Raw genomic sequence first — 72,089 nt, 5'->3', positions numbered from 1 at the left:
CCCAGGTACACTAACATATCTTGGACGTTAAATTAGTGTTGAACCATTTAAGGAATTAAGCTAGCACCTGAGAGAACCCTTAGCCTCAAGCTCTTGAGCCTAAAAATTGTCACCCTCTTGGCACTAACCTCAGTGCAGCGGGTGCAGTCGCTTCATCAGTTAAACATTGAGCATATGACTCTTAAAGATACTAGTAGTGGAGCTACGTTTTGCTTTGGTCAACTACTGAACAAGACAGACCAGGGCATATGAAGATATGACATTGGAAGCTTACCCTCTAGATAAGCGACTGTGTGTTCTTGATTATCTAAAACATTATATTCGAAGAACAGAACGTCTGAGTGGATCATAAAAAGTTCCTTTTTATCAGCTATCAGAAGCCTCATGTGAGGATAAGTTAATTTATAACAAACCATTTCCCTTTGGATACGAGTAAATCTAGCTGCAGCTGGGGTAGACACTGATTTCTATAAGGCGCAATCCACGAGGGCTGCGTCGGTGTCAGAAGCTGAGAGGTCAGAAGTTCCCATCGCTGCTATTATCTCAGACAGGCTGGATGGACTAATGAGAAAACTTTTAACAACTCTATCATACGCTTTGGATCAGAAAAGTGACTTCTCAGCCTCCTTGTTAGGCAGTGCCTCATACTCGGTTGTAGAGGTTATGTTGTGTTCACACCAGGGTTGTGACTTGGTGTAATTTTGGTATCAAATATGCCTCCTGAGCTTTGAAATCTCCTGTAATTTCTCCAGGAGAATTACGAAATAAAATAGAAAGATTAAATGAGAACAAAGTTTGAAATTTAATATTTTTTATGAGTAATTCGGAGGGAGAGATTACACGCCCCCCGCTCCCTCCCATTACTCTAAGGCGAAATTAGTTCTAACTTGTTCTCATCTTAGTTTAATCTTTCTTGCTGTTTTATCAGGAGTCATATTTGATGCTTTGAATGATGACTGCGCATGCGCGGGCGGGATCTCCTGTAATCTCTCCCTCCGAATTACTCATAAAATAAATATTAAATTTCAAACTTTGTTCTCATTTAATCTTTCTATTTTATGCAAGATGAAATAGCAATGCCTTGCTCAAAGGCCGTGGCGAGAATAGAACCACCGTCTTTCATGGTATAAGTCGAGTGCCTTTTAGACCACTCGGTCACGCCACATTGCTTGTTATTCAACGATCCGTAGATTAGAAAGAATTTAAGCATGTTTTCACATCAAATATTTTCACCGACCTAGCCCAATTCATATTTCATGCATAAGGTCTCATGTAAAATAGAAAAAGAATTGATACTGTTTTGAACTGTGTTCTTCGAATAAATAGCGGTAAAAGAAAAAAAAATCATAATTTTAACTTGCTCGTGGAAACTGAAATTCAGTAGTACAAATTCATTTTTTCTAACTCAGCCTTGCGCCATTATCAACCTTAAAACCAGCCCAAATAAAAAAAAGATGAATATCCTTGTATTCTATTATGTTCATCCACCTGAAGCCTACTAATACCATGAGAGCCCTTGCAGTTGCACTGAATTACGGCTTCGTTTTTTGTCTCACCTGTATAACAGAGTGAGTCAATAGGCGTCGCTTTTCAGGCGACGGCGGCAACATCAAATGTTGACAGAAGGTTAAGTTTTTGAAATGACAGCATAACTTCAAAATTTTATGGACCTAGTTCATGAAATGTATACATAAAGTTAATGAAGTATTACTTAACATCCTCCCCAGCATTCAGGTCACATGGCAAGGTCAAACGCAGTGGCGTAGCTAGGATTCCGGGGGCGCTGGGGGGGTCCTTGCTTTTTCAGGGGGGCACCGGCCATTTTTCCGGTGTGTGTGTGTATGTGTCACAAGAGCGGATCCGACTTTCGCCAATAGGGGGACGGGGCCCGAAATTATCCTCACCTATATTTTCCTGGATCAGTCACTTCTTAGTTTTATTCTTATAAAACCACATAAACATTTTTTTTTAAATGTCATTTATTTTTTTCCTGAAAATTTAATTTTCTGAGCAATGTTATGTGTGATCCTTAACAAGATTCGTATGTAACTAGATGGTTACTGCGAACGCCAATATATTTAGATAATGCGAGCGCGAAGCGCGAGCAAATTTATTTGACATTGCGACCTAAAAATTGGTCATTCTAATTTTTGTATTAATAAATGGGATAGGCATGTAACTTAACAATTGATGCGAGCGCGAAGCGCGAGAGGAAGAAAATTGAGATTTTGACCTAAAAGCTGGACACTCTATTCATATTTTGTAAATAATAAATAGGATTTAGTCAATTGGGTTTCATTAATAATGCGATCGTGAATCGTGAGCAGACAATTATTGATATGCTGATGTGAAACTGGATAATTTAAGTGCATTTTAGATAAAGAACATGCAGGCTATCGCACATGTTTTAGATTTAGACCTTAGAATCTGGGCATTCTGAATACATTTGTTAAATTGAAAAAAATTATGGAATACTTGGAGACAATATGAACTTGGCAAATCAAACAATGTGACCACGCAGCGCGAGTTTAAAATGCTGATATGTAGACCATTAAAACGGACATTTTACAGACCATTTGTAAATGAAAAAAAAATTATGAAAACTCGATTTTTGAGCAAAAATATGTTTTGTATATTGACTTCAAAACTCGCTCCATATCAGCCTATTGAGCAAGATTGAATCTCATCGAACAGGCAATTCTGGCGCGAAGCACAAGCAAAATTTTATATAGTAACGTGAAAGATTTGTTTTTAATTGCAAGTCTTCCCCTCACGTTGTTTCATCACTCGTCTTCCTCTATATTCCATATTTTCCTCTTCTTTTTTTCTTCAGTCCCTCTTCTTCTTTTCCTTTTTTCTTTTCTTTCTCCCTTTTTTTTCTTTTTCTTCTTGCTGACATTTTTTTTTGGGGGGAGGGGGTGTTGCACCCAAAATGTAATAACACTTTACCCACAAATGTAATAACGCCCACAATGTAATAACACTTTACCCACAAATGTAATAAACGCCCTGTAAAAAGACTTTGGTTTAATATTTATTATAATTTTTTAAACAACCGGGTCTGGAAAAATAGACTTTGGACTTATATAATAATTTTTGAAACAACCGGGTCTGGGAAAATGTAATAACACTTTACACACAAATGTAATAATTTTCACCCACAAATGTAATAATGCACTTTACCTACAAATGTAATAAATTTTTGATCGCCAACAAATGTAAAAATGACTTTACCAACAAATGTAATAAATTTGAAGGGATTTTTGGCGAATCCGTTCTAAACTAAAATCCTATAGTAATGCGTTCATATAGCACAAAGTGCAAAGTCTTTGTTGGAGGTAAGTCCAAAGTCTTTTTCCAGACCAGGTTGTTTCAAAAACTATTATATAAGTCAAAGTCTTTTTCCCAGACCCGGTTGTTTCAAAAATTATTATATAAGTCCAAAGTCTATTTTCCAGACCCGGTTGTTTAAAAAATTATAATATATATTAAACCAAAGTCTTTTTACAGACCGGTTATATCAAAAATTATAATATAAGTCCAAACTAAGATACGATAACGATATTCTAGTGGAATAAAAATGAGAATCGAGCGTAGTCTTTTCTCCATACCCAGTTAATTAAGACCGGTAGAATTTATGTCTTTGTTGTTGTTTCAACTCATGGCTTATATTGTGAATATATGTGATAAGAGTAAATCGAGAATCAAGCGTAGCCTTTTCTCCAGACCTGGTTACTTAAAACTAATAACTAAAACCCCAGTGTCTTCATATAGCACAAAAGTGCAAAGTCTTTTTTTTCCAGAACCGGTTAATTCAAAAATTGAAATATAAGTCCAAAATCTTTTTTCCAGACCCAGTTGTTGTTAAATTATACGAAATGTCCAAAGTCTTTTTTCAGACCCGGGTATTAAGTCCAAATTAAGATACAATAATGATATTCCAGTGGAAAAAAAATGAGAATCGAGCTTAGTCTTTTTTCAGACCCAATTAATAAAGACTGGTGAAATTAATGTCTATAGTTGTTTCAACTTATTATATGCTCTAAGCGTAAATAGAGAATCAAGCGTAATCCTGACCTGGTTACTTAAAACTAAAAACTAAACCCTGTAGTAAGCGTTCATGTAGCACAAAAATGCATTTCTCCGGGTCATTTAAAACATTCATCAAATCTCTTTAAAAAGACCACACAATCTATTAATGTTGAATAACATGAAAATAAAGTGTAGACATTCATCCAGACCAGATTATTTTCAAAATAAGAAATAATTGAAAAAAAAAAGATCCTCCACTCTTGGTAATGTTGAATTCAATGAAAATATAGCATAATCTTTCCTCCAAACCCAGTTATTCAAAATTATGAATTACATGTACATTTTCAAAACAGTATGAAGACCCCATAATCGTTTTAATGTTGGATAACATGGACTTATACATGTAGCGTAGTCTTTCAGCTCGACCAAGTTTTATTTTTCAAAATTACGCTAATAGTAATAACAAAAAAATAAAAATCTAAGACCAAACAATCCTTCAACCTAAGAAATGTTTTAAAAAGAAGTTTAGAGCGTTGTCTTTAGTCCAGACCTAATCATTAAAACAAATACGCAAAAAAAATCTAACATAAGACCCTATCATATTCTTATTCTTGTGGAATAACGCGAGTTTTAAAACGTACTCTTTTCTCCAGACCCGGCTATTTAAAAAATGAATTTACAAAACTTCAAATCTAAGACCAATCTTCCAAAGTTACACCCAGTAAAGAAATATGTCTTTACCCCACACCATTTTTTTAAATAATACTAAGACCCCAACAAAACATTGCAATAATGTATGGATTTCTTCCTCCAGACTTGGTTATTATTTGAAAAAAATGAAATAGTTTTTACAAATATTCTAAAACGAAGACCAAATAATCTGATTACTGTGGAATAACACGAAGACCAATTGTCGAAGATCGACTTTCCTCCAGACACAATTATTTCAAGAATAAAAAATCAATAAAACCCAACCCCAACAATGAATCTAAGAACCAACAATCCTCCAAATTAAGACCATGCATGTAGAAAAGCACATGTTTAGAGCGTTGTCTTTATTCCAGACCCAGTCATTTAAAAATGATTTTAACAATCTTAAAAACATAAGACTTTGTCATATTCTTATTCTTGTGGAATAAGACGAGTATTATGCTTAGTCTTTCTTCAAGACCCGGTTATTTAAAAGATAAACAAATATTGAAAAAAATCACAGCTAAGACCAATCTTCAAAATTAAACCCAGTATAAATGCTTGGGCTTAGAGTAATGTCTTTACCCCTCACCCAGTTCTCTTAAAAATACAAATTAAGCGAAACATTAATCTTAAAACTTAGACCCCAACATCTTCCAAAATACTTCATTTGACCAGACCAGCTTATTAAAAAAACAGAACAACAAAACAAACATTTAAAATTAAAACCCTCTTCCAGCCTAAGATCCTGTAATATATAATGTATTTAAACATTCACTTTTTCTTCCAGGCAAAGAAATTTATAATTAATAAAAACCATCAAAACTTAGAGCCCGGGGAGCATTTCATGAAAGGAGTTGTCTGACGTTTAATCCGACAAGTCCCATTTTATCCGACACTAACCATGGAAGCACTGCATCTTAGCCAATCAACATCAAGGTTGGACATAAATGTTGATGAAATACTCCCACAATCATCTTATTCATGTTGAACAGGCACGAGAATAAGATTGAGTCTTAGTTATGAAGATTTCATTTATCTTATATTTGAAAATGACAAGGTCTGGAATAAAGAAAACTCTCTAAACTTTTATTTATTGAAGGTTATTAGTTTGAAGGATAGTTGGGTTTTAGATTCTGTTGTTCTTTTTAAAAATAATTTTTGTTATTTTGAAATAATTGGGTCTGGAATAAGACTACACCATATTTCCATGCTATTCAATGTTGATGAGATTACAGGGTCTTTGTTTTGTTGTTGGTTGTTATTGTGTTTTTATGATTTTCATAACTGGGTCTGGAGGAAAGACCACGCCATATTTCTATGTTTGTCAACATAAATAGGATCATGGCCTTTGTTTGCTTTTCCTTTTTATTATTACTAATTTATTATTATTAATCGCCATGTGTTATTTGAAAGATCTGGGTCTGGATGAAAGACTATGCTATAATTCCACGTCATTAAACATTAATAAGAGGGTTGGTTTACTTTTTGCCTGATTCCACCAGTTTTAAATAATTGGGTCTGGAGAAAAGACTACGCTCGATTTCTCATTTTTATTCCACTGGAATATCATTATCGTATATTAGTTTGGACCTACATTATAATTTTTGAAATAAACAGGTCTGGAAAAAAGACTTTGGACTTATATTAAAATTTTTGAAACAACTGGGTCTGGAAAAAAAAATTGGACTGATATTGTAATTTTTTAATTAACTGGGTCTGGAAAAAAGACTTTGGACCTGAATAATATTTTTTGAAACAACCAGGTATGGAAAAAAGACTTTGCACTGATATTATATTTTTTGAATTAAACGGGTCTGGAAAAAAAAAAATTTGGACTTATATAACAATTTTTTAATTAACGGGGTCTGGAAAATAAGACTTTGGACTTATATAATATTTTTTTAATTAACTGGGTCTGGAAATAAGACTTTGGAATGATATAATTTTTCAATCAACGGGTCTCGAAAAAAGACTTTGGACTTATACAATAATTTTTGAATTAACTGGGTCTGGAAAAAAGACTTTGGACTCATATAACAATAAAAAAACTGGGTCTGGAAAAAACACTTTGGACTTATATACTAGTTTTTGAAACAACCGAGCTGGAAAATAAGACTTTGGAATGATATTATAATTTTGAATTAACTGGGTCTGGAAAAAAGACTTTGGATTTATACTTTAATTTTTGAAACAACCAGGTATGAAAAAAAGACTCTGGACTGATATTATAATTTTTTAATTAACCGGGTCTGGAAAAAAGACTTTGGAATGATATTATAATTTTGATTTAACTGGGTCTGGAAAATAAGACTTTGGAATGATATTATAATTTTTCAATCAACTGGGTCTGGAAAAAAGACTTTGGACTTATACAATAATTTTTGAATTAACTGGGTCTGGAAAAAAAACTTTGGACTCATATAACAATAAAAAAAAAACTGGGTCTGGAAAAAACACTTTGGACTTATTACTAGTTTTTGAAACAACCGAGTCTGGAAAAAAGACTTTGGACTTATGTAATATTTTTTTAAATAACTGGGTCTGGAAGAAAAACTTTGGACTTATCCCCAAGAAAGACTTTGCACTTTTGTGCTATATGAATGCATTCCTATAGGATTTTAGTTTAGAACGGATTCGTCAAAAATCCCTTCAAATTTATTACATTTGTGGGTAAAGTCATTATTACATTTGTGGGCGATCAAAAATTATTACATTTGTGGGTGAAGTGTTATTACATTGGTGGGCGATTATTACATTTGTGGGTGTAACAGGGGACACACCAAATCTCAGGGTGGGGGGCACGTGTGTTAAGGCCCTAAACTGCAAATTGCCGCCTAAGCATGTAGAATATTAACAAGGACCGTGCGCGCGTAAGAGGCGTGAACACAGAGGGCGGCAAACATAAATCGCAGAAGGATAGAGGTTAAAGAGTGAGGAATTAGAACTAGGGCGCTGATCTCATTTTTATGAGAAATGTTGTTGATACACGTATTTATTTATTTGTTTATTTATTTATTTAAATATTTTACCAGGGTGCTCATTCAACATAAAGTTGGTCTTCCATGGGGCCCTAAAAGGCTATCATTATTGTTCTTCTTGTTTGTTGGTTTTGGACTTTTGGTTATCATGGTTTTGGCGGGAGTTGGGCAACTTGGGCTGTACATAGTGCCGTTTTTTGTGTTTTTTTTCGGTGATTTTTGTGTATCCCTAATTCATATCAATTTGTTGTGTACATAAAATGCTCCTCTTATAGGCATAGAAATGGGACGTTTAACACACAGTCATTAATACGCGCCGCTGTCTTCGCATCGTGCAGGCAGTCTACGTGTATAGTGGCGGGCTGCTACATTGCGGTGCAGGGGTGTTCAACTTACATATCGTGAGCGCACTCAGCTGCGTGTTTTCACTTCTTCTCCTTTCTCTCCTTTTCTTGTCATTTTTCCTCGCATTACTTGTTTTCATAAATTTCCCTCTCACTTTCCTTGTTTTCTCACTCCCTTCAGTTTTGTAACTCTTCTTGATCACTTGCATTCATTGGCACACCCCCGGTCAAAAATGGTACGGTCCTATCCAACATACACTCAAGTCATGCATGAAAACGTGCAAAATTCTTCACGCGCTGCGTTGCCTAGCTATGCGTGTGTACTGTGTACTATACTGTGTACACACAATGCCATCGGCTGAACCCGCCAAACTATAGTGACCAATTGCAAAAGCTTTTGCAAATGTGAAAAGTGACAGAGGTTTTTTTATCCAATCAAAATCATTCTTAGGTATTCGCAATCTACAGCATTTTCTGCAAAATGTCTTTTTTGATAGGGTCTATTGTGACGTATACATGTTTTACAACAATGTGAAGTCGCACCCGCACTTGCCATTGGCTCATGTACAAATGGATTTCCAAAATCATCGAAAAAGGTTCCAAAGACCTCAAAAGTGACAGAACTTGATTTGACTAAAATTAAATGAAAATCATATCATGTTCAAGGTGAGAATCTGCTCTATTCTATTCTGTTTTGATAGATCACCTTGTTGACGCGTTTGGGAGATATCTTAGCAAATCCCTCAAAAACGGCGTATTTTCTATTATTCTCCATAGGGAAATAATTTAACACGCTACGCACTGCAAAAAAGGAGCGCAAACAAATTGATATGCTCCCCTAGTATAATCTAACGCCTGTAGGTTTAAGCAAAGGAAAAGGGAAGAAATAAAAGGGGGAAAAAAAAGAAAGAATCGCTATAAATTTTTTTTTGAATATTTATTATAATCTTTTTAAAACTTTAATACAAAATGTTACGAGGGTAATGAAGCCATGTACTCATATTATTATAGTCATAATCAGTACGAAATAGTAGTAGTAGTAGTAGTAGTAGTAGTAGTAGTAGTAGTAGAGTAGCAGTAGTAGAAGTAGTAGTAGCAGTAAGAGTAGTAGTAGTAGGTATTGAACAAGATACAAAAACATGGTTTACTATTATATTCATGTGCATTTTTTTAACTTCTGTGCAGCCCTGATTCCAACAACCAAAAATTATTGCAAATAAATAATTTGAAATCCAAAGTTCCTTTATCACCATTCAAGAAAAACATGTTAAATTTAGCATCTGTTGAAATGAAGCAATCGGTGGCCTACCTTGAGAGAACAATATTTTCATAATTGAGTGACTGTCCTTTGAAAGCAATAAGGGCATGCCATCCGAAGTGATTGACTGTGTAAGTGATTCGTACTTCAAAGCTATATTCCATGATGAAAGTCACGACTATAGTCCCAGTTGTCATATTTCACTTCTTTTTAGCGGGAGAATACAAAAAAAATGTGTGGTGATATTGTCATTATAATTACGTTTATGTGAACAGTTTGCTGATGGTATTCAAGTTCAGAAAAATAAAACCAAGTAGCAAAAGAATAGGTATTGATGAAATTGAAATGCCCCATCCAAACTCGAAACCCCCACAGGGCCCCAAGGGGGTCATCCTAGGAGCTGTCATGAAGAACTCTTAATTTTTCACCCAATAAGATTCTATGCATGACACAACTTCCATTTCTGGAACTGGAGGAGAAGTAGAAATTTACAGTTTTGCCTCTGGATGTCCCCCACAGGGTCCAGGGGGTACCATTTAAACACCTGTGCATCCCCTACCCCTAAGCATGATTTCAGCCAGGTTTGGATAAAATTTTGCCATCTATTTTGAAAAAGAAGAAAAAAAATAGGATTTTCCTTAAAGTGCCCCACGCCAAATTTAAGCCCCCACAGGGCCCCAAGGGGGCCACCCCTGGAACTGGCATGAACAACTTTTGTTCTTCACCTATTAAGGTGTCTACACACCAAACAACTTGACTGTTCTACTTCTGGATCTGAAGAAGAAGATTTCTGAAATTTACAGGGTTTCCCCCTTGGGGGCCCTCCCCCTGGGCCCCCATGGGGGCTACAGGTATCCCTTGAACAACTTTGTGTCCCCTACACCTAAGCATAATTCCTACCAGGTTTGAATGATATCTGACCATCCAATTTGAAACAAGAAAAACACATGTTTTTTCCCCTGAAGTGCCCCACCCCCGAATTTTAAGCCCCAACAGGGCCCAAGGGGGGCACCCCAGGAACTGGCATGAACAACTTTATTCTTCGCCCCTTAAGGTATCTACACACAAAACAACTTGACTGTTCTACTTCTGGATCTGGAGAAGAAGATTTTTGAAATTCACAGTGTTTTCTCCCTTGGGGGCCCTCCCCCAGGGCCCCATGGAGGCTACAGGTATCCCTTGAACAACTTTGCATCCCCTACACATAGGGATGATTCCTACCAAGTTTGGTCAAGATTGGACTAGCCGTTCTGGAGAAGATGAAAATGTAACAGTTTACAAAGAGTGCATTGCTATTGAGCAAACAAGACTAAACTTTTTTTCTACAAGCTTAGGCGGCGATTTGCGGTTTAGGGCCTTAACACACGTGCCCCCAGGCCCCCCCCCGTAGCTACACCACACCGTCACTAGTCAACGGTCATTTAGGGTTCATGAACTTAGACCATGTTGAGGGATTCAATATCGAAATCTTACCCTAAGATTAAGTTTGAGGAATTGCCATCATAACTTACAAAAAAATATGGACCTAGTTCATGAAGCTGAGCCATAAGTGTAATCAAATATTACTGCGACATTTAGGTCATATGACCAAGGTCAAAGGTAATTTAAGACTGATAACTGGAAATTATTGACTGCTTGTTAAATTACCGTCATAGTTCTGAAATTGTATTTGCCTTTTTCATAAAACTTGGACATCAAGTAATCAAGCATGCTTGAACATACTGTGCGAATTTTAGATCACATGACGAATGTCACGAAGGTCAATGAACTTTGGCCAGGTTGGAGGTAATCATTGAATTGCTGTCATAACTTTCAAAGTTTAAGGATATAGTTTATGAATTGTGGACATACGGGAAATCAAGTATCGCCGACAAGTCTTAGGTCATATGATCAAGGTCATATGTAATTTAGGGTCAATAAATTCCCCGTTGTATCATTATATGAATGATGTTTTGTGATTAGTTTATAGTAGTTTTCAAAGTCAGCATTGCTGCTATATTGAATCGCGTAATGCAGGTGAGACTGCCAGAGGTGCTTCACTTTTTTTTTCACCTTCATAGCAGAGTGACCCTATAGGCGGCGACGGGGGCGGCGCACAGTGGGCCAGAATGAACCCAAAGTGCGCCAAAACCATTTATTAACATATTTGTACGATTAAATTTGATTGGTAGGGGTAATTTCACCCGTAGAATTCAATAAAATATTTTCAAATACTGATTACGTCCTTAAAATACTGTTTTTTGATTGGCTATTAAAATTTGAGAAGAAATTACATGTTTTTAATTCTGCAATAAGTTTCAAATTTTCAGAAACTAGTTTTAGAGAAATTTCAGCAATATAAGGAAGCATATTAGCAAACAGGCAAACAAAAAAAAGTATGTGCTCGGGGTACAATCAATTCAATTTGTGACTTGAGTATCGCTTAAATAGGGCGCCCTACCATGAATCCGGAATTGTGAAATTCGAAGTGACATTCTAAAAAAAAATGCAAAGGAGTACACTCTAAAAACAAATCAGTCAAAAATGACTGGTTAATAGGGTCAGCTGGGAGCAACTGTTATTCTAGTCATATTTGACTATTTTCTAGTCATATTTTACTAGAACAGAGTTATTTCTGACTAGAATATATGTCCGAAATGTGAATATCAGTGATTGCCATATCAGTTGCTCCCTGCTAACTACTTGTCTAGTCAATTTGACTGATTTGTTTTAAGAGTGTATTTTCATTCCCTGGGTACAATGATTAACCACACCTACATGAATTAAAATGGATTGATATGAGAAGTGGACAGTGAAATCTTTAAAATAATTATTCCAATGATAAACTAGAACTGCAATCGTTTCAGAACGATGTGCATGCATTGACGCCTCTGATTTAATATAGGCCAAGAAACGGGAGATAGAGAGAAAATTCCAGATGATATACATTCTCAAAATATTAGAGGGCGCTATTTCTTAAAGGAATGGTCACTGATGCGTAAAACACAGTTGGATTATGTGAAATGATACAATTGGCAAACCCTGAAAATATGAGACAAAAATAAATTCAAACAAGGAAGTTATGGCAATTCAACTATTTTAAGACTTTGCAATAGAGGGCGCTATTTCTAAAGGTTATGGTCCCTAATTATGGACAGTATGTCTACCAAATCAGAATGAATTTGGATGAGAAACGGGGGCAGGAGAGGACTAACAAAAATTACATGTTAATCAAATTGGATTTTGGCAGATTTTGCTTTTCATAGGAAATTACATTCTCGAGTCAAACAAATTTCGTCCATTTTTAGACCATGTGGCCGCTGAAGAAAGAGAGAGAGAGAAAGACGCAGAGAGAGTAATAGAAATAAGCATACAAATTCGCTGACAATTCATCAACGTAACCCAGTGTTAAGTACATATCAGAACGATGTGCATGCATAAACTGAGTTTATCGCCTTATTGGACAAATGGCGTGCCATAGTACGTTCAGTTCGTTTTTGCGCGAAACCGATTCAATAGACACTGTGTACAATTCTGTTGTACATAGTGAGCAGTATACCATGTGTTCAGATTGACTTATCTTGAAATTTTCTGTTGTAACCTATGTCGTATTTGGTATCACTGGAAAGAGTATTCCAATGCGGTGACATTGATACCACTTTTATTTGTGCGCAGGCAATAGACCGGAAGTAAATGCCATATAAAGAAAGACATTAAAAATGAAGGTTTTGCACAATAATTTGAAGCTGACGTCAGATTTTTGTCAGTTTCTGTTACAAAAGGTTCACGAACGGTTGAAGTATATATCAATACTCATATCAGCCAAGTTAGAAAGAATAAGCTTCAATAATAAGGAAATAAGAGCAAGTTGAAGTTGTGCTGGCAGTAAAGTGCATTTTTGGGTATTTTGCTGATTTTCGGGAGCATTTTTGAGATATTTGGTCAGTTGTAAGGTATATATTTTTTTAATGGCATGAAAGATCATATCTTGAAGACCCTAAATTCAAAAAAGGGTACGGGTTTGGCCACGCATGACGCAATGAGGAGCATTCAAAGGTAAGCGTTTTTGAAACTTTAGAGGGCGCTATTTCAATGACGGAAGGTCAATGATGCGTGAAAACTCAGTAGCTTGTATGTTATGATACCGTAATCAATTCCTGAAATAATGAGTTCAAAATGAATCAAAACAAGAAAGTTATGGCCATTTTACGATTTGTTTACTTTACATTTCAATAAATATGAAGTTTTTGAAGGAAGGCTATTTCGGATTTGAATTTAGGACATGAAGATGGCATTTTGAAGGTCAGGTTATGCGTCGCAGATGATAGAGAAACTCTTGGACTATCTATAGCAATTTGTTAGAAGTCTGTAGCATGCAGGATAATTGAGATATGAAAGAATGAAGAATGGTATGCAAATGGACTTGAAATGGACAAAATGGCGCCTGGATGGTCATGCATGAGTGATTTTGGAAAATGGAAGACGAAAGGCACAATTAGGGATGCTGGACAACATGTGTACCAAATTTGGATGAATTTGGATGAGGGACGGAGTCAGGGTAGAGCTAACAAAACCATGTGTTAAACAAATGGGATTTTGGTGGAAGAAGAAGAAGAAGACTAGAACTGCAATCGTTTCAGAACGATGTGCATGCATTGACGCCTCTGATTTAATAGAGGGCAAGAAACAGGAGGAGATCAGAGAAAACTCTATATGATATACATTCTCAAAATATTAGAGGGCGCTATTTATTAAAGAATGATTACTGATGCGTAAAACACAGTTGCAGTATGTGAAATGATACAATTGGCAAACCCTGAAAACATGAGACCAAAATAAATTCAAACAAGGAAGTTATGGCAATTTAACTATTTCAAGACTTTGCAATAGAAGGCGCTATTTCTAAAGGTTATGGTCCCTAATTATGAACAGTATGTCTACCAAATCAGAATGAATTTGGATGAGAAACGGAGGCAGGAGAGGACTAACAAAAATTACCTGTTAATCAAATTGGATTTTGGCAGATTTTGCTTTTCATAGGAAATTACATTCTCAAGTCAAACAAATTTCGTCCATTTTTAGACCATGTGGCCGCTGAAGAAAGAGAGAGAGAGAGAGAAAGACGCAGAGAGAGTAATAGAAATAAGCATACAAATTCGCTGACAATTCATCAACGTAACCCAGTGTTAAGTACATATCAGAACGATGTGCATGCATAAACTGAGTTTATCGCCTCACTGGACAAATGGCGTGCCATAGTACGTTCAGTTCGTTTTTGTGCGAAACCGATGCAATAGACACTGTGTACAACTCTGTTGTTGATAATGTGTACATAGTGAGCAGTATACCATGTGTTCAGATTGACTTATCTTGAAATTTTCTGTTGTGACCTATGTCGTATTTGGTATCACTGGAAAGAGTATTCCAATGCGGTGACATTGATATCACTTTTATTTGTGAGCATGCAATAGACCGGAAGTAAATGCCATGTAAAGAAAGACATTAAAAATGAAGGTTTTGCACAATAATTTGAAGCTGACGTCAGATTTTTGTCAGTTTTTGTTACAAAAGGTTGACGAACGGTTGAAGTATATATCAATACTCATATCAGCCAAGTTAGAAAGAATAAGCTTCAATAATAAGGAAATAAGAGCAAGTTGAAGTTGTGCTGGCATTAAAGTGCATTTTTAGGTATTTGCTGATTTTCGGGAGCATTTTTCAGATATTTCGTCAGTTGTAAGGTATATATTTTTTTAAATGGCATGAAAGATCATATCTTGAAGACCGTAAATTAAAAAAAAGGTACGGGTTTGGCCACGCATGACGCAATGAGGAGCATTCAAAGGTAAGCGTTTTTGAAACTTTAGAGGGCGCTATTTCGATGACGGAAGGTCAATGATGCGTGAAAACTCAGTAGCTTGTATGTTATGATACCGTAATCAATTCTTGAAATAATGAGTTCAAAATGAATCAAAACAAGAAAGTTATGGCCATTTTACGAATTTATGACTTTACATTTCAATAAATATGACGTTTTTGAAGGAAGGCTATTTCGGATTTGAATTTAGGACATGAAGATGGCATTTTGAAGGTCAGGTTATGCGTCGCAGATGATAGAGAAAGTCTTGGACTATCTATAGCAATTTGTTAGAAGTCTGTAGCATGCAGGATAATTGAGATATGAAAGAATGAAGAATGGTATGCAAATGGACTTGAAATTGACAAAATGGCGCCTGGATGGTCATGCATGAGTGATTTTGGAAAATGGAAGACGAGAGGCACAACTAGGGATGCTGGACAACATGTCTACCAAATTTGGATGAATTTGGATGAGGGACGGAGTCAGGGTAGAGCTAACAAAATCATGTATTAAACAAATGGGATTTTGGTGGAAGAAGAAGAAGAAGATTACGGAATAGGAATATGGAACAAGAACAATGCATTGTCGCCATTGGGCGTCAATGCAATTACGGAATAGGAATATGGAACAAGAACAATGCATTGTCGCCATTGGGCGTCAATGCAAAGAAGATTACGGAATAGGAATATGGAACAAGAACAATGCATTGTCGCCATTGGGCGTCAATGCAATTACGGAATAGGAATATGGAACAAGAACAATGCATTGTCGCCATTGGGCGTCAATGCAATTACGGAATAGGAATATGGAACAAGAACAATGCATTGTCGCCATTGGGCGTCAATGCAATAATAGAGGCCGGGTCCTCTGCAGGTTAATCGGTACAAGGCCCTACAAGGCCTTCCTATTTCACAAAGAACGGCGTATACAAAGTTATTCCGAAACAGAGTCTCTCTCAAATATCTCACCAACAATTATGTTTTTGATGATAGGATCTTTTAGCATACTTTGAACATCAGGGGAGGAAGCTGTGCTTGTTGTACTCTTAACAATTTGCTTCTAATCACAATGTCACTTGTTACCATTTGTCAGTGGAATACATATAAAGTCAATAAGAGTCATAAACCAAACAATCCTTGAAATGATAATATGCACTTCCTTCTTGATTGATTTTAACAATAATTTATAGCAAATTTAGAATGAGCCAAGAGATAAACGAATCCATACGTGTATGAGAAGTTACAAACCCTTCATTTTCTCCCTTTTTTTTGGGGGGGGGATGGGGATAAATACTACTAATAAAAATGCAACTTAAACATGTATAGATCCCATGTAATCTGTCCTTTGCACTTTTTCATATTTTGGCAGAAAACTGAGTGAGACCAATCACATCCCTAGTCATGTGTGTTATAGCGATATACAGTAGCCCCTACTTGGTTTATGTACAACAAAACAAATTAATAATCTAATACCCGGGAATTTTACCCTAAGAATTAATCTTCTCAGAATGACAGCATATCAGATATGCAACACGGGATGGAACGGTTTGACATCAAAATGAAGTTGTTTTACATGTGTTATTATGTAGTTAGTGGCAGTGGAAATGAAAGCTTGTCTTTACGTATGTTTAACGAAAATACTTTAAGAAGATACCAGTCAAAAGAACCAGAAACTTGAGCCAGACCCCCCCCCTTCTCTCTCTCTCTCTCTCTCTCTCCCACCACGCGACGTTGAGTTTCACAGAGATACGGTCTTACACGGTCCCGAAGGGAGCGGCAACGTTCGGCATGCGCATAATGGGACACTAACTTGGAACGATTTTTGTGATACGGCGAACATGTGGTTGGAAAATTGGTTATATCTCCAGAAAATGCACGTATATGCAGCTAAATTTGGTATTTTTGTTTTGAATTTTTGTTTGTGAATTCGGGCCATAGCGTTCGGCCATTGCTGGCATTGTATTCATGCAAAACTAGAGTACAATGAAAAAAAAAACATATTCATGAGATCATGAATGTCGTTGACAATCTAATTCTGAATGTACCTAAAGCTAAGAAACCACTCTTTTTATATTCATTTATCAAATTCTACTTACAGTGATCCTGTTTTTGAAAAACAATTTTTCGAAAATGCCACATGCCTACCAACCTGTAAACTAAAATATAGGACTGATTCATTTAAAAAATAGGAGTCACAGCATATTTCGCATAGATTAGTGTAAGATACCTGGACAATAAGATTTCTTTAACCATATGGTATAATTTATATTAAAATTTCTAAAAAGGAGTAACTCCTTTTAAAAAGGAGAAGTTGGTAGGTCTGATGACAATTCGAGAAATTCCATTTTTTAAGAATTGTTATTCCTCCAGATGTAGCCTGTTGTCATTGTTTAGACCATTTTCATGAATTTAATCAAGTAACAGCCAGTATGCCCTTCTTACCAATTCCTATGTTAAATGGTGAAAGTGGCACAAAAAGGATTTTGCATCATCACACGTAACATAGTCAGATAGTATAACTATAACCTGTATAAAGATCATCTGGAAAAATTATTTGGCACTATTTAAAGAAATTTAATTGGTCTACTTTTCAAAAAAGGTCACTTGTCTCTGAAACATATTTGACGCCTCATATTCCATTGACTTTGTACACAAAAGTTGCTGAGATTTGTCGTGCCTTGTTTGAATAAGACTTTAAAGATAGTAGCCCACATTTGCAAAATATGTCAAAACCAACAGTATAGTCTGCTTGGAGTTTTGATATGACTTCAGTAAACATGTACAAGATAGCATTTCAATCTGCATACTCCAGGAACAATTCCCCAAACAGCAGTTTGTTCTTCTTAGGGGGTGTTGCAAGAAAACATTTACAATCAATCGCAAATTTTGGTTGAAAAATTTACAAGTGATACAACAATCTTAACTAAAGCAAATAATTTATATTTGTTGACCAGCAATCAATTGCAAATTTGAAATTGATTGTAAGATTAATGATTGATTAGGCCGGTACCTGAAAATGACTTGCAATCAATTGCAAGTTTCTTGCACCACTCCATGCCTAGGACTCTATGATGAAAAATTAGAGATTTAAGCCCTAAGGGAAATGGTACAAATGGCTTTGTGGTCTTGCAGTTGGGGTTTCCATCATCCATCTTGTAAATGACTTTCTGCAGACAGTCATAAGTGTTGGCTGCCTCGCAAAGATAATTCACCCACAGAATATAGATGGCCTTAAAGCAAAGGTCCACTCCGTGAATGAGAGACATTGCTTCCAAGGCAGCACCATCGCAAATAACGAACACTTGCTCTGGCTTGAGGATGTCCCAAGGGCGAGCACAAAAGGTTGCTTTTGCTGGCAGTTCTCTAGGTACTCTGGAAGGTTTGTCCCCACCTGAAAGAGAAAATGATGGTGCTCTATCACTTTTCAAATCATAATCATATTATAGCAATTACAAATTCTTATAACATGACGAAGCAATTAAGAGTATTTGACAAATACAATATGAAATGTTATTCATTTTTCTTTTCGTTTTGCACATGTCATCCCAAGACAAAAAAATGTGTAAATCATTAATTTTGTTAAACTAATTTGAAGGTATTGAAAGAAAACAAATTTTCATTCATTTGTGTGTTTGCAATGAGGTATGGGACAAAGTATCGTTAAATTTCGATCAGAGGCGCATAATTGTGAGATCTTTTTAAAGAGTTCCATTTAAACAATGAGTAAATATTAATAATACCTGTCTTGGGAACAACGCAATATATCTTCAAAGTTTGTTTGTAAAACGGGTTTGATCCATTTTCACAGAATTTTTATTTTAAAATGGTTATGATAGTTGCTTATATATATTCTGTTTTGCTTTACTTCGTTTTATAGATAAATATCAAATACTGTACATGCCTGAATTTATTTTATCTGTATAAGTTCATTGTAACTATTTTGATCACATTACTTTGTTCTTCTGTTGAAAATGAAAAATAATAAATTGAAAATTGAATTGAATTGAATTGAATTGATCCATTTTTGTGACTTCAGAGAAAAATGCATTTGTTTGCCCGATTTTGTTCAGGCGTCTACATGTATGTAAGTAAAAGTGAAATTAGGAAATGCATTTCTTCTTAAGTGCTCTAAAAATTAGCTGAGAACTTTTGTTCAAAAGACAGGTACAGTTGAACAATGTTCTTTATATCAATAACTCAATTTCCATAAAAAGTGGATCTCACACCATTAGCAAACTAAGTCTCCCAGAAATACAAAGATCCTTCAAGTCAATTCATGCCTGTTTGAAATTTTACAGTAGGGACATTTCCAACAACACAGCAAAAATGCATATTTGAAAATGAACCATGCAGAGAATTAACACGTTAGGTAGAGTAATTGATGCTTATTATTAAATGAATAATAAGGACAATTTAAAGGTATACTGGAATACTTGCGGTATAAAATAAACTCCAAAGAACCTTGCTAAAACCATTACTATACACATAAATTATCAATGTGCAAATAATTTAAGGCATGATACACATTGGATGTGCTGGAAATAGTAGAACATTGGTAATATAACAATTATCCAAAAAAATTATAATAATTTATATTTTGATACAGAACACAGAAATTCATATATGGGACATCTGACTTTTTGACGTATCACACATGTTTTAACTTACGATTCTAAAAATATTTTGTACATATGTGTTGAAATGTTTCCATACTACAGTGCAAATATGATGTATTGTTTGCTGATAATCAAACAAAGGCCAAGTAAACTTTATCAAAATGTTCCACAATTGATCAGTACTCCATGCTACTTTTAAAAGTGAAAAATTAACATGTTTAGAGAAATTTGCATTTCATTAAATTGATTTTCTTACTGGGCCGATGTTGATGAAGGCTTTGGATGATTCTGCCCTGCTGCATCTCATACTACGCTTCCACACCTTCTTCATTCCTGGAGGCGAGATTTGAGGAAGCGCAAGAAGTGCCATGGTCTCCACTTCTGCTGCAGGACATGTCAAGTCAGAAGATGCTGCACAATTAGGAAGAAAACAAATTAAATAAGATTGGGTGATGCATAATATGGAATTCCCCAACCAATTTAAAACATGGTCCTTGATTGTGAGCTCTACCCAGGCCGCGTCCGTCATCAAAATCCTTCCAAATTTAGTATACCTGTTGTCCATGACCCATTGTTGTGCACCTCCAATTTCATTTTCCAAAATCCCTCATGCATGACCGTGCAGCCACCATTTTGTTTATTTCAAGTCCATTTGCATAGCATTCTTTCTTCTTTCATATCTCTGTTGTCCTGCATGCTACAGACTTCAAACAATTTGCTATAGATAGTCAGAGAGTTGCTCTATCATTTGAGCCACATAACCTGCCCTTCAAAGTGCCATCTTCATGCAATAAATTTCAAATAGTCTTCCTTTAATATTTATAGAAATGTAAAGTCAGAAAATCGTAAAATGGCCCTAACTTCCTTGTTTCTATTCTTTCACATCTCAAATTTTCAGAGATTGATATTGCTTATTGATTGAAAAACCTGGGAAATCAAAGGCGTCGATGCATGCACATTGTTCTGATACGATTGCAGTTCTAGTTTACCTTTCTTTTTGTTCCTGCTGGAAATCTCTCTTTCTCTCCATTCCAAATATCATTTCTATATTTGCATCATTCCAGCTTCAATGTTGTAAATATTATTCAATTAAAAATGTGTTTTTTTTAATATTCTTACCGAGATGTGGAACAGTCAAAGATTCCCGCCATGTCGGGTTATGGAGGTCTGCATACTTCAGTACCAGGGGAGCTATTTTGGGCCACTCTAAGAACAGCTTATCTGCAACCTCTGGATAAAGAATCCTGAAGTCCTGCTGAATCTGGAATGAAGATAAAATGTTACTAGTATACACTTATTTACAATTTGAAAGGGAAAGAGCAATATGGGTAATTCCACAGAAAGGTGGGCATTTTTTAAACCAAAACTTTGATATATGTTACATGTAGCCTCCCATCTCTTGGAGTTTCACAAGGGTGATCTTGCTAAAGTTAATGTTCACATGTACTCATGTCAATGGGTAATATCAGGTGCAAACAGTTCAGAGAGAGGTCAGTAGTGGGGCAGACTGGCCAATATTTATAGATTTGCATATTATAAAAACATCAAAACAATTAAAAAGTCTATTCAGTGTATGTATCTGGTGGATCTTACCACCCGGGGAGCGTTTCATGAAAGGACTTGTCGGATGTTTTATCCGACAAGTCCCATTTTATCCGATAGTTACTATAGTAACAGTGCCTTTCAGCAATCAGAATCAAGGAAAGAAATCGTTACCACAACTGGCATTTTGTTTTATGAAAGCATAAACATAAAAAAAATTCAATGAAAGTTTGACTAAAATTGGTCAAATGATAAGAAAGTTATGAGCATTTGAATATCGAGATCACTAACGAGACCAAGATCTGTGATGTCACAGATGAACAACTCTCCCCATAGACAGTGAAAATATACCCTAAAACATCTCATTTTGATCATTCTAATGATATGCATCCAAAATATAAGGTTGTGAAACCTCAGCTTGTGATAGACTCTATAAAAGAGAGACATCACAGATTTTGGTCGCATTGCCAATGGGAGGATATATAGCATTAGTGATCTGAATATTTTATCTCTTTTTATATGAATTCAACTGGTTTCTTTCTCCTTTTTAATTAAATGGCTCATACACGACAACATACGCAAAGATGTGACTATGGCATTACAATATGGAATTGCCCAAATGAACACAACCTTTCATTCTGCTGCAATTCTTCAAACCCACAATGCAATCAGACTCTACTACAAGTTTTCACAATTATCACAAACTTAAATTTAGTAAGATAAAATTATAACTGGCTGAAAGACAAGTTGTGCACTATTGGACATTTCATTATGTATGTGTAATGTACATGTGGGTGGGTGATGGTGTATGTATTTGGATTTGTCACTAGATTATCTTTCCTTAATTTCATTTTTTTCATTTCATTTATTGGTTTTTGCAACATTTTTCATAACAAAATTCTGGACACGAAAATACATATCTGAGACTTGACATCAAAATAATGAACAATAGTTTTGTATATAACTCCTCAAACATATCTTACATAAATGAAAATGATTAAGTGGTATTTCCTGTTACAATAAATAGAATAGTTGCAAGGGTCGTCACAAAAGCAAAGCTTGAAAACGTAACAACCCTGGAAAATTGCTAAAATAATTAATGTCTAAGTACTGTCATTAAACGTGCAGGTGCAAGAGGGACTGGGAGGGGGGGGGGGGAGGGAGGGAGATGCTTGGTCCTTCGCATGGAATTTTAGAATATAACACGTTGTTCGATTTTTAATTTATACATGTTCTAGATAAAATTCAATGTATAATTAAAATAATGATAACATTGGTAATGATTTTCTTTTTTTTTTCAATTTGTTAGGTATTGGTTTAATTGCAATTCTTTTATAGTTCGTTTAAAGGAATAAACTGATCTTGTCAGCTTGAGCGAATCTGGCAATGCATTCCAAATATCAGGTCCATGATGTCTTAGTGTTTTATGTGCAAATAGTGTCCTAGGATTGTTTAAGTGAATATTATTGCATGTTCTTGTTGGATATGAGTGTAAATTGTTATTATATGAAAATAAATCCGTGAATACTGGAGGAAGCATGTCGTAATTATATCTATACATAAACAGTGCTATTTGTAAAGTATTAATATCATTTATCTTAAATATTTTCAGACGATAAAAAAGAGGATCTGTATGTGAAAGATGGGCAGAATTTGAACACATTCTAACCGCTTTCTTTTGCAATAAAAGTATATGATTAAGCCTTGTCTTGCAGCTATTCCCCCAAATGAGGTTACAGTAGTGAATATATGGTAAAATCAATGTATTATATATCATAACAAGAGATTTCTCTGGTAAGATTTTTTTTAGTCTACATAGTATTCCAATTCCTTTAGCTACAGAGGAAGACACGTTGATTATGTGTGGATTCCATGATAAATGCTTGTCTATTGTGATACCAAGGAATTTTACGTATTCTTTTTTATCTAAAGGCACATTATCAATTTTAATATCTTGTGTAAAATTTTCATTTCTGTGAGATGATTGAAAATGCATAATATGAGTTTTACTTATGTTAAGAGATAACTTATTACATTTAAACCATGATGAAACTTTATTTAATTCTAAATTCATTATATTTATTAATTCTGGTAAGTCCTTGTGAGATAACAAAATATTAGTATCATCGGCGAATAAGATGAAAGAAAGAATGGAAGATGAATTTACTATATCATTAATGTATACTAAAAATAACAAAGGTCCCAGAATAGAACCCTGCGGGACGCCGCAATTGATAAACGATACAGGAGATTTAACATCATTGATAAAAACGAATTGTTGCCTATTGGAAAGATAACTCTTAATCCATGACCAAACAATGCCCCTTATCCCGTAATTATACAACTTATGAAGTAAAATACCATGGTCAATGGTATCAAAAGCTTTACTTAAGTCCATAAATAAAGCAACGGTGTGATTTTTTTTTGAAAGTGAGTTTACAACTTTATCCAGCAATTTGGTTATTGCGAAATCGGTCGAGAATTTTTTTCTGAATCCAAACTGGGCTGGTGTAATAATCTTATCAAATGACAAAAAGGAATTCAATTTTTTGTAAACAATTCTTTCTAATATTTTTGATATGCATGGTAAGAGTCTGATTCTTAATGAATCTGCTTAGTATGTACCATACCTGGTGTGTCCAGAAGTCGTAGCCAGTCATAGTTAGGTGATTTCTGGTATTCCCGGAGCCAAGATGCTCTTGCTTTACAAGTTTTTGCCATGTAGCTGACTAGAGTATCCTTTGGCTCAATGTTAAACTTCAACCACGTCTTCATTGAAGCACAATCTTCTTCTGACAAGTCATCTATCACATTTACAAAGACCAAAAGTTGGCAAAACATGAACTCATTTTGTTACGATTACTAAAGGGGAAAAAAAGCAGCAGTTTTAAAATACTTTATAACTACACATGTATCACATGATTTCATCACAATGGCAATACAAACAAACATGCACTTCTATAAATTTCAGAACTTGGCAGCCAAAAACTACAGTATCTTACACAGTGGTGTAATAACTACTAAAACGGTGCCCTAGCTGAGCCAAGATCAAAATCTTTCTCAATCAAAATAGTTTTTACCCCCCCCGGGCGCAGAAAGCAACATAAAAGAACCCCTACCCCTAGGTTGAAGAGTATGATCATGCCTTGGGGGAAAATCATATGCACATTTTCCTCTGTAGCACCCCTCCAGTATTATCCTTACAGGGCCTAAGATTATACTGGTGCAGCCTGCACATGGTAATCGGTGGAGGTTCAACAGGCTCAGCGGTAACTGAACACGATTCAAATCGGTGTACACCCAGAAACATTTATACATGTTCAAAACATGTTCTGAGCCTTTATTGCTCGCTAAAAATTACCTGTTAAGTCTCCAATGGTGGCTTTGGGTGTCTTGTTTGGCTCCGATGTTATTGGTGCACTTTTTTGTGCTCTCTTTCGTACATTTACAAGTCGGTATTCCAAATATCCAGATGCTCCCCGTTTCTCCCAAGCTGGAGAATACCATGCTTCCTGAAAAAAAAGAAAATCCCTTTAACTGCATTAACTCTCATGACTCTTGTGATTGACAATTATGCAATCCTCATTATCATCCACACTTCCAAGCAACTTAATTTCTGGAGAATCTGCCTATACAATTATACTACGAAGATAAAGCTACATGTATTTCTTGACTAGTAGCTTAGTTTTCATCACTCAACCTATACCCTATCTGTCCCGGGCTATTTCAAGGCAATTAAATATGGAGGAGGGGGCTCAGCCCCCCCCCCGGGACCTGACCAATGGCCACAAAATTTTGCACATACCTCAAGAATTGTGCAAAGAATACAAATCCATCGTTATTTCTATGTAGATCTACATCGTTTAATTTTATAAAATGCATAAATTCATATTTTACTCACATGACCTACATGTACTCCTTCAAGGTCCTTTAGCTTGGGAAATTGCAACACCACTGCCTTGGCTAGAGCGACCTTGACATCTGTAGGTGGCCTGAATAATTAATAATGGAATTTTTTTTTGCTTATCTTAAATCAGTTCAGCGATTTTTGACCTGCATTCTCATCAATACCAACACTTGAAAATTTTCTACAATATGATTTTAAGACCTGGTCACACCGCCCGAGCGTTGTTAGAGCGGTATAGGGAGAGAGGGTTGAATTTTGCTCACAAAATTTGGGAAAAAAAAAAACAATCGAAATCGAAAATGGTGAACGGTAGCAAGCGGTGAAAATGTTTTTATCTCTCCGCTCCACGACCGCTCCAACAACGCTCGGGTGGTGTGACCAGGCCTTTAATTTTCCTAATTGTTTGTGGCTCGATTCCATATCACTTCGATTTTTTTCTCTTTGTTTCTCTTGTTTTCAATATACACTGTACATTTCAAGTGGGTTTGATATGACTCTGTTGATTTAAAATAGCTACATTTCTTAATATTTGATTAGTTTAATATTTCTATTATATTAATATACAGGCTGTATTAAAGAAAAGTCATGAATTTCAAGGGAAAACACAACAAATTAATTCTTTGGTGCAGCACGTAATTGAAACATAGTCTTCACATGAGAGGTCAGTGAAGACTTGTCAAAAATGTTCTTTTACAATATGAAAATGTACCGGCATTTGTTTAGCCATTGATATTTTTGATGGTTTTTGTGTGGTTAAGTAACATATTGATGAACCGAAATCCATGTTATGTAATCAGTCCTTTTTTCATTAAGTGTAAATTTGTTTTGGAAGGTTTAATATGCCATAAAAAGGAAAGACACTTGAAGGACACTTGCTTGTAAATTCTTGTATTAACCAAGACAACAGGATTCGCACAACCTTTATGCGAGATTGTACAGAAAGCATTCCATTATCCATTTCCTTCACAAAGTTCCTACGTTAAAAGAGTCCATCAGGATAGCTCTAACATCCTATAATAAAAACATATACCAGTATGTACGTAATATGAAATGTCATTTACTCAGAAAATGAAAAATGGTTTTTACTGTACCTTTTGTATATCAATAGACAAATCATTTCACACCTAATCATGAATAGAATTTTAAATCAGGAACATAAAAATATTAAAATTCATGCATTTACAAAACTTTGAATTCTAAATAACATTCTTAATCTTTATTAGATATTTCTCAAACCTTCAATATTTTCTCTGCTCTTTTACAAAACAATTGGAACGCCTTTGGCATGCTCGCCTGCATCACGCAATTCATTATAGCAGCAGTGCTGACTTTGATGGCTAATGTGTGTTCAGTTACCCAAAATGACCTGTAACCTTGATCATGTGACCTGACACCGATGCAAGATACTTGAATAACCTTTTGTTCAAGTATCATGAAAAAGGCCTTAAAGACTTTTAAAGTTATGACTTTCCAAAAAACCCTCAGTCCAAGTTCATTGACCCTAAATGACTTTTGACCTTCATCATGTGATCTGGCCGATAACACAAACACAATGCACAAACACACCTGGTGGGCACAGACGTATGTACACACAGAGTACCATAATGCAATGCAACACAGGCCTAGATCTAGATCGGCCTAGGCTATATATGTTTGGTCTAGCATAGGAAATGCCGAAACCTATACTTTTTGGAAATATGACCGAATGGTCATTAGACAATATGACAATTAGACGAAATGAAAATTAGACCAAGTGGGAATTAGACGAATTTGATATCAGACGAACTGGTTGTAGACGAAATGGGTTTAGACTATGAGAAGTTGGACGAACTGATAAGTAGACCAAGTGGTATAGACCATTCGATAAATCACCGGTACAGTGTGAGTAAAGTACATTACGGAATGCATACAAAGTAATATCAAATATTTCTTCGATTGCTGCAAAATCAAATTTCCATTGCACTGAAATAATGAAATCACAATGTAATATCTTAGGGAATGAACGAATATGTTACATTTTAATCAGGCAAACATAATAAATCGTGCTATATATACATTTCATATCATATTCCTCATATTTTCATGATTTTTGTCTCACCTGCGAAGCAAAGTGAGACTATAGACCAATTTCACAACGTGAGAGGGCAGCAGACTGGTCGCCATGCTGCGGTGGGCGAATCAACTTTTATACTACACAAGTCAATAGTGTATTTGGTACATTCGTTCGATTTTTTTTATTTTGGACCAATTGAGCAGATTTCTTGTAAGATTCACAATGAGCATTAATCGGAGAAGTTCAGGTCGCAGCTGTGCTGTGTTCAATTGCCACAACAATTGGCAAAAGCTTCAGGATTGGAAGCAAAGTAAATGTGAAATTCAATCGCCCTGGACTCATGAAGCCTGTTTGTGTGTGAAGCCGTACTCCCTGCATAGGTTTCCAGGCCGTGATGAAGGAATGCGTCCCTTCCTCCTTTCTCCTTCCTCCCTTTTTTATTCTCTTGCCTTGCCCCCTTCTTTTGGATACTTATAGGCCGGCATAAAATGTGGTAGTGGTGGTTTTTTTGTGGGGGGGGAGGGAGGGGGGATTTATTTGATCATGCTTAGATGGAAATATCAGTCCCTCTCTCTCTCTCTCTCCCTCTCTATCTCACACTATCCCTCCCCCTCTCTCCCTCTCACTATTCCTTTCTCTGTATTACACTATCCCTCTCTCACACACTCTCTCGCTAGCCCCCCTCTCTCTCACTACCCCCCCCCTTTCTCACTATTTCCCTCTCACTATCCCCCTCCTCTCACACATACTCTCTCCCCCTCTCTCATCCTCTCTCTCACTCTATGTCTCGTTCACTCTCCCGCTACTCTAACACAATTTACTAGCAACAAGAAGTGAGCTCCCTGATGAAAACCAACAGCGATTCTTGGTCATCATCAACTCACTTTTACTGACAAAACTAAGGGGAAAAAGTAGCCAAAGTGCAAAAATTCATCATACCTTCATCGGTCAGATATGGCCATTGTCTTACATCGTCTACCCAGGTGTCCATGCTTTATTTTATTGATTTATGATGAAGTTAATGACACAATATCAGAGCTTATCTGTAATCTTTCATTGAATTTGTACACAGAGCCAATCGCGGTCAGCGCACTTGCCCACCGCAGCAATGGCGTCGCCGATAGAGGGCCAAATACATAAACCGGCCGTGAAATTGGTCTATAGGCGCCGCTTTTCCGACGGCGGCGGCGGCGGCGACGGCGGCGTCAACATCAAATCTTAACCTGAGGTTAAGTTTTTGAAATGATGTCATAACTTAGAAAGTATATGGACCTAGTTAATAAAACTTGGCCATAAGGTTAATCAAGTATTACTGAACATCCTATTAGAGTTTCATGTCACATGACCAAGGTCAAAGGTCATTTAGGGTCAATGAACTTAGACCATGTTGGAGGATTCAACATCGAAATCTTAACCTGAGGTTAAGTTTTTGAAATGTCGTCATAACTTAGAAAATATATGGACCTAGTTAATAAAACTTGGCCATAAGGTTAATCAAGTATCACTGAACATCCTGCATGAGTTTCAGGTCTCATGATTAAGGTCAAAGGTCATTTAGGGTCAATGAACTTTGGTCGAATCGGGGGTATCTGTTGAATTACCATCATAACTTTGAAAGTTTATTGGTCTAGTTCATTAAACTTGGACATTAGAGTAATCAAGTATCACTGAACATCCTGTGCACGTTTCAGGTCACATGACCAAGGTCAAAGGTCAATGAACTTTGGCCGAATTGGGTGTATCTGTTGAATTACCATCATAACTTTAAAAGTTTATGGATCTGATTCATGAAACTTGTACATAAGAGTAATCAAGTATCACTGAACATCCTGTTCGAGTTTCAGGTCACATTATCAAGGTCAAAGGTCATGTAAGGTCAATGAACTTTGGCCATGTTGGGTTTTTTTGTTGAATAACCATCATATCTCTGTAATTTTATTGGTCTAGTTCATAAAAAGTGGACATAAGAGTAACCATGTATCACTGAACATCTTGTGCGAGTTAGAGTAGTATTCAAAGTCAGCACTGCTGCTATATTGAACCGCGTGATGCAGGTGAGACGGCCAGAGGCATTCCACTTGTTTGTGATATTCGTTCGTATTTTCACTACCCCGTGCTTTGAAACTCAATATCTTATTTTTATGCTAACCTGACTTTATACTTTCGATTTTTTCAATTATGTTCAAGGTACATGATTTGCTCCTAGATATGTAAATGCCACATTTTCTACTGATTTGGATTACTGTGTGGTTTGTGCATAATTTGACACCACATTAAAGATAATCGGTAGATACGAGTTATGTGACCCCATGTCAGTCATAATTCTGATAAACTTGTCATCCCCGAATTCAGTAAACATCCAAATTATTGATCGCTAGAGGGTATTCATTTGTCTCGCAATCTACTATGGTCAACAAGGAAATTTGTGATCACTCTCGCAAAAAGTGTTCACTGGCTTTCTAGTAAATTCGTGATCACTCTCGCAAAGTGTTCACTAGCTTACAAGTTCACGAGCTTTCGAGTGCCGCTGCAACTCTTTATCACTTGATAAAGAGTAAGAGTAAGTAAACTAATCCTCCTGCTACTGGTGGTGGTAGTACTGAAACTATTTCTATTCCTTATACTACTACGAGCTTATACTTTAAATACCTATAATTGTTATACTACTACTGGCAATGATATTGCTGCTACTAGTACTACTACTATTACCTTAACAAGGAATGACATCACCACTGTTTGGTTCTTGTTGATACTGATAATATATACATTCCTCACATGCAGAGTGATACTGTGTGTAGGCCAATCAGTAATAAGCATTGTTCTATCTCACTTAGATCCATACATTATTTCTCGGCTTTCAAGAGGATCCGCATGGACCTCTGAGTTCATCTGCATGTAAGCATCTAGCCAGATTTATCTGCTGTCTACCCCGTCTTACAACCCTCACGTTGGCTTGCATTGAGGAGCTACGTGATGATTTCGTCATTGATTTTGCTTCCATGGCAACATCATCAAAGGTAATAGAAAGTAGGAGAAATCAATCTCCATAAGAGTTCTGTTTTGAATGACGTATTCTATTTTCTACACAAAAATACATTAAATTGATTGGTACAATGTGCGTAAAGTTTATTGCGAAATGCATACAATTAATTCATTAAGTACTATAAAGTATTTCTTCAGATATATCAAACACAACTTTCATTGCACTGAAATGATAAAACCACAATATTGGTTAGGGAATGAACTAATATCTTAAATTACAATCATGCAAGCAGTAATGAATAGTGCCATATGTTTGTGATATAAAGTTCCCCATATTTTAAAGATTTTTTTATTCGTATTTTCACTACCCCGTGCTTTGAAAGTCAATTATTGTAATTCAGTATTTGCTAACCTAAGTTTATACTTTCACTTCTTTCAATTCCTGTTCATATTACATGATTTGTTCCTAGAAATGTTTTTAAATGCCACATCTTCTATTGATTTGGATTACTGTGTGAATGTGCATAATTTGACACCACATTAAAGATAATCGGTAGATATGAGTTATATGACCCCATTCAGTCATAATTTTGACAAATTTGTCATCCCCGGCTTCAGCAACATCCAAATTATTTATTTTTTCCAGAAGAGGAATATAAATTGCCCTTTCAATCCGCAAGAAACCTGATTAGAATTTAAAATGCATTCAATAATCTTCATAATAGATGATGGAAGTATGTTATAATTTTGATAACACATTACAACATCACCATTAGGTCAAGCATGCGTGACCTAATGGTAACATCAAGTAAACTACTCCTCCTGCTACTTGTGGTGGTAGTACTGAAACTATTTCTATTCTTTATACTACTACGAACTTATACTCTAAATACTTCTAATTGTTATACTACTACTGGTAATGATATTGCTGCTACTAGTACTACTACTATTACCTTATCTAGGAATGACATCACTACTGTTTGGTTCTTGTTGATACTGATAATATATACATTCCTCACATGCAGAGTAATACTGTGTGTGTGTCAATCAGTAATAAGCATTGTTCTATCTCACTTAGATCCATACATTAGTTCTCGACCCTCGACGGTATCTGTTTGGACTTATGAGTTCATCTGCATGTAAGCATCTAGCCAGATTTATCTGCTGTCTACCCCGTCTCACAACCCTCACGATCGCTTGCATTGAGGAGCTACGTGATGATTTCTTCACTGATTTTGCTTCCATGGCAGCATCATCAAAGGTAATAGAAAGTAGTAGAAATCAATCTCCATAAGAGTTCTGTTTTGAATGGTGTATTCTATTTTCTACACATAAATACATTGAATTGATTGGTACAATGTGCGTAAAGTTTATTACGAAATGCATACAATTATTTCATTAAGTACTATAAAGTATTTCTTCAGATACTTCAAACACGACTTTCATTGCACTGAAATGATAAAACCACAATATTGGTTAGGGAATGAACTAATATCTTACATTACAATCATGCAAGCAGTAATGAATAGTGCCATATGTTTGTGACATAAAGTTCCCCATATTTTTAACATTTTTTATTCGTATTTTCACTACCCCGTGCTTTGAAAGTCAATTATTGTAATTCAGTATTTGCTAACCTAAGTTTATACTTTCACTTCTTTCAATTCCTGTTCATATTACATGATTTGTTCCTAGAAATGTTTTTAAATGCCACATCTTCTATTGATTTGGATTACTGTGTGAATGTGCATAATTTGACACCACATTAAAGATAATCGGTAGATATGAGTTATATGACCCCATTCAGTCATAATTTTGACAAATTTGTCATCCCCGACTTCAGCAACATCCAAATTATTTTTTTTTTCCAGAAGAGGAATATAAATTGCCCTTTCAATCCGCAAGAAACCTGATTAGAATTTAAAATGCATTCAATAATCTTCATAATAGATGATGAAAGTATGTTATAATTTTGATAACACATTACAACATCACCATTAGGTCAAGCATGCGTGACCTAATGGTAACATCAAGTAAACTACTCCTCCTGCTACTTGTGGTGGTAGTACTGAAACTATTTCTATTCTTTATACTACTACGAACTTATACGTTAAATACTTCCAATTGTTATACTACTACTGGTAATGATATTGCTGCTACTAGTACTACTACTATTACCTTATCTAGGAATGACATCACTACTGTTTGGTTCTTGTTGATACTGATAATATATACATTCCTCACACGCAGACTGATACTGTGTGCGTGCCAATCAGTAATAAGCATTGTTCTTTCTCACTTAGATCCATACATTAGTTCTCGACTCTCGACGGAATCTGTTTGGACCTCTGAGTTCATCTGCATGTAAGCATCTAGCCAGATTTATCTGCTGTCTACCCCGTCTTACAACCCTCACGATCGTTTGCATTGAGGAACTACGTGATGATTTCTTCATTGATTTTGCTTCCATGGCAGCATCATCAAAGGTAATAGAAAGTAGGAGAAATCAATCTCCATAAGAGTTCTGTTTTGAATGATGTATTCTATTTTCTACACATAAATACATTGAATTGATTGGTACAATGTGCGTAAAGTTTATTACGAAATGCATACAATTATTTCATTAAGTACTATAAAGTATTTCTTCAGATACTTCAAACACGACTTTCATTGCACTGAAATGATAAAACCACAATTTTGGTTAGGGAATGAACTAATATCTTACATTACAATCATGCAAGCAGTAATGAATAGTGTCATATGTTTGTGATATAAAGTTCCCCATATTTTTAAGATTTTTTAACTCGTTTTTTAACTAACCCGTGCTTTGAAAGTCAATATTGTAATTCAGTATTTGCTAACCTAATTTTATACTTTCACTTCTTTCAATTCCCGTTCATAGTACATGATTTGTTCCTTGAAATGTTCTTAAACATGTTAAATGCAACATCTTCTATTGATATGGATTACTGTATGAATGTGCATTATTTGACACCACATTAAAGATAATGTGTAGATACGAATATGTAACCGAATGCCAGTCATAATTTTGACAAATTTGTCATCCCCGACTTCAGCAACATCCAAATTATTTATTTTTTCCAGAAGAGGAATATAAATTGCCCCTCTCACTTTGCAAGAAACCTGATTAGAATTTAAAGTGCATTTAATGATCTTCATAATAGATGATGGAAGTATGTTATAATGTTGATAACACATTACAACATTACCATTAGGTCAAGCATGCGTGACCTAATGTAACAACAAGTAAACTACTCTTCCTGCTCTTGGTGGTGGTAGTAATGAAACTATTTATATTTCTTACACTACTACTAAATCATACCATAAATACTTCTACTTCTCAAACTACTAGTAATTATATTGCTACTACTACTAATATTATTACTTTAATTAGAACTAATATCACCACTGGTTGGCCCTTATTGATATTGATATAACGAGGCTTATTAAGCATGGCATATATATTAAGTCCTGAATATCCTTATTTCATATTTCAAAAAATCATATTTGTTCTCTTGGCAGAGTCCTTACTTCATGGAAAAAAAACACATTCCTTTCTTAGATAACTGCTGGCCAGAATGGAGATATCACCAACAACTCATGGCAGGTGGTTCTTCTGCAGCTTCTTCTAGACCAACCAACCTTCCTCACCACCAACTAGAAACACTGGGTGATTCTTCAATAAGCGTTCACTCAGATTCAGGCTCAATGAACCTATCGAAAACCTATCCAAACCGGGCACATACAGAGTCAATCCGATCTACTTCCGAACAAGCACACTTGACCACAAGGCAACATCTTGATGAGTTCGATCGCTATCTTGAGTCATATCTAGCTGCCCAGAATTTGACCCATGTTCCTAGTCATTCACTTGGACACTCTTCAGACTCGGATACGAGACAACAGCATGGCTCATCAGTAAGAACCAACACTGCTTTACTCAAGAGACAAGAACAACCAACCCAAATGGAACCTTCTACCTTACTACCATCATCTTCATCATACATCAATTCACTAATGTCAATGCATGGAAGAGGTTCCTCAATTGCAAGGAAACCTCTTTTCGAGGACGATGACGACCATTGCATGCCTTCAACCAGTGGTGTGACTTCTCTCCAGAAAGGACACCTTGCAGACATGGGTAAGTCATAACATGTAGTAGTTGTTCTTATCAGTTACATTCCGTAATTGCAGACTGCTCTCTGAATTCCTCAGAATGAAAGTACATCTATTATATAGTGCTTAAAGATCAATCCAAAACTAGATTGAGAAATTACTTCTAATATATTTTCAATCTATTTTTCTACTGGCCCCTCATAACTATTATGGAATTAACCCTTATTCTCCCGGGGGGCATAATGGCCCCCCTCAACAATTTTCGCGATATATCTGCTGCGCGAATTTTTTTCACCTCGCAGCTCACTGACTTTTTACATTCAAGTCTCGCGCAAATTTTGAGACCAAAGTTGTGACGCCCGGGTACGCGGTTACGACATTATGCAACATTATGCAAGTGCATGTCAGACCCAAAATTGCTCATAAACGTGATTTCATGTACAAATCCAATGCAACTTGCGTATTTAGCCAAAATTCATAAATAGGTTCATTATTGCGGATTGAAATAATCGCTAGAGGGTATTCATTTGTCTCGCAATCTACTATGGTCAACAAGGATATTCGTGATCACTCTCGCAAAAAGTGTTCACAGGCTTTCTAGGAAATTCGTGATCACTCTCGCAAAAAGTGTTCACTAGCTTACAAGTTCACGAGCTTTCGAGTGCCGCTGCAACTCTTTATCAGGTGACGAAAATTTTTCGATATCGTACTATATTTATATTTCCTTGACAATGGGACAATCTTAAATGAATACGCATTTCACTATATATGATTTGGATAGTAGAAATCGGTTGAAATTGTCTGAACAGTGCGGTTAATATATTTTGAAAAGAAAAAAAAAAACAGAATTCACAAAAAAAAATTGAACCAAAATGTTCATGTGCATTGACATCTATCTGTTTTATCTTACATCGCCTTTGTTGATGTGCCTAACACGCTGAAATGCATGTAACGTGCGTAGCGATCGACAGACTATGTATTACCTGTATCATGTGTATGAGGGTAAAAGGCGTTTTCTACAAAAAGCAACTTTTATAATAATGAAATCTCTTGAAAAAGATAAGAGGATCGAGGCATTGCTCTGCATTTTCGTTTTGCATGCCCCTTCAACGCATAATCCTACAAGAGCCAGTAGAATGTTACATAACACACCCTTATCCGTATAGCTTGACTATTATGATATCGTGCTTTTCGGAGCCCCAATGTGGAAAAAAATTGTTTTGGGTATGTATTTTTTTCCTTAAATCACTTAGAGACAAAAAAACTTTTCTCTATCAGCTACATTATAAAAAAGTTAGGGCATAGCAAAGCCTACCTCCTCGGGGAGCTTTCAAAGTCACCCAATCCTTTTTTTTTCGTATTTTGCCAATTTCTCGGAAAATTCGTCATTTTGGAGAACCATTGAGGCAAAAGGTGTTTCTGCCTTGCAGTGAACCCCTTGTTTTTGTTTTGTAACCACACTGCCGAACTCTTCCAACTTTTGTGTCTATTTTCCCTCTTTATTGAAAAAAATGCAGTGTTTGAGCCCCCATTCAGGCAAAAGGGCCTTTCTGCTATATAGTAATGCTAGTATTGATTTTGAAAACCACTTGGAAATAAAAGAATAGGTTTTTTCTATCAGATACATGTAAAAAAAAGTGCTGGCACGTCAATATCTACCTTCTTCAGAGGCTCCAAGATTGGCAGATTTTCCCATATATTGGAAAAAAATATGGAAACGGGGTGGGTGACTTTGGGAACCCCCTGAAGGGGGAGAGGCTTTGCTGCGCAACCACCTATATGTAGCAGATAGAAGAAAGTCTACCTGTTTAATTACACGTATAGTTTCAAAGAATAGAAATGGCTTCACTATATAGCAGAAACACCTTTTGCCTCAATGGGGGCTCGAAAATAGTATATTTTCCCATAAATAGGTAAACCCCCTAAGTGGGGTATGCTCCAATATGTCAACACTTCTTTATATGTAGCAGATAGAAAAAAATCTACTATTTCGTCTCCATATAGCTTAGAAACAATAAAAGTGGCCTTACTTCATACCAGCAACACCTTTTGCCTCAATGGGGGCTCGAAAATAGCATATTTTCCCATAAATAGGTAAAATATGGAAAAGGGGTGGGTGATTTCTGTGACCCCCTAAGTGGGGTATGCTCCAATATGTCAACACTTCTATATGTAGCAGATAGAGGAAACTCTACTCTTTTGTCTCCATATAGTCTAAAAACAATAAAAGTGGCCTTACTACATACCAGCAACACTTTTTGCCTCAATGGGGGCTCGAAATTAGAATATTTTCCCATAAATGGGCAAGATACGTAAAAGGGACGGATAACTTCAGCAGTCCTCAGAGGGGTTAGGCTTTGCTAAACCAGCATTTCGTTATATGTAGCAGAAAGGGGAAACTCTACGCTTTTGTCTCCATATAGTTTAAAAGCAATAAAAGTAGTTTTACTACATGGCAGAAGCACTTTTTGCCTCAATTGGGGCTCGAAAATAGCATATTTTCCCATAAATTTGCAAAATATGTAAAAGTAGCGGTTAACTTCAGCAGCCCCCAAAAGGAGTATGCTTCAATATGATAGCACTTTTTTATATGTAGTATGTAAGTATACGCTTTCGTCTCCATATAGTTAAAAGCAATAAAAGCGGTTTTACCACATTAGCAGAAACACTTTTTGCCTCAATGGGGGCTCGAAAATAGCGTATGTTCCAACAAATTGGCAAAATACGTAAAAGGAGCAGGTACATTTGGCAGTCCCCAGAGGGGGTAGGCTTTGCTGCACGAGCACTTCTTTATAAAGAAAACTCTACGCTTTCGTCTCCATATAGTTTAAAAACAATAAATGTTGCCTTACTACAAAGCAGAAGTACTTTTTGCCTCAATAGGGGCTCGAAAATAGCATATTTTCCCACAAATGGGAAAAATACGTAAAAGGGGCGGGTACCTTTGGCAGTCACCGGAGGGGGTAAGCTTTGCTGCACGAGCACTCCTTTATAGAGAAAACGCTACACTTACGTCTCCATATAGTTTAAAAGCAATAAAAGTGGTTTTACTACATAGCAGAAGCACTTGTTGCCTCAATGGGGGCTCGAAAATAGCATATTTTTCCATAAATTTGCAAAATATGTAAAAGTAGCGGGTGACTTCACCAGTCCCCAGAGGGGGTAGGCTTTGCTGTACCAGCCTTTGTTTATATGTAGCAGATAGAGGAAAGTCTACGCTTTTGTCTCCATATAGTTCAAAAGCAATAAAAGTGGTTTTACTACATAGCAGAAACACTTTTTGCCTCAATGGGGGCTCGAAAATAGCATATTTTCCCACAAATGAGCAAAATACGTAAAAAGGGCGGGTACCTTTGGCAGTCCCCAGAGGGGGTAGGCTTTACTGCACGAGCACTTCTTTATATGTAGCAGATAGAAACAAATCTACGCTTTCGTCTCCACATAGATTAAAAACAATAAAAGTAGCCTTACTACATAGCAGCAACACTTTTTTCCTCAACGGGGGCTCGAAAATAGCATATTTTCCCATAAATAGGTAAAATATGAAAAAGGGGTTGGTGATTTCGACGCTCCCTTAAGGGGGTATGCTTCAATATGGTAGCACTTTTTTATATGTAGCAGACAGAGGAAATTCTACTGTTCTACTGTCTCCATATAATTTTAAAAGAATAAAAGTGGCTTCATTCCATATCAGAAACGTTTTTTTCCTCAATTGGGGCTCCAAATTAGCACATTTTCCCATAAATTGGTAAAATACGCAAAAGGGGTGAGTAACTTCGGCAGTCTCCAGAGGGTTTAGGCTTTGCTGTACCAGCACTTCTTTATATGTAGCAGATAGAGGAAACTCAGTCTGTTATCCCTACGTAGTTAAAAAAAACAATAAAAGCGATTTTACTGCAAAGCAGAACCGTCTTTTCCCTTCAATGGGGCTCCAAAAATGTCGAATTTTCCAAGAAATGGGCAAAATACGAAAAAAGGATGGGGACTCTGGCGGTCCCGTAAGGGGGGGGGGGGTAGGCTTTGCTGCGACCTCACTTCTTTATGATGTAGCTGATAGAGAGAAATCTACTGTTACAGAGGATGTTTTTTTGTGCATTTTATCGCAATATCGAGTAATATATGGTATTTGCCCTTTAACTAAGCAAATAAAGACATACACACTGTCATGAAGCGTTTCAGTATTATCGGTACATTATATCCTCTTTCGTGTCGAATGCTGATATTTTGCAATAGTTGTTGATGTTAATGATTGAACAGATAGATATCAATGCACATGCACATTTTTTACCAGATCATGCCAATTTCGGGATAAATTTTATTTCAAAATATATTAGCTGTCCAGAAAACGAATTCAATCGATTTCTACCATCCGAATCAAAGTGAGATGCGTATTCATTTAACAATGTCCAATTGTCACACTGTGCAAAAATAATAAAAAAAAATAAAAAAGGCCGCCAAAGATATCAATTTTGAACCCCATGGGACACGATTTTAAAGGGGACATCAAAATTCATTAATTAGACACTTCAGGCAATACAAAAACGTTGAGTGAAAAATATTTATATTATGATGGTGCAAAGGAACTCCCATTTCCGACTCCCCTACAATAATGCAGTGATACATGATATACATGGTATAGGTTCATTATTGAAAGTAGGCTGAAAACGAAGCCTATAGACTGCCCAGTGGGCAATCAATCTTTGCTGAAATCATTTATTTATCAGCAGAAACATAATGAAGATGAATATATGTTGTTTGGAAGATTTAATATCATGCAAAATGCAGGAAACATCAATAAAGTAGGCATATCGTTCGCACACCTCAGCTATATGGAGAAAATAGGCCAAAAACGCACGATTTCTATGTGCGCACCATATTGAAAAGGGGGCTGAAATCACAGTCTATAATGTCATTTCCAATTACTGACATATATTTTCTAAAAGTAGAGATATAGATAAAGCGAATGATATTATGCTTGAGAGGAAATATATTAAAAAAAATACACTAAAAAAAAAAATAAATTTCTGAATCGATTTTCGACAATTTTTTTAAGCAAGAAATCTCCGATACCAATGATATGCAAATTTCATTACGTAATTTGCATATGTAAACAATAATTTCTGTTCAAGAAATGTTGTATATTGCTTGTGCACTACTTGAACAATAGTTTTTTAAAGTTTTATACAAAACAAACGTGGTTTGGCTGAGATATTCGCCCTTGACTTCATGCTATGTGTAGAAAGTCTGAAAAATGGCGAAATAAGGCCATTTTGTAGTGACGTCATATATTACGTCATTTCGAAGGAAAGACCACGGATAGAACCCGGCAGCAATGCATTTTTGTAAACTTCAGGGTCCATGCCATCCAGCTATGGGGTCATTTGCTTGTCTGGCTTTCGGTTGAATAATTCTCATGGGCTGGCGGACTATACGGAGCCTCTGAAATGCCATTGACTTGGCGAGATACTTTATCTTGTCATGTCGACTAAATAAGCTCATTATGTCCGCATGGCGAAATACATTATCCTGCCAAGTCAGACCACTTAATAAAAAGTTAGATGTCAATATGGCGAGAAATTTTATCTTACCAAGTCGACTTAAATAAGGTACATGTCAACATGGTGATATATCGGGATTCTTGCCGGACTTATACACTTCATATCTCGGCATGTGAACATATCGACCTGACAAGATAGAATATATCGCTATGTCGAAATAATAAACTTATTAATTACTTAGGCGACGGAAGCGCGGGGGGGGGCTTCCCCCCCCTAAATTTGAGGTGGGGGAGACGGACCCCCTAGATTTTTAGTAAAGAACTTGTTTTTGCTTGTTAATTTGTTTTCTACGTCCCACCCCCTAAATTGAGGTAGACCCCCTTTAAATATTACTGTTCCCTTCCCCTAATTTTGGTTGATAAACTTTTTTTCCTTGTCAAAAAAATTTGATTGTCCCTCCTAAAATTTTTGTTGATTTGCCTGTCAAATTTTTACCTTTGTCCATCCCAAAACTTCAGGTGGATTCCCCTAAATGTTTTGCCCTCCACCGCCAATGATTAATTAAGACATGGTAAGATAAAGTACCACGCTATGGTACGTTGATGGCATTTTTACAGCTTCATTTTTTTGTAGATTTTCCTGTATTTTATCCTGAAAGCCTAAGTCAGGGGCGGATCCAGCTTCCGCCAATAGGGGGAGGGGCCATTTTTTTAACCCATATTTTCCCCGATCTGCCGCTCAAAGTTGATTTTTTTTCTTTGAAGGGGTTGTAACAGTGCCGTAATGAGCCAACAATTTCGAGGGGGCTCGATATGGCGTATCGCTTAAAATTAGTAAGAAGTTGGCAGTGAGCGGAACGAGCAAGCAAATATGTTGACATTTTTTATTTAAAAAAATACAAGGTTGTGATAGATTTTGACATAATATTTGGAAAAAAAATATTATATTTCATCCTGTTCCCTTTCCTTTTCTCTCTATTTTTTCTTAGTCTTGATTCTCTCTTTTTTGTTGGGGGGGGGGGGGGGGGGGCCAAAACGCCCTTGTCCTAACAGTCATTTCCTGGACTTACTTTGTCAGCAACATAAATGTGTAATAATCTGATAAGCACTATGCAAGTTAAAAATAAAATTTCATGTATTTTGTCCTGAAAATTTAACATTCTGGGCAATGTTTCTGAACCTGAACAGAACGCGTATGTAACTAGATAATTACCACGAGCACGAAGCGCAAGCAGAAATGTTAAGTATTCGTTCTGCCCTGGTCGATAAAGGACCTGTTAAGGATTTTTTGAGTTAGCCATTTATACGATACATATTTCAATGATTAAATAATGCGAGCGCGAGCTGAAAATTTTTTGATATTCCAACGTAAAAAGATGAGATTTCAAATCCCCAAATGGGACATTCGATTCATGTTTGTCAATCATGAAAATGATGGGTAATTTTTGGTATCTTTCTACAATAATAATGGGAAATGTGTGCATTAGATATTGCACATGGTGAAGTATGAAAAAACCCATGGTATTGAAAAAGAGACGCACTTGGCAATTTGAAACTGTGCTTATCGTAAATTGAAAGTTACTTGATTTTAGCTTTCCAGATATTTAAATTTATACATGTACGATATGGCTTCGCTGCTTATCCATCTCGCACTCCGACTCGACGATGTCGATAAGCAGAGCTGTCACAATCACCAGCTGATCGCTTACACCGCCTAGTACGGTACGATGCATGTGGTCTCGTTACCAGCTGTGCAGTCTAATCGTGCACGCGTACATATACATAAGCCATGCGGCAAGTGCGTCAACAATTCTAAAAAGCCTGTGCTAAAGACTATGCGTACTCCGCATCCCATATTGCATTGCGCGTTTATTTACAATCGCGAAGCTTCCGGTGTTGCGGAAGGCTCGGATAATGCATCGACCGTTCGACTTGAAGCAGGCAAGGGAGATATAAAAGATTCGCTTGCTCCGCCGCCGGAGAACGTAATTGTGTGAAGTATTTGTAACATTGTCGATGGTATTTTATTGGGGCGATTCTAAAATAAATAGTCGCCCCAAAGCATTGGGTTTTGAGAATTTTTAGGGGCGATTTGGGCTGTCATGGGGGCGAAATCGCCCGTCGCCCCCGTGTGATTTCGACGCTGTAAAAATTAGTGTTAACATAAATGATTGTAAGATGTTACAACACGATTTAAAAGTTTTAAGCAAATGGTCTGAAGAGTGGATGCTCGATTTTAATGTATCACGAAAATTCCATGATATAACATACATGTATTCTTTTAATGGACATGAATTATCAAATGTAAAATGCGAAAAAATATTTAGGTTTTGTAATAAACGATTCTTTAAACTCGAACGACCATTGCATGGATTTATATACAAAAATCTATTTTGAAATGTCTTTTTAACACTAATTCGTTCTCGTTGAGAGTATTGTTGTAATAATGATAATAATGATAATAATAGGCATTTATATAGCGCATTCTATCTAGAAATATTCTATTCCGAGGCGCGTTGTTATTATTATTACCCCGGCTTTTGCTCGAGCTGCCTCTCAGCGCTCATGCATTCAAGGACTTAATACTGCCGGGTACCCATTCACCTCACCTGGGTCGAGTGCAGCACAATGTGGATACATTTATTGCTGAATGGAATTACGCCATGGCTGGAATTCGAACCCACGACCCTCTGTTTCAAAGTCAGAAGACTTATCCACTGGACCACAACGCTCCAACAGCGTATGGCTTGGGATCCTTATCGAGCCGCACACAAAGGCATGATTGAACGTATTAAAAAACGCTACTTCAGGATGATGTTCAAAGATTGGCCTACGAGCTATAACGTATTTTTAAAAGAGGTTGATGGATTGATTGAATGATTTTATTCGTCAGAAATATCACAGGAGATTACAATGAAATTGAAGAATGCCTTGACAGGATAACACATGAAAGCCGAAAGGCTTATTTCTAATGGGGTCCTATCGTTAGCATAAAACATTAACATATTGTAACAAAAAGTATAAACTACGACAAGTACTGGAATATGGTTAAAAATAAAAATAAAATACATACATACATACACATCCATTAGTCCAATAATTTGCAAACATCTGAAGAAAACAATAATCTTCGTAATATGTGAAACAAGATTATATTTTAAAGCTTGTGTATAGTTTTGGTAAGTCCACCAAAATGCACCTATCACTATTCCAAAACATTGCTCGCTAATATTAATGGATATGCTCTATAACAGTTATGATGTGAAGGATATGAAATGAAAATGTGTTTTACAGGATAAATTTTGCGATTTTCCATGGAAATATAACTTGATCGGGTCACCCGATCAAATTAAAATAATTGTGTATTTTGTATTTCAATTAAATCCTATTCCAAATCATGGAATGAGCTGAAACTTTCAAGATATGTTCTTTGTCTGTAACCTTTGGATAACTAATCACTAAATTTATAAGATAAGTGCTTGAATGCCCATTTTTTTAAATTAAAAACAAGCATCGCCGAGAGGGCGCTATATATCCAAGATTTGAATATTTGAAATTTTCTCAGAGAAGTGCAGTTGGAAAAATATCTAACGGTCTCTCCGCTTCAGTAAGACTGTCATATTACATGATATTCGATTATCAATCACATTATTGACCCTTTACCAAAGCTATACACAGGCTTTAACATACTGTAATGTATGTATTATCTACAATAATAATAATAATAATATGAATACAATACTAGAAACTGAATTCATTAGAAATAGAGACGAAAATACCATAGACTTATTTTGTACTATAAAATTGTAAATAAGATGTTAATGTAGGAGAAATAAATAGGTGCACACAAGCGAATAGAATAGGAAGAAATGATAATACTTTTAAGATGAATGTTCCATATGCCAGAACAGACTATTCTATGAAATCATTTTATTCTCAAAACAATCAATGAGTGGAATCAACTCCCTGAAATAGTAGCTAATAGACCATCTCTCAATACATTTAAATCGTCCCTGATTTGATACATCTCGAATTAGACATTTGCGTTATTATTCAAGCAATCTTAGTATTTTGAATAATTATTTTTTGTATCCCCGATGTTGTACTTAAACTATAATCTTTTATCTGCCTATATATTACATATTTGTATTACTTGGTTAATATCATCTATATGTTTTGTACTTCGTTTTTCATATGTCTGGGATGCCAACTTGGATGGGTTTTCCGAGAAATGTATTTTTTATTTAATTTTTCTGCCTGAATGAATCAAATGAAATTAAATCACAACATAACATCGCAAATGAATATATTCTCTCACATTATTATTGTGTTCTTTGTAATGTTAAACTGCGTGGAATTTTGTAAAATGTTGAATTGCAATTGTCACATTCTAAGAATTTTCCACATATTGAAACTATTATCATACAATTGCGATAATCGACTATTTTCGTTGCTACATTTTTGTGGTGGAAATTGTGTGTCTTTGGAGTCTACCTCATGAGCTTGCACCAGTTGAGAGTCCGGGCTGAGAGTATGGTATGTGCGTAAAATATAGGCCTATATTATCGTGAGTACAGCGCTTGTTTATATGGAACGCTTACTTCCTTCATTGGATCATTCTCTGCTAAATGAACAATGGTGAATGTCACGAAATCGGATATATATTCCTGCAATCACACTTTTGGAATATGTCTACATTTCTATATGACTGACTTCCTGATGTGTAAACATTAACGATTTCATAATGTTTTGAATTTGAAATCTCATCTTCCTGGAATGTATTAGGTACTTATGCTCTCATAACATCCATTGATTATTGCAACTATCTGTTATCAAATCGTATATTCTTCATTGCTCATTTCATTCGCATCCCAAACTGTCTCAAAATGGCGTCCAAGGCAAAAGCCGCTGCAGAAGCTGCAGCCCTTCAGACTGTTGAGGATTATCTCACAAGCGATGACTTTCGTCATTCTATTAACAAAGCAGTCGAAATGGCGACTTATAAACATTTGTCTGCCCTCGTTTCACGCCTTGACCATCTTGAGAAAACTAATTCGGATACAATAGAACGGATTGAGCAAAGTGAAGAGCTTGAGCCTAATTAAAAGTCCGAGAGGAGGAGATAAATCGCTTGAATGGCATTCTCGACAACCAATCAACGTCGATTAACAACATAGAAATAGCGATAAATGAAGCTGAACAATATTCTCGTCGCAATTGTTTAAAGTGTTTTGGAGTCAGGGAAAGTGAGTCCAAATATACAGATGACGTTGTAAGTAGAATTGCGAGCGAACAACTCGGTGTCCCGTTTTCAAAAGCAGACTTCGACCGATCTCATCGTGTGGCTCCAAGGAACACCAGCGTAAAAAGGACGGAAACGACGGGGGGCGCTAAGATCGTCAAATTCTGCACGTATCGGGTACGCAACGCAGTGATTAGAGCTCGACGAAGGCTGAAAGGAACTGGTTTGTCGATTGATAAAGCAATTACTCAGATCAATCAAGAACTTTTGAGGGTTGCAAAAGGTCATAAGAACGTCAAGGATGCGTGGTCTTTCGACGGTAGATAATTGCACCTTTGGGCATGGTGGTGGAGTTGGTTTATTTGTTAATGAAGTACTACATTTCAAATATAAGAGTTCATTAAACAATGTGAAGGAGTAGAACCTTTATTAATTGAAATTGATTGCAAACCTGACAAAAACACAATTGTAGGGGTAATGTATCGACAGCCTAAACTACATGTCACTAACTTCATTGCTTTATTTCATAAAGTGATGAATAACAAAAAATTTAAACATAAAAATATTTATCTCATGGGAGATATGAATATTGATATATCAAATAGTTATAGAAATACATCAGGACGTGATTTTACTAGCGCAGTCATTTCACCTGGTTTCATGCTATCACTAATAAACAAACTCGGTTACGGATAATTCAGGAATAGTCGACTATTCTATCATTGACGTCACGGAATAGCACTTTTTCTTCGGTTGGCGTTTCATTTTCGTCATCATCGCAAAATAGTGAGAATATGTTGGATCACATGATATTGAAACCATCAGCATGTAGGATTTAATTTATGTATATAATAGATAATCTTTGCACCAATGTTTTCAGTTCTTTTTCCGTTTCAGGCATTTCACCACAGACGTTTCCGATCATTTCCCTACATTTGATATTTCTCATTTTAATGAAAGCCACATAAGGAAAGGAAGCATGAATGTTTCCAATACCGAAAAATCTCCTCTTAAAATATAACTTTACTGAGTTAAGAACTTTCATCTATTTATTGGTCCATGGTATATCAAAAAAGTGATCCAGAGAAGGCATATGATTTAATTTATGATACACTAATTAGTCTATACAAGCACTGTCCTCTCTGAATACAGTGACTCATAAATGAAAGAAAGCTCGTGCGAGGAAACCCTTTGTTTATCCTGAAATTTTAAAACGTATTAAAAAAGAAAGACAGCTCGTTCAAAATTTATATAAATTCACCAAATAATGATTATCATAACAAATATAAAGTAATAAAAAAATAAAGTCACATTTCATTTACGCCGGGCGAAAATGGATTTTTCTTTCAAAGAATTCAGCTGCATAAGACAGGATTCCAAACGACCATGCAAATTATAAATTAAACTTTGGGTAGACGTAAGCGAAATGAAGCAGAAACGAGTTTCAATCATAATATGGTTTAACACTTACGGATCCTAATGATATAGCAGATAATTTCAATGAGTTTTTTAATATGAATATTGGATCGTCTGTATCAAATGATATATATTTAGATGATAATAATTCTGAATTTTCTTCATTCATGAATGCTCCTATCTCGGATACGTTGTTCTTTTCACCGGTAACGAATAGTGAAGTACTAGAGATATGTAAATCTTTGCAGTCTCGAAAAAGTAGTGGTTTCGATGAAATCGATGCTTCTTTTATTAAACAATTAATATATCATATTGTAGATTCTCTTAGCCATATTTTAATTGTTCCTTAAGTTCTGGATATGTACCTTCCAAATTAAAGATAGCTAAGGTAGTACCTGTATTTAAGAAGAATGACTCAAAGTGTTTTACTAAATATCGCCCAAAATCGGCTTAACCTTGTATATCAAAACTAAACTGGTTTCTAACATTATAATTTATAATTGTTACTTAAATATGACATTTATGGTATGGTATTGACACTATGGTAATAGAGGTGTACCTTTCAATTGATTAAGGTGATATTATCGAATGAAGGAACAATCTACTGTATACAATAGAACTAAATTATCTTTTAGATATGTAAATACGGGTGTGACCCAAGGATCCGTTCTAGGACCCTTCTCATTTTTATTATACCTAAATGATATTATTAATTCTTGCCATGACTCCCATTTTATATTATATGCAGATGACACATCGCTTCTTGTCTCTCATGAAAGTATTGATATCTTAACTAAAACTTTGAATAGAAATCTTGCACGAATAGGATCTTCATGGTTCAAGTGCAATAAATTGTCATTAGATAACGGTAAAACGCAGTGGGTGATTTTCAGAAAGAGGGGTGTGCAATATAATACTTGGGACATTGTTTTAAAGGTAGACGGAACCCGTCTCAAATTCTATGACCCTTTGCAATTTCATGGTGTCACATTGAGTAGCACACTCTGTTGGGATGCTCATACTAATTTTATTTGTAATAAGGTTTCTCGTTTTTTTTATCGACTCAAATAGGACTTGCCAAAACACCTTTTATTTACTTTTTATAACGCTTTCATTTCATCACGCTTGACCTATTTAGCTCAATATGGGTAAATACATATTCTTGCCATCTACACTAACTGCTTTCATTACAGAAAAAACTAGTACGTATTTGTATGGGATCAGATTATAGAGCGCCTACTTCGAAACTATTTTAGTCGTTAAGAACCCTTGAATTACAATATACTAATAAACTACAGATTGCTTCTTTAATGCAGCGGTATCACATTCAAACCCTTTCTCCCCAATTAATGAATATGTTTTATTCCAATTGTAATATAAATTTTCACTATAAAAGATCGTCACGAAATTTCACAGATGGAATTGCAAAAATGACTCATCTAAAGTTTCATTGCGTCACACTGGCCCCTATTATGGAGTAGTCAGAATCTTTAACAATTTAATATTACCTTTTATAATAGGTTAAAAAAGCAATACAAAACTGATCCAGCATTACTAAGATCCTCATCGTACTATACATTTCCATGAGTTTTGCTTTATGTCTTGTTGATCTTATATATATATATATATATAGGCGGCTTGTCATTGTTCAAAACTCACCTTCACCCGGCGAAGGAAAATAGAATTGGTATAGTGTCGAAAATCTGTCTATCCGACGGTCAATTGGATCGGATCTGGCTCAGTCTAGCCGTTAACCCGTCTCTGTGGTCTAGTGGTTAAGGCACCGGCGTTCAAAGCTGGGGGCCCAGGTTCGATTCCCGGCAGAGACATTTTTTCGAAATCACCAATTTTTCCAAAGTTTAGATAGCTCTGGGGAACCTTGATTTAAGCTACGCCTACCATTGTTCTCTTCATCCATTTCTTTACAATATTTAAATAAAAAAGAGTTGCCAAAAAGCTGTTGTACATGTAAAGCTTTACACATTTCTATTTCTTCTCTCATACGTGTACAGTATCAAAGCAATAGCTTTGATCCAGCTGAGGCATGGCGGCTTGTCATTGTTCAAAACTCACCTTAACCCGACAAAGAAATATAATTATTATAGTGTCGAAAATCTGTCTATCTGACGGTCAATCGGATCTGGCTCAGTCTAGCCACTAACCCGTCTCTGTGGTCTAGTGGTTAAGGCACCGGCGTTCAAAGCTGGGGGCCCGGGTTCGATTCCCGGCAGAGACATTTTTTCGGCATCACCAATTTTTCCAAAGGGTAGATAGCTCTGGGGAACCTTCATTTAAGCTACGCCTACCATTGTTATCTTCATCAATTTCTTCACAATATATATATATATATATATATGCATATATACTTCAGTATTCTTTTCTTTAATTTGTTTGTGTTCTTTTGCCGAATCCATATATTCCATATATTACAATAATTTCAAGAATTTATTTTGGGTGTGTGCGTTTTAACAAGCCTTCTCACGTTTTTTTTTTTCTGGGGGGGGGGACTCCTTTTCCCCATTAATTCATCTTTCGTCTTGTTTTTATATTGTTTCAATGATTTGGCATAATACTTTATCACTTTCGTCCGTAATTATTTATGTTTCAATGATATGTTTTATTTGTATTGTCTCTTTGTTTGTATATGATCATGGTATCAACTTGTATTTCTAGTGAATTGGAAATAAATGCTAAATTAAAATGGTATATTTCTTCAATTTCAGGCCATAATAAGGATTTGAGATAATAGTCGATATTTCATAATCCAATAAATCTGTAAATATTTCCAACCATCAAATTTATTTTGTCTTTCCCATGAGAGTCTACAGTGATCTGATTTTTTTCTTTTTACTTTGAAGCAACGTGAACACGAAATGAATTGATTTTCGTTGTTGCATCTCTTGAATTCCTTGAGTACATTAGAATTGGCCCTTACGCAACCCAAAGAAAATTATACGAAATTTACGCACAAATTACACGGCCTAAGCTAGATTGTGGTCAAAGGCTATTTGTCCAGGGAACAAGGTCTAGGGGAAATGCCCAGGAGAAGTAATCGTCTGGGAGTATTTGTCCAGGGGGTAGTTTCCCATAATATGCTTGTCCTGGGGTGAATATCCAGGAGTTGGTAGATGTTTGAGGTGGATGTCTGGGAGTTGATCTTCGGATACGGTCTATTGGACGAACATTCTAAGGAAGCAAATGGATTGAAGGTTGGGAAAATCATCAAATTCTATTAAACAAATTATCATGCGAAGGCAACACTTCGACTATATCCCTTTGCGTGCGGACCTGCGAATCCCGATACCTCTCCCTGCGGCGGGGCCGTTTTGTTACATTGCTGGTATTTGGATCTGTGGCGGTGTTTTCCCAATCAATAGCTAATTGCGCCAAACTGATGTATTTTCAGGAATTTTAGTAAAAGTATAGATGAAAGATCAGACATTTTTCTTTCTAGAAATGAAGGTTTCGCCTCTCAAATCAACAGAATAGCTAAGAAATTTACTAGGAAAAAGTCGTGTTATTTTGTAAAATCCTGGCTTTTCCCCAAGTCAATAGGCACTGTGTATAAAAATGCGTAAGGGCAATCAACACGCGCGGACAGGTCGGGTTCGATCGATACCGCTTTGTTGTCTGCACCAGTGCTTTTTTCATTGCCTATTGTCCCGCTTCTCATGAATGGCCTCTTTACCTAATTGTAGAGAGATCACTTGCAAAGTGTATAATTACATCGATAATCCGTTTTGGGTGAAATCACAGCATACCAAATACCTTTATTATCCAGAATGAATAAAAAAACGTGAATTTTCCCTTGCAAGTGCGATTATGATGATTTAATACAGCGCAACAAAAGACCGAAACTTTTTTGTGACTGTGGGGGGGGGGGGGGGGGCTTCAAGGCGGTGGCCTCAACGTTTCACTTAAAATCGTCTTTGGTATCTTCTGTTCATAAATTATGGTTCGTAAATAAAAAAAAAATGTGTTATTGAAGATTGCATACCAGTATTCGTTTTTTTTCCATTGCGATTTCAAAGAGTGAAGGGTGTAAATGTGAATCGGTGGATCTGAAACCATACCTCCCAACGCTCTCCTCGTCTCGTTCTACATTTCATTTTTCTTTATCTCCCTTTTCCCTCCAAAATAACCATTCTACCGACTACTGTACATCACAATGAGAGAAAGTTAATTATTTTCATCTAATGAAATTGTAATATCCTAATTAAAAGTGTTTTATGATGTTCTTCTATTTTATTTTTTAACCGTTCTGGGTTTTCACAACCGAAAACAAAACTTATAAAGAAATCATGAAAGGTTTGTATCCCGTATTGTCTCCATCCTTTTAATCGTTCAATTAAATAATACAGAGATGTTGGAGTCGGAAGGAGGCGTCAGTCCATAAATTCGTGATTTTTTTTTTTTTTTGGGGGGGGGGGGTGGGGGGCGGATCACTCCCACATTCAGCTCAACCTCTCCATTATCAAAAACGCCCAGCAGCCACTGTTATTTATACATCTTTTTCAAATATTTTGATGTTGATGCTCACCAGAGTAAGCGCCCCGAAGGTATGTTTGCCGTAAAAAAAAATATAAGGCGAATCTGTCTTTTTTATATGGATCCTTTTCTTCTACGCTATTCGCCAGAAAAAAAAGAAAAGAAAAGGCAAATAAGAAGTAAGAAACTAACGAAAAAGTAGGAAAATTTATAACATTTTTAGGGGGGGTTTAGGTTAAAGATTGAGAGGGGTTTGTCGGGACACGCCAAATAAACATGCTTTTTATAGGTGGATGCTTCACCGCACTGTAAATTCTCAGTCTATTTCCTCAATTTCAGGTGAGGAAACTTTTAGTTCATATTAGTTTTAGCATTTGAAGTGATTATGCTTTTGTCGAATATTCGGTGCAAAAAAATTTGACCTGGCAGAGAATCTGAGAATGGGATGAAGAGCTTTCAAAACCTAGCATGACAAATTAATTCTATAAAATGGCGTGAATTACAAATTGAGGTGGGTGATTAGTAATCTATAATTCTTTATAAGTAAATAGTCATGCAATAGCAAAAGCGCACATAATTATTTACATTATACCTTTTTGATATATTTCCTCATTTTCCCCTCTTATCCTTTCTATCGTTTTACATGTATATCGATTTTCATTTTCTATTCTTTTTCTGAATCCCACTTGCACCTTCTTTCATCCCTATGCGTATCATCACCCAGGGATTTTTTTTTCTTTGATAAAGTACTGTCATGCTCAGGAAGAAAAATGTTCTTCCCATTTCAGCACCTGCATGTTTTGTCAAAATGAGAAGACATTTACAGCGTTTAAATATTATTGTCGTAATATGAAAAGCAGTATTCCTAAAGAGCTTTTTTAATCTGTATCGTCTACCTTCTCCCCGATTTGGATTACGAGGTATCATACCCGCCTCATCCCCGTCTATCAATTCTCTCTGTTTTTTTTTCTTCTCAGTACCTGTCATTTTACATTACATCTAACCCCCCTCCCCTCTCTCTTCATTAATCGTTCCCAGAGTAGGTCTATGCCTCGATTCAGCCAATTTGTATTGATCGGGGATTGTTGCATTTCTAAGCCTCTCATCCTATTGCATCGTGGCCATCATGTCGAAAATTAAGGGGGGGTCTCCCTGATTCTTAAATAAATTCCTGAAAAACCTTTTAAAACTACTATTGTAACTGTCATTTCACAATAAATTCTATATCATGTTCCATTTTCTATATCGATAACGTGGGTAGATATCTATCGTACAGAAAATATGATGATAATGATAATCGTATAAAAATGCACGACTAACTATTTTTGTGAACTTGGGGCTTAGGGTTATAAGGCAAGACAGAGGCCTTCATCCTTCAATAAAAGTAATTTTTCTTTATTTTTTAGTAAATTATATGTCTCATTTAATTCGATTTTCCACGCAGCTATTGTAATAATAAATAATTTTCTTCCTGAAGTTTGCGCATCAGTATTCGATTTATAAATATTCTGAAATTATTTCAAAGATTACACGAGTGAAAGTAACTAAAATTGTAAGTCTGAAATCATACCTCCCGACTCTCTCCTTGTCACTTTCTACGTTTCTTTCTTTAGCTTACTTTTCCCACAAAAAGAGCCATGTTAGCAACTACTGAAAGTAAGGGATTTTTTTTTACTTGAATGAATTATAACATCCGCTATCAAAAGTGTTTTAATTGTTTGTTTTTTTTGTTTTGTTCTATTTTGTATTTGTCTCCTTGATTTCACAACCGACAACACATGAAGTAATCATGTAATAAATAAATTATTAAAACAAATCATAATAGTTAGAATTCATTTTTGTCTCTATCGTTTTAATCGTTCAATCCAATAGTACAGAGGCGACGGAGTTAGTAGAAAGTTTCATTCCTCACCCCCTTGAGAAAAAACATGTAAAAAAATCTGAAGTTTTATATAAATTTGTAATTTTGTTTTGGCCGGTCCACTCCATCTCACTATCAGCTCAACCCCTCCATTATAAAAAAAAAAACGCTCAGCGGCCCTTGGTTTTGTTATAAAAGAAATCATATACTTTGGTTTTCATGCTAACCAGGGTAAGCGACCCAAATGTTTGTTTCCAGTAACGGGAACAAAGTCGGGTGCGGGTCGGATTTTTTTCTAAATAAATTTTTTCTACCACGCTATTCGCCGGTTAAAAAAAGATAAATTGGCGACCCCCCTGTTGCACCCACAAATGTTATAACGCCCACAAATGTAATAACACTTTACCCACAAATGTAATAATTTTTGATCGCCCACAAATGTAATAATAACTTTACCAACAAATGTAATAAATTTGAAGGGATTTTTGGCGAATCCGTTCTAAACTGAAATCCTATAGTAATGCGTTCATATAGCACAAAAGTGCAAAGTGTTTTTTTTCAGACCGGGTTAATAAAACATCAAAGTACAAGTCCAAAGTCTTTCTTCCAGACCCGGTTGTTTCAAAAAGTTATAATATAAATCCAAAGTCTTTTTTCCAGACCCGGTTGTTTGAAAAATATAATAAGAGTCCAACGTCTTTTTTTCCAGACCAGGTTGTTTAAAAAATTGTGATACAAGTCCAAAGTCTTTCTTCCAGACCCGGTTGTTTCAAAAAATTATAATATAAATCCAAAGTCTTTTTCCAGACCCGGTTGTTTTAAAAAATATAATGAAAGTCCAAAGTCTTTTTTTTTCCAGACCCGGTTGTTTAAAAAAATTGCTGGGATGACGTCATCATGTACGAACTAGCGCTTGTTCGAGTACTATGACACCGAACGTCAAAACCCTCAAATACGAGTCACAGATTTGGTCAGTGACCGAGAAGGCTCGTCACAGATTACTTCGCGCATGCGCAGTGCTCCCAAAATTCCTTAATCTCGTACGTCCACATGGCACGTCACAGAAAACGAAATGTCTCAATTCTCTCTCGTTGTCCGTGACATCTGAACATTTTTCTATAATTTCCCTAAATGGTTCTTCTTTCATGCTTATATGCATCATCACGAAGGGGAGTGTTTTTATGCAATTAAAATGAATCACTGACGGATGTCATAAGCACCTACGTGTTGTTGGTTAATGAGACATAGTTTGTTGTTTTTAGTTCCGGTATGTTGGTCGAAATAAAAAGGAAAAAAAGTATGCATAAAAGCTTTTTGTATTGCTTAGTACGAAAAGCGTTCAATAAGTCATCCTCTCGATAAACACTAATCTTCCTTTTGTTCGGGCCGTTGACCATCTGTATCCTGCTCTTTTCGGAAGGAATTTGTTTGAGTGGCCGCCCTGACATTTTTTCTGTTCGGGTAGTGCGGATATCGCGATCAGCTCAAAGTACTAAGACATTACTCTCGTACAAACTTTTGTTTTTTCTGAAAATGCAATCAATCGATAAACGAAGGAGATATCATTCCAGAGTGAAATCTCCTTGATGAAACAAATAATGAGATGAAAATGGTATATAAACGCGTAGCTTATTACGAGACGATCTTGCAGAAAAAGATGTTGGTGCACGATATGGATTAAATCACGTGATCAGAACAAATCATGTGATCATGCCTTTTGCGAGCACGTATAAGCTCGTCACCAAATTTAATCTTCCCCGTCTGACTCCAACGAAAAAATCGGGTAAAGTTGAAATGATTTCCTATTTTGAGGATTTTTCCCCACGTAGCTGTATATTTTTTTCATTCTGTTATCGAAATAGGTTTTATTTAGGAAATAGTGGCAGAGGTTTTAGTACATAACAATTACGAAAAAGCTGAAAACCTTCATCGAATTAAACCAAAAAAAAATATCGGCTTCTGTAGAAGCCCGTCGTAGCTAAGTGAATGACTCGCTGGGCTTCTGTGGAAGCACGTCGCACACAAAGTGATATAGACAGTGTCCCTGAAACGTATTGAAGTCGTGAAAATAATGCGTTTCATTGAAGTAATATTATTGAACGTCCTGAATAATTGGCTTTCTAATCCCTGAGTTTGGTACACGTTAGTGCAAATAATGATTTGTAATATTTTATTGTTAAATAGATAATGCATTGGCTAATGGAAAGTTCGGTGAACATGGAGGGGAATTGTCTGTCAAGTCCTATGGCTTTAGACTTATCATCCCAGAGGGCGCCCTTGAGAAAGATGAACAAATCGATCTACGAGTACTGACCGAAATTCCGGATGGACTCACACTCCAAGAAGATGAGATGTTTGTTAGCCATGGATTCAAGCTTTGGCCAACCGGTCTTCATTTTAAGAGACCGGTAAAATTGATAATACCACACTGCGTGGTTGTCACTATTCCAAACAAGATCGAGACAGTACTGTATTCCTGGAATCAATCGGGTAATTATGTTTACTAATGATAATATCATATTGACAATAATGCAGTTAACCTATTAAATTGGACATTTTTCATTCACATTTCTGAATATTTTCCACGATGAATGTTAAAGACTTTTGCAGTGATTGAATTATTACTATTTTTTTCCAAATCATGCGCAACTTTTGAGACCACGTTTGGGACTTCCATTTTTCTAATTCTCTGAATTCTCAAAGGTACATTTGAACGGATTTCTCATTCGGCCAACATGATTTGTACAGTGAAAGACCAGTGGCTGGAGGTTCTTATCAGCCATTTCTGTGGAGGACGCTTTGCTATTATTTGGGATTGGCTAAATTCACCTTTCGGGGCATACTGTTGTCATGCATGTCATTTCTTCCAAGAACGTTGCCTTCTTCTAGGAGACCAGTGCTCGAAGTTAGATTTGCCAAGAAGATTCGTGGCCAAACATGGGTAAAATCATTTTGCATTACGGTATTTTCATCTAGCATTGAACACCAAGTTTACAGAGATATTAGGTAAATTGTGAAAATGAAAGTTATCATGATCAACTGAGCATTAGGACATTCAATTGATAATTATAATAACAAAAGCTGGATAATTAAGCGGGTATTTTTTGCCGGGATACAAAGCAATATTACCCTGGCTGAAGCGGGGTTGTATTATGGGTAATAAAGCATTCAAGGAACCTCTTCCTATTCACTTACCCTGGGTATTGATGGAGCACAATGTGGGTCAATTTCTTGCTAAATAAAAACACGATACGGTTCGGAATCGAACCCCACGTCCCTCAGATTGAAAGACCGCTTTCCCCACATATTAAAAATTCTAGATGAGCAAAAGGAAACGAAATGATATTGGGTTATTCAATATATCACTAATTATAATATATTAATCAATTGATAAACCAATACATATTGAAATATTTAAGCGGCGAGATTTGCAAGTTGCAAAGTCAATCTAGTTTTTCTGCTTTCGTTTTTTTTTTTTCTTTGGGGTGCATGAAAAATCCAACCACCTGATTAGACTTTGTACTCAAACGTATGCAGATCGCTTGGATCCGCCGTTTTCTAGCGTCAATACCATCTTTGACACGTTGTCAAAATGACAAAAAAAAATCTTTCCATATCGTCTGAAAAGTGCATTGCGCCACACGCAAATGTGCGAATGTGTGTTTGGTTGTGCACAAGTCCATATATGTATGATTTCGATATCAAAATTTGCTGAGGTTCTTCCCTTTCTGCAATGAAATTATAAATGATTTAGACTGACAACCACCAACAAAAATAAGCACAATCTGTTTTAAGAGTACCTTCATTGATTTTACGAACTAGGATAGACATCGGCTGGTTTCCTAAATACGATTAAGAGATAATTGCGTTAAAGTGATGATGTTTTGCAGACGTCCAAAAACTTACGGATTCGAAAGAAACCAAATCAATTATTGAGAATGCATTCTATCCTTTACTTTATGCAAACTTTTGTTTGCAATTCGATTTTGTTTTCAATATTTAAAATGACGCGTAGATATACATTTTAGAGGATTTGTCAAAGACTTGCACTTTATGACTAGATTAAACACTAAGAAAACAAAAACAAATGTGTCTCTTTTTTATATTCAGAAAGATATCCACGCGTTAGATGACAGATTCCAGCCTGTTAAGAGTGATGACGACGAAATTATTTTTCGACGTGTCAAAGACTTGCTCTTTATGACTAGATTAATTACTAAGAAAACAAAAACAAATGTGTCTCTATTTTATATTCAGAAAGATATCCACGCGTTAAATGACAGATTCCAGCCTGTTAAGAGTGATGACGACGAAATTATTTTTCGACGTAAAAAAATTACTGTATCTTGCAGTCTTAGTGGAAACAGTTTCGATCCTGAGGTAAGTACAGTACAGCTGAACGAAAACCTACAACAATCTTAGGTTTAAAATGATGATTTTATATCAAGCAATAGTACCAGATATAGGGGAGAATTGCATCGTGCACAATGAAGGGGTATGCCTAAGCCGAAACAGACATGTCCTTGCAAACTTTTAAATGACGGAACGTTAATAATACCATGTATTGAAAGCTGCCCACCACTTACTGGAGCAAGTGGGTCGAATGGTTGCCACTAGATGTCCAAAAAAGCAGTAAAAGAGAAACCATCTTTATGTTTATTCGAAGTTCATTCGAGGTTGTTGCCAAAGAAGGGAAAATGGTTAGATCAATGCGGGTTAGCTCTCTATGGAAGCTTATTCATAAATTAACGGAAAATATCTTGTTTTGATATTGGAGGACTTCCAGGGGCCTGTTGCAGAGTTATTTTTATGTGCAATTAAAGAAATCAAGCACAAGGCGCATATACGTGCACTTTATTGGTTGAAGTCGAGTTAGGATTATTTTTTTATTGATCTGTATTTGCTGATCACAACCCTTTCTTGCACACGCCCCAGGACAAGCGAAAATATTGCCCATTACCATGATTACTAAAATGCTTCCATTCATTTCCAAACTAGTAGTTCTCGTGCTTCTCGCACCATTAGGAATCATTAAGCGAGCTGCATCGATTGGGAGGTGTTGTGGGTCATTGGATTTTTTTCCGTACTTTGAACCACAAGGTCTAGTGTTCGAATCCCACCGCATCACAAGTGATCACAAGTGATCCTTGTGGAAAACCTCTAAATGATATTCACCATCAAATTTTTATTAATGAAAATACTTTAAAAAGGTCACGTCCACTGCAGAAAAATGTTGATCTGAATAAATACAGAAACAACAAACAAGCATTATGCTGAAAATTTCATCAAAATAGAATTGAAAATAAGAAAGTTATGACATTCTTAAGTTTCGCTTATTTTTCACAAACAGTGATATGTAAAACTCAGTGACATGCAAATAAGACAGTTGATGATGTCCCTCACTCACCATTTCTTTTGTTTTCTTAATTGTTTGTATTGTAAAATATTTCATTTTAAAGCGAAACTTTAAAATGTCACAACTTTCTTATTTGACATCGGATTTTGATGAAATTTTCAGTGTCAGATTTGTTGGATTTCTCTCTTTTTATTTGAATCTTTGGTGGACTTGTCCTTAGGAACAGCTATATGAAGCACCTTACTAGTAGTAAATGATTACCTTAGGAAAAAATCCTTGTCTTATAGCAGCCCTCCCAGGGCCTGGGTAATAGTGCACAGTGCTTAGAAACATTTCATTATTAATCATTAAATATTAAGCGCTCTCTAAATGTTGCGTATTGTTACCACTACGTATTGTTACCATTGTTAACATTACGAACACTAGTAGAGTAATAGTTACATTCTGTGTATTCCTGTTTGCATTGTACAATAAAAGATAAATCAAACATCCCATTTCTTGTTCTCCAGGCAATTCATTACGAAGACATACAGAGCAATCTGAAGAAGACCATCTACTTTGATCTAGATCTCAATAAAAACCATGATGAAACCCTCGTCACCCTTCACTTGGATCAAGATAAGGATTCAGATCGGAGAGAGACAATCAAATTCAACACACACTTCCAAGATGGTAAAGTACAGTATGAATACGCAAAATCACTATAGCCTATTCGGGCGATCCGCTAGAATGACTTTTGTTAATACTGACATTTTTTCAACAGACACAAACGCACGCACGTTATACCACACACCATGTTAATAAGAGCACTGAGAGCATTTTCATTTATTCGAGCGTAGGATAAAACCACACATTTGATTGAATTACCTTTCCCGTGCGAAATGCTATTGTATAAATTTATTGCATACATTCGTAATTCCGAAGCTTGTTATTCCGAAAGTACGGTTATTCCGAAGGTTCGTTAGTCCGAAAACGAAATGAGTTTCTTAATTCCGAAGGTTCGTTAGTCCGACAAGATAACAGGATGTTATGCAATAATTATGCAATAATAGTGTGCTGTGACTAAAGCATGTATTTTATTAAGAATCAAGCATAGGCTTATTTTCGATTTTATCTGAGCAATTGCTGCCTAACCAAATGGTTAAGGATACAGGGCCCGTATTCTATAAACGAGATTAGCATGCTTAAGTAAAAAAATCTAAGCATTTTGTGTCAGTTTCTGCCTAGGACAAAATTCTTAGCCAAAACGCGTATTCCATAAAGAATTAGCTAAGCATTTTGTATTAGAATTTGGCTAAGATGTTTTGCGCGATTAAGACAGATTGAGGAAGAATGGCTAAGTAACTTTTCGTAAAACTGCAAAGTCTGTAGTTCATGAATATAAATTTAAGACAGTTGTGAGATGTCTTAAGTTTTAGTTTCATGGCAATTTCAGCCCACGCCGTTTCTTTATCCTAAAACGTGATGCTTGAATTAAGCTTGGGTCTAAAGATTTCTTTCCTCTCTCTTATTTCGGTTATCAACGCAATTTTCTCTCCTCCAGTGAAATTGGCCTTCCTTTTCTTCTCAGCCTCCATCTTGATATTCGTTATGATGCGATTTTGCTTTAACACATAAAACGCATGAGCCCGTATTCTGATAGCGTGGTTTAAATTAATCCTAGTCTAAGTGTGGGAATAAACTGTCATATTTAAACCTTGGTTTAAGTTTCATATTCTGATAGCAAGGTTTAAGTTAACCGTGGTCTAAGTTTGGCAATAAATACTCAAAAATTATAAACTCGTGCAGGGGGTAGTTTAAGCCTGGTTTAAATCCAACAAATCATGGCCAACACATTTTTAGAATTTATACCTATATTGTATTTCAATCTACTTCCTCAGTTTTTAACCGATTTTCATAATATTTTGAACACACATTGGTCTTAAGGTATAGAGGTGTAAGTTATTTTTTGTTTTGCTTTTCAAATAATGTGTTGCCATGGGAACAGTATATCATGGCCAAAATTTTGCCGCTTAAAATACTTCATCATTTTTATACCAATTCTCATGAAAGTTGGCTTACACATTGGATTTGAGGTAAAGATGTCCAAGACATAATATTAGGGCAAAAATTATGTGAAAATCTTGCAGTTCCAAATACTTCTTCAGTTTTTAACCAATTCTTATGAAATGTGGCACAAACATTAGCCTTGATGTGTAGATGTATATTTGATGCCTTTATAAAAAAAATCATGTTGCCATGGTAACAAATAAAATAACAAAAATTAGATGGAAATCGTATGCTTTGAATACTTTATCAGCTTTCAACTGGTCAATTCTCCTAAGAATTTGGCACACACATTAGTCTTGAGTTGAAGATGCTTAAAACATATTTTTGCCCTTACCGGAAATCGTGTTGCCGTGGTTAGAACATATTATATAATGAAATTAGGTGAAAATTTTGTGGTTTGAACCCCTTCATTAGTTTTCAACCAATTCTTATGAAAGTTGGCTCACACATTGATCTTGAGGTATAGATCTGCAAGACATATATTGAAAAGTATGTTGCCATGGTAACAGTATATCAAATCAATAAATGTGTAAATAGCATGATGTGGATTGAACTACTTCTTCATTTTATGACTTTGGCCTATACGCTCATAAAATTTACAACACCTACATGTAGGTTTTGAGCTAAAATAATCTGCAAGACACATTTTCACATTCATCAAAGTATGTGTTTGTATGGTAAGTACACACGCCAGAATAAGATTAATACAATGGCGACTGGTCAATGCTAACTTTTGTTTGGCTACATAGAGAACTACACGTAGTTGTGGGCTTTGTTCTATTTTTTTTTTGGGGGGGGACTAGACCTCTAGACCTCGATTTACAGCCCCTAGCTTTAGATCTAAGCCTAGATCAAGATCTTTTAGTCCTAGAAATAATCCAATGCTAGATTCTTAGCCTACTTCCTTTTTCAGGCCTAAATTTAGATGAGTAGATCTATACTAGCCTACATTTACTATTTTTAGATCTACAATATACATTGAGATAGAGTCTTCAAGTCTTTAAACCTAGACTTATTACTGTGTACACCTAGATTGATATAGTTCTAGATCTAGATAGGGTCTAACTTTTAGTCTTAGTCATTTATTCTAGATCTGGGCCTACGTTAGAGATTCTAGATTAAACAGTAGGCTAGATCAGCCAGTCCTAACGTTAGGGCTACCGGCTAGGCTAGAATGAGTAGAAGAAAGCACAGGCTATGCCACCTTTATCTAAATTCTTATATAAATCAAGACCCAGTCTAGACTAAGCTGTTAGGCTAGGTTTTATGCCTGTTTCCTAGTCCTGGAAACCTGGATCTAAACATTTCCCCAAAATGTATGAAAATAAAAACTCCAAACAAACAGATTGACTAAAACAGGAGTACTGGTAGTTCTAACTAAGATGTCTCAGACAAGGACTAGATCTAAGTTTAGGCGTAGTTGGCAGGCAATACATAGTGATACCAGATCTAGCACTGTAGACAGGAATAACCGTCGTTTCTGGGAATTTATTTAATTTTTTCTGATATTTACTGTCATATCACATTGGTGAGACTAGGCCAACGTAACTAACACTAGTAACGGACTGTTGAGTGCTGTACTCTAGTTTAGCGGAACAACCAAAATACAGTCGGAGACTAAAGCTTTTGGTCTAACTCTAAGTCAGATCTATTCTAGACCTACATGTAGATCTAGATAGATCTATCCCTGTCCTAAAGCTAAGCCAGGCTAAGTCCTCATGGTTGTTCTAGGCCTAGACCAATACTAATAAATAGGTCTAGATCTTTGTAGCTTCAGTCTAGGTTGCTCCACTATGGAACGCCATTAGACTATCAAAGTTACTTTTTGCTTCAGCCTTAAAAAAGTGAAAACAATGTTAAATTCTCCTCTAAACAGATGGATATTACCTTATTAGCTGTAGATCTTGGGCCAAGGCTAGATCTAGGCCTGATTTTAGACCCAAGAATAGTCTCAAAAGTTACAAAAGTTTTCCCTTAGGTTTACTTAAACTAAAGTTACAATGAAGATGTCAAAAGGAATCTATTAAATTTAGATTTTGACAAACAATACATGAAAAGTAATGAATGGGACTAATACACAAAAAACTGTGCAAGTCATCGGTTTGGAATTAAAATGTTTTGGTAATTAACAAAAATATAGATAATCTGAATACAAAATTATTACCATATATGGGTGATGAATGCTATTCTTTTACTAAAATTGTAATTAGTTTCAATAAAATAATTTTTTTTTTGAAAAATTAGAAAAAACAACTTCAGTGACATGTTTGCAAGTTTGTTGCAGTAACCCCTGCAGCAGTACTAGAATTTGATACTTTGGCTTAGACATATTGTCTGACTTGAGACAAATGTCTCAAAGCTTATAGAATATCGTTAGGGAAGATTTCTTAGACAAGCAAAATTGCTAAGACAAATTGCTAAGACTTAAGCAAAAAGCTTATCTTGTTTATGGAATACGGGCCCTGGGGATTAAGTGTGTTGGTCGCGTGCGAGTAACCTCCAGATAATAGGATTTGTATAGGACAGGGATGTCATTTTTAATAAGAGCTTCTGCTGGTAATGAAAATAATACTGACGATGATCATAATAAAATTGGTAATAACCACCACACTTGCCCTTCCTCTGCTTTCCCGGTTTTCATTTTTCGGATTAATGAACCATTGGAACCACGAATCTTATTTCGTTTTCGGATTTATGAACCTTAGAAACAAGGAACCTTATTTTGTTTTCGGATTATCGAACCTTCAGAACAACGAACCTTCTTTCGTTTTCGCATGATCGAACCTTTGGAATAACGACACAAATGTTCGGATTAACGAACCCTTTTTCGTTTTCGGATTAACGAACATCGAGGTATATGCAATTTACGTGTTTCGGAATTACGAACCTTCGGAATTACGAACCTTCGGAATAAAGAACCTTCGGAATCAAGAACCTTCGGAATTACGAAGTGTAACCAAATTACCGCCCTTTCACACGATAAAAATGTTGTAATTCATCGAAGATTCAAGTGAAAAATATTGGCTTATGACGAATTTTTAGCATGTGTAAAACCAAACTAGAACATAAAGAAAATCACCAAAAACGCAAATTACAATAACGAATTCAAATTCTACTTCGGAGGGAAATGGAAATCGACGTTATATAGAAATAAACCACGCAAACCCATGTCGGCAGCAGTCATCTGTCTTAAAATGTCAATGTTATTTTGTTTCCTTTACAAACGAATTGCAATATATTTTTTTCCGCAATGCATTTCCTTGATGTCCCCCAAACGGTATATTTAAATTCTCGAAAAATCCCAATAGGGTTAGACGCCCCCCCCCCCCCAAAAAAAAAAATCATGAGAATTGAACATGATTATTGGGGTAGTGATACAAGACTTACATGTATCTGACTGTAGCAATTTCAATAATAATGATTAAAGCATTAAACTTTTAGCCGGCATTATAACTTAAAATAGGCTTCATTTTAATTTAAGATATAAGCTATATTTGACATTTGTTGACCTATAGAGGTCAATGACTTTAAGGTCAACTACCATGAAATATCAAAAAGTGTATTGTTTTCATCACGATTTCATGATAAATATGGTCATGATGGAAATAAATTTATTTTATATTGACTTTCAAGGTATCAAGATATTCTACAAAGGATTTTTGATGTCATGAATTTTGACCTTTGAACTTTCGAATATTGGCACTTGCCATTAGGATAAACAGGCCTCTCTTGTAAAAATTGCAATCTAGTTTATTTCAGCACAATGAATTTCAATAAAGACCCCAAATCACATTAAAAAATCCAAAAAAATCCAAGTGGTGGAAAGATGTCCTATTTGCAAAAGTCCAAAATGGCGACGGCCGTGAGAAATTTTCACGATTATTATTATCAGACAAATACCGTCTAATCATAACACTTTTACAAAGTAAGGCCTTAAACAGTCATCATAATTATATCTTGTCTCATACTTCATTTTAGAATTAGGATATAAGTCAAATTTGACGTCTGATGACCTCTATAGGCCAATGACCTTAAGGTTAAAAAACTTTATCAGAATTTTGAATTTTTCATGAATACTTCCTCATTAGCGTGTTTATATTTTTCATATCAACTCTCATGTTCTGTGAACATTCCAGAGAACATTGCGAAGTGTTGCAGGTTTTGACTTTTAAAGAACTCTTAACCTTAAAATGTATACTCGGCATCATTGGTCAATGATAAACTGATAGTTTGACGTAATTGGCCGTTTCATTTTTCTCAGCTGTAAAATGTTGATATCTACGATCTTTACTTTAATGATCTGTTAAACACCCGGAGGGGGGGGGGGGGGACACTCAGTTTGGTATGTGCCGCTGAGGGGACCCCCATTTACACTCGAATTTCCGTTCCAAGGTATATCATGTTTGTCTTATTGAGAAAAAGAACTACAGTGCCGGCCGCGGGAAACGTCACAGTGCCCCCTAGGGCGAACGCGGTAGCCCGTAGCGGGCATTTGAGGGGAGCGGACGCGGGAAGACCCCCGCGTCCGCTCCCCTAGAAAATGAGGGCCCTAGGGAAGCATCCGCGGTTACCGCCCGCGTCTATCCTAGGGTGTTTTCCCTAGGATGTTCGGCCGTGCATTCTTGGTCGAAAGAAGAGGTCTGATTTGACACATTCGTTCAAGACTGCATGTGATATTTATCTCATATCAACCATAAAATCTGTTATGAAAATTACAAAGTTTTGGGTTGATAACTGGGATTTTAGGCTTTTCACCGAATGACTTATTGTGTTCGATTACACACTGGCACCAGCGTAAATGGTCATTTCCTATGAATATTCTCCCCGTGGTGTCCGTTATTTCATTCACTGACATGAGTTTCTGACAAAGAAGCCGGTATTTGTCGATGTTGACCCTACATTCCGGAGGTCGTCCTAGAACTATTTACTCTATTCTTCCCCTGCATAGTCATCCTTTTTTTATATACCCTGATATGCCTTTCAGGCGCGGATCTACGAGATCAGTGCAGATAAAAGGGAGAAGAAAGCAAAAATGAAAGAAAAAAGGCGAAAAGGAAGGGATGGATTGAAGACGAGAAGGAAAGAGATAAGAGAAATAGAAAACTGAGAGCCCGGACTGAGAGAAGGGGAAAGGGGAGAAAGAGAATAGAGGGGGGGGGGGTGAAGAAGAGAAAGAGGGGAGGGGGGGGGCAAAGAGAAGAAATAAGGAAAAGGTAAAATGGAGAAGGGATAAGGAAGGGGGAAATTAAAACAAGAAGAAGAAGCTAGAGAGAGAGAGAAAACAGAGGGATGAAAAAAAGCGAAGGTGAGATAGAAAGACAAGAGGGAAGAAAGAAGGCAAATAAAAGAAAGAAGGATAAAGAGAGGGAATAAGGGGTGAGAAATTAAAAAGGAAGGGAAAATTGACAAAGATGAAATAAAAAGGATAAAAGTTGTTGAAGGGGGAAAGAGAGAGGGAAAAGGACTAAGGAAAGAAGAAAGGAAAAGGACATTATTATTCTTATCAAAATACTGGAACCCCTCTCTATTTTCATCATTTTTTACCCCCTTCCTGATTTACCTTTATCTATCTCAACCACTAGCTCTCATCTTTTCCCGATGTTTATCTGTGGACATCATTTTCATATGCACCTCTCATCATCAAATTTATTTTCATTTATCGTTTAGTTCTTTCTCAATCCCTCTCTCAAACTATTCTTTCTCTCTTCCCAACGTATAATGCTATGTTAAATTAAGCTACTTATAAATTTCTGTAGAATACAAGAAACTGTTTTTCACAATATAACGGATAGGGTACTAGTATTACAAAGGAAGGGGAAGGGAAAGCAAAAGACAATAAAGGGGAGAAACAAATCAAGGAGTGAAAGGGGCACAGAAAAGGAAGAGGGAAACGGGAAAAGAGAAGGGATAAAGGAAAGGGGAAAAAGAAGGAAAAGGGAAAAATATATAGAGGGACAGCAGGAGGTAAAGAGAGAAAAAATGAAGGGGAGAAAGAAGGAAAATAGTGAATAAATGGGGATAAAAAAGAGGGAAAGGGAAAATATAGCGGGGGATATCGAGGGAGAGAAGAGAAAAGATCAAAGGAAATAAGAAGAAAAGAAAGGAGGAAAAGGAGAAGGGATCTTTAATTAGTGTCCGTCATTATGTGCCTCTCGCAATCAACTCTTTTATCAATTACTCGTTTACTTTCTCCCCCAATCCCTCTCTCAAAGTATTCTTTCTATATGCTTTACATTCATCCCTCAATTGCCAACATATTGCCATGTATAGCCATATGAAACATTATTTTAGATATATTCGTATAAATACAAGAATTGCTTATTTGGTTATTGTTTCATTGTAATAATTATATATGTATAGTTCTGCAGTACTTAGTTATGAAACTTGTTTTACCCAGTAATGCTCACGCGTAATGATTAAAGGGATTTTCGACTATATTATATAGAGGTGAACGGGGACTGGCTTTTATTCTTCAGCTTGGCTTGACTAACTCCTTTGTTCCCCGAAAAGAATAGTTAGGTTTGATAGTTAGCGTTTGCGTGAGCACCCGCTAAAATTCTTAACAAAAGAAAAGAATGGTTTGTATAGCTCCATTCTTGCTTTGTCGGCAAGTGATAATTAACTCGTTAAGTACCCATTCCATACAATACGTCATAGTAGCTTTCGAAAACATACTTTTGCTTGGGTATGTGTTTAAGCATTGAAGCTAAATGCGTTAGGAAAGTTTTTAATAGTTACATATATGCAAATAGTTTTTGTTGTTGTTCTGCTCTGAAGCGCATTGAGCATCTAATCAAGATGGAAAGTGCGCTTTACAAATCTCATGTATTATTATTTTTATCTTCCATATAACACTGAATTATGTATTGTACCAAGCTGTGATTTGGTTTTATCATTTCCAATTCATATAACAAAATATATTCGAAGAAAAATCTTGTTTTACTGAAATGAAATAATTGAAAAATGTCTAGAACCTCAATGATATCCAACTAATCTATCAATATAAAACCGCAGTTCGTAAAAATGATAGGTTAATCTTTACTTCGACGTCAATTATTCGTGTTATTATCACCATATAAGTGTATCAAGGATATTAATATTCGTTTTAAACCCATCTATAATTTTGCATAAAATTGTGCGTAATATATGCGTTGTACAAGTAATGTTCACTTTGATTATGTTCATTATAATTATCTTCCGAATCCGAATATCTACCGATGTAACTAACACCGCAATCGAGAGCAGATAATTCATTCAGATGTTTTAGCAAAAAGACAAATTTGTTACATCTGCAACATTGGGGTAAATTCATACTTTCTACAGGGTGGGGGTTTTAGAGACCCGATTTGAACCGAATTAAAAAGAATATCCGTATTCATTGTTAACGCTTCAGCAAATTAATGCCCCCCCCCCCATTTATAAGAACATCCTGTCATAAATTGGTAAGCGGATGTGATCAAAGGAGAGGGGTCGGTGTGGACGGGGAGCAAGACTCTCACAAACTGTTGACAATAACAAAAGAACCATTAAAAAAAATCGATGAGCACAACCTGTTTTGCTGGTGTTCGCTTTTTGCGTGTCTCCTTTTTATGATGTGAGAAAGAACAATTTTCCTTGATATACAAATGCAATAGCACGATTACAGAAATAAATTAAGATGATTAAAGGCAAAGAAAAGCGGGAAATGAAGGTAGAATGGAATGAGCCAAACTCTAATTTGGAAAATAAAGAAAGAATCAGATAAAACTACCGGGGGCAGCCGAGGATTGAATCTAATAATCAGAAAGTTTGAAAGTCTATCACAAATTTGATTAAAAGGTTGAAAGAAAGAATAAAAGACAGATAACGGTTTCTGTTATTACCTTAAATGAATAAAGAAAGAAAGAAGTAAAATAAAGGAAGGGAAGATGAATGAATGTGTGAAAGAAAAAATATAGGGAGTAAAAGAGAAGAGTAATAAAAAAAAAGAGAAAGAAAAATAATTCCTTCATTATTTTAAAGAAACAAAGACAGAAGAAAAATGGAAAGGAAACAAGGAAGGAAGAAAGGAAAAAGAAATAATAAGGGAACAGAATTAAAAAGGGGAAACAGAAATTAAAGAATGAAAGAAAGGATGAAAGAAAAGAAAACAAATAACATCTTAATCAAAAATTCAACCTACAATAGATCCCGATCACGCTAGTTTAAAACATAATGGTCTATCACAAGATAATCGAAGTACATGCACATGTAAACATAATGCAATGTACGTACCCTAGGATTTCCTAGGGTAAGTGCGGGCACGGCTAATATTATATAGCACGCAGGAAACCTCAAGCCCGTCTAAACGCCCTAGTCTGCTACCCTTGAATACCCTCGGTTAGACGCTGAAGCCCCCTAGGATGTTTGCGTGCTCGGGCGTAAGAAAGCCGCTCCAAATCGTAGCATTTTCTTCTTATCGAGAAAAAAGAAGAAATCCGCTCCAAAGCTTCGCATATTTTTCGTAAGCCGTTCCGGTCGCATTGATTTGCTACACTGAGCTGCAGTTTTGGTGAAAAGCGGCAGCAGCGTGCTGTCCGACCATCGCCATTTGCGCGAGCGCACCCGGCGGAGCCGGCGCTAGCTGCATCATGCACGCATAGCCCGTTCCATATAGGGATGCATACGCACTCACACAATAGGGATTCTGTTCCAAGGACCCCCGTTTTCACAATAAGCCCGCTCCAAGGCCCCGTCTTTTGTCTCGCCGCGGCACACCCCTACCACTTTTTTTGTCGAGTGCCCACCCCGGGATTAAACGGTAAAAAAAATCATTACTACAAGTTAGCCTTGTTTTATATGAACCAATCTTGATAAGTGTCAATATTTTGAGGTCATTGCTCCATGAAGGCCCTCAGATGTCAAGGGTCAGAACCTGAAATGCTCAACAACACTCTCTTAATTACATGTATTCAACAAAAAAAGTAAGTCCCCCCTAAATTAAATTGCTGTAAATTTGGAACGAAATTATTTGAGATATGATATTTCGTAGGTGGTTTTCTACACTCATTAAGCAACTCCTGGGGAAATATGAGATTGATCAGTTAAGTCATGCATGGGTAATCAAAGATTGAATTAAAATTGCCATTCTTGAAAGTCACAGGTGTGGTGTTTCAGATTGTGCAAATACAAAGTTGTTTTTAGGTGAATTTTGTGGTGTTATACTGTTTTACTATCCATTATTTCAGCCAATCCACACACAATTTTGATATCGTATGTTCATGGTTGAGTGAGCACATTGTATTGCAGGGGCCGCGGAAGCATGTACAAAAATAAAATAATTACCATACGATTGTGATTTTTTGCATGGTCAGCCCCCCCCCCTCCCCCGAATTTGAAAACTGTTCCACGGCCCCTGTATTGTGACGTATCATTATCATTACCACTTGCTAGATCATGTTAAAATTTGAAAATGTTGGTGGCTCCCCCTATTATGGGCCCCTCCCCTATTTTAAAATTTTGTGTCCGCCACTGATTTGCCCATAAATTAAACTGATCATGAGAAATTGTTACGGAAAGAATACATTTGTGCCGTATAAAGAGTATTAATTCCTAAGTTTTCGAATGTGCTCGCTCAACCATGAAAATGTGTTTAGTTCGGAAAGTGTGTGGTGGTGATAGAAATGATGGATGATAAAACAAAAACATTTGAAACCGTATTTGCCCTCAACGTTCACTTTATTACCCTTTAAAATGAGTCTGTGACATTGAAAATACCAATTTTTCCACTTTGATCCGTGCTCACTCATCCATGAATAAACATATCGATTTTATTTTTGCACAGAATTCTGCCCATAGGTTGATAAACATTACTGCCAAATGACATTGCTAAAGACAGCCTTGAAAAAAGTTCCACCATATTGAATAAGGGGTTACTTATTCTTAAACATATGCACCCATAATGTACACAAGTCTGTGAGAGAAGAAGTCAAAATTTTCACAAATATGAAATGAGGGTTTGTTTCATGGACGGTTTTTGCTACTTCTGCCAACAGTTATTTCATGAAACTTCGCACATGGCTTCAGAGTAACACTATCCAAAAGGCGCGCACACCAAAATAACCATTCAATACAACATAGAGTGGGGCCAAAGCCTTGATCTTTCTTCTCATTTGCATAATTTTCGAATATTGTGTGCTCACTGATGCATTAAACATCGGGATTTTCATAAAAATCAAATCAAATGAACTATGCAAGGAGGTATGTGACGGATACCCATAGTTACAAACTGCATTTTTCCAATAACGTAAAAAAAAGCTAATCACATTCCACATGTTCATTCAAGCGTAAATGTTCAATTAAACGCCTTTGAATTATTGAAGCATATTGAATGGTCGTGAACATAACGAAAAATGTGAGAAAATATCATTTTCAGTTACCAAAATCAAAACAATACTTGCCTACGATATTTGAAATCGTATTTTTGATTAAATGTTCATTGAACTGTGAAGCGATGAATATTATTGAAGATATTCTTTCCCAAAATAACTGTAGTCATATTCTTTCATCTTACTGATAAAAATGTGTAAAAAATTAAATTAGAGAAATATAGACCTGTGTTTATTCAACTGTGAAATTTAGCCATAAAGGTTGTATTGTCTTTTCAAAAGTACTTTTTACAAGCCTTCTAAGTATTTTCATGATGAAAATGTGGAATTAGTTCCAATAAAATGGAATCAAAGTCATGATATTTTGCTCGTGACTTTTGAAAAGTGACATTTCTGCCTTCTGGTGGTGCTCACTGACGCATAACGTAAAATACGTCCATAACATTTACGCATATGGTAGCTTATAAAATTACCTACACGCTCATGTAAAAATATAATGAAAAATCGCATTGGTTCGGAAATCATTGATGTTTGTTTAAGGGAGGACTTTTTTTTGTTGTGTATACATCATATATATATACAGTGCGTCCCAGAATAAACGAAACCGAGATTTAGCGATCATTTATCATAACCTAATCATAAAAAGAATAGACAAATGACCTACCAATTTATAGCTTAGAATCTCTACTTTCATCTGATATTACTTAGGTTATTTCTTATTCACGCATAAGTGACCAAAACCAATTTGAAGAAAGGATAAAAAAAGCTCATTTGGCAGGGGGTATTTGGGTTTCAAAAAGAAAAAAACATTTCTGAAAAGTTCAATATCTGATCTTTAATTTGGTACCAAAATTACAGAAAATGGTCAAGAAATTAAAAAGTTCTGGTCATTTGAAATAAGGATTGTATTTCCATAATTTCATGAGATAAACGTGTTTTCACCAGTTTCCCACAGAAGCTTTCGCATGATGAACAAAAGATTCAATGCATGGCTGATCGTCAACAAAACGGAGTGTCGAGAGAGTTTGAAAGCCACCCTGGAGAACCTCTTCATTTTATGAAATTATTGAAATTCATCTCCTATCCTTCCGACATGAGAGGTATCAACACAGCACGGAGCTATCAAAATTCATCTGGGATCTAAAACGGCATGATACACCCTACACCATCAAGTGGTCGATTGCCCGACGTGCGCATCCTTATACCAACGAGTCTAAGAGGTGTGACCTGTGCTTATCTGAGAAGCTGCTCATAATGAACGCTGACAAGCAATCACTCCTAAATAAGAGACCGGAACTCATTTCTAAATGCCGTCATCAGAATAAGTTTTACTTGTGCAACTTCAAGAAAGAATTTTCGTAATCGCTTTGCATCTCCTTGCCTAACCCAGTTTCACTGGTGCATTGTCGCTTCATGCCCCCCCGCGCTCTCTCTCTTCCTCTCTTCTCTCCCCC

At 36.0% G+C, this 72,089-nt stretch overlaps 1 pseudogene; it reads left to right on the top strand.

The window, feature by feature from the left end:
* The first annotated feature begins 34,046 nt into the window (after positions 1-34,046).
* LOC121421244 lies at positions 34,047-58,947 on the top strand (annotated as a pseudogene).
* The last annotated feature ends 13,142 nt before the right edge of the window (positions 58,948-72,089 follow it).

The sequence above is a fragment of the Lytechinus variegatus genome, chromosome 9 (assembly GCF_018143015.1).
Source record: "Lytechinus variegatus isolate NC3 chromosome 9, Lvar_3.0, whole genome shotgun sequence".
NCBI lineage: Eukaryota > Metazoa > Echinodermata > Echinoidea > Temnopleuroida > Toxopneustidae > Lytechinus > Lytechinus variegatus.
The sequence above is the reverse complement of the archived record's forward strand: the minus strand, read 5'-3'. Positions and strand labels throughout refer to the sequence as shown.